Genomic DNA, 66,867 nt, shown 5'->3' with positions numbered 1-66,867 from the left:
TCTTTAACGAGATATGCTCAATGTTTGATTAGTTTTACAGCAGTAAAATGTCTGCATGAACACTTTGCATATGCAGGACTTTTGCCAGATCACTTGTGTAGTGGAAAGAAAACACCAAAAGGTGCTGATATCAATAATGAAAATGTATTTATCAGAAAATGCTTACCAAATGTTTATTAAAATGCCTTAAATGTTTTGTTTACAATTTGTTTTACCAGTTGTTTTGTTTTATCGTAGTTAATAATTAATGCTTGAGTTTCTTTAAACATATGCATTTTAAATAATGATTCATATTTTAATATAGAAATGATTCATAAATTCTCTTTGCCTTTCCAGTCATATTTATTTTCATAGATATTATAATAAAGGAGTTGTCCAACAGTTGTACCACAAAAGGTACAGAACAGTATCATAAGAGGTCTTTTCTGTAACATATAAGATACTTTTACAAAGGTACAAAACTGTTCCTTAATGAACATTTTTTTTACCACCCTGTACCTTTTTTTCGGAGAGTTTTTTTCTGTAGTTGGTAGCAATTATGGTTTTATAGACTCAAACGGACTGAAAATATTTGTATTATTTCTTATCTTATTTTTATCCTTATAGTTATTTTATTGTTCAGCATCGTTAAATACTATTTTTGAGTGACTGATACCCTTAGTATTACGTAAAAGGAATAAGTGAAAATGAAAATTTACTCACTATTTACTTACTTTTTTTTACACTATTTAAATATTTATAAAGTTGTCTCTTTGTTCTGTTTTTAAAGAATTTATATTTTAAAGAATGCTAAAAACATGTAGTCATTGACTTCCATAGTAGGAAAAACAAATGCTACGGAAATCAGTGGTGACAGTTCTCTACTAAATAATGACAGAAGTTTCATTTTTAGGTGAACTATGTGTTTAGATCAGAGATACCCAAAGTAGAGCCCGAGGGCCAAAGTTGGCCCATGATAACCTTTGATTTGGCCACCACCATCATATACTCTTTTGTTTAATTGTTGAGCTACAAATAAAAAAATGAAATTAATGTTGTGAATTAATCAGATTTTTAAAACGTAAATACTGTTACTTGACAGATAGATGACAATGCCCAAGAGACCGATGAGCAAATCAAGGCAAAGGCAAGTGCAGCTTGACTAGAATATTCAGCATTAAACTTCATTATGTTATAAATTGGATTGTTTATGGTTTTATTGTAAGAAAAACAGTATAAAATGTAATTATTAATATAAGTCTTATAAGTTTTTTTCTATTTATTTTTAAATAATATTAAATTAGGAAATTACAATGGCAATTTTAATGTAATACAGTTCAGTGTATTTACCTTCGGCCCACCACCCTCAATCAAGTTTGGTTTTTGGCCCTTCATGAGAAAAAGTTTGGGCGCCCCATGCTTTTAGGACATGACTAGTGAGCTTGTCAGTGTCAATAATCAGTTCACCAGCAGATGGAACTGTTGTGCCAGACTCAAGCACTTTCCCTAGTGCACCTTAATTCATTCATTTTCTTTTCGGTTTAGTCTCTTTAATAATCCGGGGTTGCCACAGCGGAATGAACCGCCAACTTATCCAGCACATGTTTTACGCAGCGGATGCCCTTCCAGCTGCAACCCATCTCTGGGAAACATCCATACACATTCATCCACACTCATACACTACGGACAATTTAGCCTACCCAATTCACCTGTACAACATGTTTTTGGACTGTGGGGGAAACCGGAGCACCCGGAGGAAACCCACGCAAACGCAGGGAGAACATGCAGAAACGCCAACTGATCCAGCCGAAGCTCAAACCAGCGACAGCACTACCTACTGCGCCACTGCGCCGCCCCATAGTGCACCTGTCAATGCAAATAAATTCACGTATGGATGAAGAAATAAATGAAATGCTTTAAATATTTTAGCTGAGAGTGTCATGATGACTATTTCCCAAAAGTCCTTTCCCACCCACTGCTACACTCGCACCCATGCTGACCTTAGCCACCTCTTGGTGTTCTTCCCCCAGAAGTCACAAATCCTATTAGTCAAGGCTTCTCAGAGCCATTAAATGTAATTTTACCCAGTCTCTATGGATTGTTTCATCATTTAAGTGAGCTGGGAAAATATCTGTCCATCAGTTAAACATCCCCACAACTAAAAAGAAAACAAAAGTCAAAATGATTAGCCCTCCTGTGAAATTTTAATTCTTAAAAACATAATTCCCAAGTGTTGTTTAATGGAGAGAAGATGTTTTTAACACATTTAAAAAAATTATAACTAATTTATTTTGTCTTTGTCAATGAATATTTTACTTGTTATTTTGTAGTATTCAGCTTAAAGTGCAACTTAAAGACTTTAAATTACGCTCAAAAATGCCTTTTGCTGTTTGTTCAAACTACTTCTTTGTATCAATTGAAACAACACAACTCTTAAGATTTTTTTCTATACACTTAAATTTGTAAAAACAATTAACTTAATCAGTTTGTGTTGGGACAACATAAAGGAATTGCATAGAATCCAGAATATCTTACAGTGTATTATGTTAGGCAAGTTAGGACAATGGGCTACAGTATATGCACAGCTAGTGTTTTTCAGCCAATGATAAACTTCCAGCGAAAGCTTATTGTGACTATTTTTAATTTCATCAAGTTCCTTGTGGAATCTTAGGTTGTGGCAGTTGAGGTTGTGGCAGTGTAGATCACTGATTTTTTAAGAAATCAGACCTTAAGCATGGCAATTTTATATGGAAAGACAGTTCACCAAAAACAATGAGGCTGGCTGGCTGAAATAAGCAGTCCGCGTGCATACACTCCATTAAGCAAGTTATTCGACAACAGTGGTTTGTTCTGTAGACAATCTGGGGAAAATCCTTTGGCTAATAATATTGATGTTAAAATTGTTTAAAAAAAATAAATAAAACTGCTTTTACAGACAAACTAAAAGAAATAAAACTTTCTCCAGGAGAAAAAAAAATTATATAGAAAATAATGCGAGAATCTCCATTGGTCTTTTAAACATCACTTGGGAAATATTAAAACAAATAAATAAAAGGAGGGCAAATCATTTTGACTTCAACTGTAAGTAACTCACTGTTTTTTCACAAAAGACTGTATTCCAATATGACAAGAAATGCTATATATTTGTAATCACCCTAGTTTACTTCACTCACTTGCCGTCAGTGTGTTCCAAACCTTTGTTTTTCTTTTTCTGCTGAACCTGAAAGATATTTTGAACAAAACTGAAAACCAGTAACCATTGACTTACATGCTAGAAAAAAAAGTACGGTAGTCAGTGGTTGCCAGTTTCGAAGCTTTCTTCAGAATAACCTATTTTGTGTTCAATTTACAAACAAGAAAATCAAATCAGTTTGTGACAAGTGAATTGAAATGATAACAGAATTATCAGCTTTAGATAAACTAGCCACATTTTAACCAAACACTGAAAATTTGCTCACCATTAACTCTCAAATCTTTTGAGAAGTTTTTTTTTTTTTTACCACAAAGAAATATATATTGGAGAACATTGGCAGTCGGAAACCAATGACTTCCATAGTAGAACAAAAATACATAATGTCAATGGCTGCAGGTTTTCAACATTCTTCAAAATATCTTCTTTTGTGCTGAACAGAAGAATCTCAAACAAGATGTATAAATTACAATAGAACTTATATACAATATAACTTATATATAAAGAACTGTCCCTTTAAGGCATGCAGTGAATCCCCTTCAAACATCAAGCTGACATGGGACATGCAAAACATGACAAAGTCTAATCTTGTTCTCTTCCAGTATGTCGCCTCACTCTCAGCCACCTTAAACTCATGCCCCACTGCAAATCATCCATGGCAAGGATAACCTTCCAGTCATGACCCTGCTTTCATGTGAACACACCAAAAAATCGGAAGTTTAGCAGTCTGGTTTTAGGTTGAGTCAACTGCTGTTTGATTTTTTTCAACTATGCCTTCAAGGCTGATTTATAGGGATAGTTTACCCTAATATGTTCTGATTATTTTGTCACCCCCAGGTCATCCAAGATGTGACTTTATTTGAACCCTTTTCAATTCCTAAAAGTGTTGTTAAAAAATAAAAAAAAAAAAATGTATTATATCTTTGACAGTAAGCCACCTTCATTGGCTAACTTACGAAAGTATGTCAAGTTTTCAAGGAAAAGCCTTATACAGATTTCAAATGGCATGATGAAAATGATTTATATTAATGTAATCTACTAGATTACTTTTCTAGGTAATGATTACTTTAACATTACATTTGATTAAGCTTGTTTAGATTTATCAACATCATCAGCGTGCTTTAAAAGGGCCATATCTAGATGTTTTGCTTTGTTTGGCTGCTTTGCTTTCATTCCCAATAGTGATGATAAATCGATAAAATCTCTTTGACAGTAAGCCACCCTTTATTGGCCAACTTCAGAAAGTAGATGTTGTAAACTGTGGTAGTTCACCTCCTAATAATGAGCAAGGTGTCAAGGGGAGTTTTTATTTTGATCTTGATTTGGTAAATAAGATGTCAACGAGGTGCTTGATTGCGGCCGCAGCGAAGAGGAGCGCATCAGAACAAGCTATGGGCAATAAATAGAGTTTTAATTAGTTTTCTTAGTCAACTTTTAAAGGGCTGCAGTTTTGTCACTGTGTTTTTCGGCGGGGCTGGCACTTTTCACAGATGGGACGGTAGCTGGCAAGTATTTGTTTATAAACCCTACTTGTTTGGGTACAATACTTGAACTAACTTCTATTCAGCAAACAGTGTGAATCCATGCAAAGCCTTTTCCCAAAGTCCTTTTGAAGGCGACAGCCCATTGAAGGAGGAGGAGAGGGGGATTAGCGTCTTCAGCAGCAGTGCATTTCCGAGGGAGCTGATTAGCTCGCCATTCATTGTTAAATCGAGCAAAGGAAGGCCCTAGAGAACTGAAAAGAGCCAAATAGGTGGGCCTGGAATAAAACATCCACAGGAAGCCCAACACAGGCTACATCAAGTTTTCCCAACATTTTTTTTCTCCCGAGATGGCGGCATGAAAAAGGAGATTAGCATACAAAATTAGATGCTAGATGATTTGTGGGGCGACTTGGTTCATGTTTTCCCTGTGTCTCAACAAAGTTAATTAAACTAGTCTTAAACAGTAAAGAAACATCCAAGCGCAAAGGCATTGGGAGCGCTTTGAGGATTACTAAGACAGAAAAGGAGGCATCTGAGAAGAAGAAATGGAGAGAGGCGTGAAGGAAGGAAGACTATAATTAAATGCTCTTGCTCATTGTCTCTCTGCCCCAGGGTTATGCCACATCAAGCTGGAGAATACAGAGAGAAAAGGCTTATATGTGCCGGAGACAAAGAAATCATTAGGTCTGATCAAGAGTCTACAGCAAATAATTTGATTTTACACTCTTTATAATAAAGGTGCTTCAGTGGCTTCAATGTTTCCACAAAGAACCTTTAACATACATGGAATCTTTTCAATACAAAAAAGCTACTTTTTGTGGAAAAAAGTTCTTTAGATTGCAAAAATGCTATGAAAAAGAACTTTTTTTTTATTCAAAGTTTCTTTGGGGAACCAAAAGGTTCTTCTATGACACATACTTTGCTGGAATGTTGTTTAAAGGATCTTTAACATCTATAAAAACTTACCAGCAAACAATTTTGTGTTTAATAGACATCTAGACAGCTCGGCTATGACAAGGTTAAACTTGAGCTGTCAGTAAAAATCAAATAGACATCTAAGACTAGTTGACAAATAGACAGACTTTATATGTGTAGTTATTCATTTCTGTTTATTTGATAGTTTTGGCCTGTTCTTAGACGTCTATTAGATTTTCACTGACAGCTCAAATTTAGCCTTGTTTTAGCTAAGACGACTATGTTAAGACATGTACTAGACATCTATAAGACATCTTTAAAAAACAAAAAATGATTGGTGGGTTTGAATTCCTTAAAAGAGTCTTTATGGTGGAAAATCTTTTTAAAAAATGTATCCTGGAAAAACAAATGGTTCTTTTTATATATTCTTTTGTTTTATAAAAAATAGATTCTTCTATAACACACATTTTACAATGTCACACTTTGACAATGATGTTCCATGAGGAATCTTTAACATCCATGGAAGATTTCCATTGCTCAAACAGATCTTTATGATGGAAATTTAAAATATATATGTTTTTTTGTGAACTTTCACAAACTAATTTTGAGAGGAGCACGTGATATGATTGATCACTGCTGATCTCCCATCTGTAATCATTAGTAAGCCAATCAGGTTAATCCAAACTCACTATAAATAATCTGTCTAGCATTACTCCCTTATCTTTGTTTTTTGAAGAATCCCTCCATCCACCCCATCTCCCCCTTTTCCTCCTTTACCAGGGCTAGCTCTCAAGAACTACCTGATCACGTACCCCCTTTCATGCTAACCGACCAGGTGGGAGCCATGGCCTTAATTATCTCTTAGCTCAGGGCTCTCACCCAGGACAGCATGCCAAGCCTGCTAAAATTATCAAGCAATATCCACTGGTAAAAAATTAAGTCAGCACAACAACAAAAGGAATAATCCCTATTTCCTTTCGCTTTTTCTTGTTCACTCAACTTTTGAAAACTTCAGCTGCACTGACCTAAAAATGTTTGTACGTAATACAAAAACCATTTAGTTGGGTTAACATAAGATTATCAGTGAACTGGAGAGGTGAACTACTCTGTAACAAAACCATTCAAGTTGTGCCAACTGAACATTTTTTGTCTGCAGAACAGGAATGCCTGAAGTTAAGTGTAAAAAAAAAACAATCCTTATTTACTCATGATATTTATTTTTAACTTTAATTGATAGGACAGTAGTTAGTATAGGCAGGAAAGTGTGGGGAGAGGAGAGAGGGGGAAGATCAGCATAGGACCTCAAGGTGGGAACTGCACTCGGGTCACTCTGAACACTGGAGTGCCATGTGTCGACGCACTAACCACTACACCATTGGGAGTGATGTATACTTAACTTTTGAAAACATCAGCTGCACTGACCTAAAATGCCTGAAGTTGAGTGAACAAAAAACTAAGAAATAATACATAATCAGAACAAACAAACAGTTCAATTGAAAAACAGGAAGGCCTGCTTCACATGTGATGCATTACAAAGCATTTTCCCCTGCTTGTTCTGCCATGTTTTGACTCTTGTCTTGTTTACTGTTATTGTTGTTTTGCCTCTTGTCCTGTTTTAATTGTGTGTCTAATAAATGTTTTGTTAACATTTGTCTCTCTTTTAGTTTTTTTTATTCAACTATGTTTGTTTGTTATGATAATGTATTATTTCTTAGTACCAGTTTTTCGTTCACTTAAATTCAGACATTTTAGGTCAGTGCAACTGATGTTTTCAAAAGTAAGTGCATTGACACATAGCACGCAGGTGTTCACGGCGGCCTGAGTTCGATTCTCACCTCAAGGCCCTATGCCAATCCTTCCCCTCTCTCCTCTCCCCACTCTTTCCTGTCTATACTCTCTATCCTATCAATTAAGGTGAAAAAAGTATGTTGAATACCCGAGAAAAAGCTGAATGAAATAAGGATTTTTTGTTCACTCAAATTCAAGCATTCCAGTTCTGCAGACAAAAAAATGTTCAGTTGGAACAACTTAAAATGTTTTGTTACACAGAAGTTCACTTCTCCAGAAAACTAATAATCTTATGTTAATCCAACTAAATGGTTTTTGTAATACTGAATTCAGTGCATAATTTGTCAGTGCAGCTGATGTTTTCAAAAGTTGAATGAACAAGAAAAATTTAAAGGAAATAAGGATAATGTTTTTTTTTGTTGTTGTTGTTGTACTTAACATTTTTTACTGTGTAAGTGTGAACTGTGCACACATATATAGCAGGGAAAATGGTTATTTTAAGGGTATTTTGGAACTTTTTAGTTTTAAGAGTGCATCATTATGAATAACCCTTTTTGGTTCTTTCTGACAACTTTAAAAGTTCTCTTTTTATTGTCTTTCCTTTTTTTATGCTTGTTGTGAAGCATGTTTATTTCTTGACTCGGATGCAATCAGCTAACCAAAATGAACAAAAACATTCAAAGAGGTTACCTATCACAGATCTTTAATTATGAAAGTAAATAAAAAACACAGAGAGAAACTTTCATAAAAAACAGCACTATAGTATCTGTGCAATAAATTAACAATATACAAAGTGCTTCCTCTTATTTACAGTTCATATACAGAGTCAGGGTAAACACTTTACAATGGGTTCATTGGTTAACATAAGTTATTGCATTAACAAACATTAACTAACAATGAAGAATACCTTTGTTAAATTAATCCTCACTAACGTTTGTCATTTTAGGTGCATTAATTCATTGTAACTTTTGTGTTAGTAACGTGTTAGTAAATTGAAGTTAACATTAAGCATTTACTGTATTTTTCAATGTCGTTTTATATTTACTAATGTAGTTGACTAATGTTAACAAACGAACACTCATTGTAAAGTCTTACCGAAAAAAAACTATTACCAAAACGCTAGAAACAATCGAGAAAACAGGCAAGAAATGATTCTTCTGGCAGCTGGAGAAGTGGCCCGATGATTCTTCCAATAAATTATCCATCAAAGTACGTCCCTGATGGTGAATGAAAAGGTTATTTATAGTCTATTGTGCTATTTATTGGTTAGATGAGGTGTTGAGTGCTATTTTACAGGAGTAATGTTGAAATGCTTGAGTAAAACAATACAGATCAAATATGCATTTAAAGTACAGGCTCTGGAGATCTTAGTGGCCATTAAAGCATTCAGATGGACCTTTGAGCTTGCTTCATTCTCAAGCTCAGTGTCTGAGACTTACAACATCTGTTTAAAGGGTTAGTTCACCAGACAATTCTGTCATCATTTACTCGCCTTCATACTGTTAAAAAAAGTCTAAAGTCTGTCCAATCCAAACTCTAATGTTTCAAAATGGTTGCAGTTAAATAAATTTAGTCACTAAAAGGAAAATTTATCCCAAATATATTTTTTATATATATATATATATATTATAATTTACTCACTTTCCACTTAATTCAAACCTGTTTGAGTTTCTCTCTTCTGTTGGACAAAAAAGAAGATATTCTGAAGAATGTTAGAAAATTCTAATCATTGACTTCCATAGTGTTTGTTTTTCTTACTATGGCAGTCAGGCTACTGGTTTCCAACACTCTTTAAAATATCTTCTTTTGTGTCCAACACAATAAAAAACTCATACTGGTTTGGAACCACTGGAGCACGAGTTAATAGTGAGTAAATTCTCATTTTTAGGTGAACTGTTACTTTAATTCAAGGTGAGTTACAGTAGATGACTAATTGTAGGTATTTCAGGTTTAGAATTACATGCTAGGTTTAAATTAGGTTAAAGGGCAAAAATCTACTTTGGTGTTGATCAGCTGATTCTTAATCCATTTTATGACCATATACTAATAAATAAAACAAAAATTAACCTCACCATACATTTTGTTGACTGATTAAGTACAATAAGAGTAAAATCTTATGTCTGTAAATGCAGATTTTTCTCTGATCAATGTATATATCTAAACTAAAGCCTAAATTAAATCTGTTCATCATAAAAAAAAACTCCCAGCAGGCACAGGACATCAACTTGGCGTCAATAAACTACGATGGAAACAATGGAAAAAATTCCAAGATGCTCATTTAAAAAAGGTCATGTGATTTTGTTATAAGAGATCATGTGATAATAAAAATGTGTGTAAATGGACAAACCAGCAGGCTGAGCACACTGTAAAACATCTGAAATGTTGTTTTGGTCATTCTAAAATGGCGTAACCATTTCAGTATTAGTGTTATTATATTATTAACGACCTCCAGAATCAAGAGCGTCTGTGCTCCGCATCTTCAAACACCACCGCACGTTCACTATGTGTCGGGATTGCCTTCTGAGGCGCAAGTCATTTATTAAATGAAGAAAAGATTCACGCAGCTACTCTTATCACAGCAAATTCCGTTTTTACCATTGATATTTGGCACCAGATAATCAGGAAGTGGCGATTTTGTTCGGTTTGACTCGTTGGATGGAAACGCTGCTTTATTCGCACATTTTTTATCCGATAATCCAGTTTTGCACATAAAGTTCATTCGCATTATTGGGTGAAAACATAGCTAATGAGTTTTGGTTACTTTCCAATGCAACCTAAAGACAACAAAATATCAACGTCAAACGATGTTACAGTTTGACGTGGTGTAGACAATCCCAATACAACGCCTATCAGATGTTGGATTTTGGTTGCCATATTTGGTGAATTAATGTCAGAATTTGACATCAATATGATGTTGGTTTAAGATGTTAGCTCGATGTTGGATTTTGTTCACTTTCCAACAAAACCTAAAATCAACAAAATATCAATGTCAGTTCTCATCGCTATTGGATGTTAAAATAACAGTGCTTAAACACTGGACCTAATTCTAACCTAATATTACCGTTTTATGATGTTGTGTGCCTGCTGGGCTTTTAATAAACCACTTATTTTACATGGATTAATTTTTACAAATGTTTTGAAGCATCAGAGGACTAGAATCTGTCAAATTTAAGTTAAAACATGTTGCGTTTCTCAAGGCTTTGGAAGAAACAAGAAAGTAAGTAAATGATGAGAAAACTTGAATTCTAAAAAATGCTGGGTTGTCATAACTCAATGTTGGGTCAAATATGGACAAACATTGGGTTAAATAAATCAGTTAAATTTAAATGGCATTTTTTAACCCAACTGTTGGTTTTGTCCATATTTGACCCAAACATTGTGTTACAACAACCCAGAATTCTTTAAAGCGTATAAGTTGAACTAAACCACCATAGTGAACAGTTCAGAACATCTCTAGTGCTTCTTCTTCAACCGATAGCTTTTCCTCCGGCTTGCATTGTCATTCTTGACTCGTTTGCTTCTCTTTACACAGTAGTACTTTGTAACAGTTTTGCGGCACTGCTCGCACTTTACAGCACAACACCAGTGGAACTTGCAGTTACAGCTAGACACGGTTTCGGCCCTGCGCTCCTCCACAGCCAAACCGCAATCTCCACACAGCCGCTTACAGCTGCGCTTCTCCCATTTACTCAGATTCTTGCCCTTCCTCAAACATTCACGCCCTTCAGTACCTGGCAAGCCTAGAGTGCGGTTCTCCAAGCAGTAGTCTGGAGAATCCTCCAAATGCACCAGCTCTTTCCGTGAGATGGAGTTGAAGGTTTCAGCAATGGCTCCACGGCTGGCAGCACTGTTCCCCGCACCGCGCAGCAGATCCACCTTCACCGCCCGGTGGTACTTCTCTTTTAGGTAGTTGCCCACCTCTCGAAACTCGGGCAACTGTAGCCAGCAGGTCTGAGTGGTGCAGCTGCCAGACACTCCATGGCACTTGCAAGTCCTCTGCATGGTTCCTTTCACTGCCTGGTTGAAGAGAGGATCTCATGTTAAAGAACTCTTCATGCTCAGTTCTGGAGGCAGACGTTCACATTTCAAAACATTCTAATTCGAACTTGGGTTGCAATGCGCTCAATAGCAGGCAACATATGCATCAATTTGGTGTGTGATGAGGGTGCGCTTCAAGGTTCAAGTCTATGAGTAAAGTAATTCCTGACTTTGGATGAAATAAACAGCCGTCCTCTCATTAATTCTGTGTAAGATTGTATTTCGAATTTGATGTTCATGAGAAATGTTGGTCAAGCACCAATTTAGCATATTAGAACGATTCATGTGACACAGATGACAGGAGTAATGGATTTATGAAGGAAATATCAACACGGTATGATTTAGTCCATCTGTAAAGGATAAAACTTGATACACTGTAAAAAATGTTGGGTTCAACACAATCGATTTGTGTTGGGTAGACATGGGACGATAACCAGTTTTAAGGTTTACTATGGCTTTGAAAAGTTAAGGTTTTAAATCAGTTCAAATTTTCTGTTATACTGTTCCTAAGGTATTTTTAGATTAGATTAGATTAAACTTTATTATCATTACACATGTACAAGTACAAGGCAACGAAATGCAGTTTAGGTCTAACCAGTAGTGCAATAGCAGCAAGTGCAGGATATAGGTATAATTTATTAAGTGCAGTTATAGAAAAACTATGGTGATATTTACAGATGGATGTACTATGAACATTATATACAGGTTGTATTAGCTATAAACAGATTTACAATAAATTAATATATGTACAGGTTGCTATTAGTAATCTATGGAAGCCCGTTCCCGCCACTCAATAAATAAAAAAAAAAAAATTTATTGAAAAAAAAATTATTAAAAAAAAAAACTTTATAACTCGCAATTCTGACTTTATAACTCAGAATTCTGACTTTATAACTCGGAATTCTGACTTAATAACTCAGAATTCTGACTTTATAACTCAGAATTCTGACTTTATAACTCGCAATTCTGACTTAATAACTCAGAATTCTGACTTTATAACTCGCAATTCTGACTTAATAACTCAGAATTCTGACTTAATAACTCAGAATTCTGACTTTATAACTCAGAATTCTGACTTTATAACTCGCAATTCTGACTTAATAACTCAGAATTCTGACTTTATAACTCAGAATTCTGACTTTATAACTCGCAATTCTGACTTAATAACTCAGAATTCTGACTTTATAACTCAGAATTCTGACTTTATAACTCGCAATTCTGACTTAATAACTCAGAATTCTGACTTTATAACTCGCAATTCTGACTTTATAACTCAGAATTCTGACTTTATAACTCGGAATTCTGACTTTATAACTCAGAATTCTGACTTTATAACTCGCAATTCTGACTTTATAACTCAGAATTCTGACTTTATAACTCGCAATTCTGACTTAATAACTCAGAATTCTGACTTTATAACTCGCAATTCTGACTTTATAACTCAGAATTCTGACTTTATAACTCGGAATTCTGACTTAATAACTCAGAATTCTGACTTTATAACTCAGAATTCTGACTTTATAACTCGCAATTCTGACTTAATAACTCAGAATTCTGACTTTATAACTCGCAATTCTGACTTAATAACTCAGAATTCTGACTTAATAACTCAGAATTCTGACTTTATAACTCAGAATTCTGACTTTATAACTCGCAATTCTGACTTAATAACTCAGAATTCTGACTTTATAACTCAGAATTCTGACTTTATAACTCGCAATTCTGACTTAATAACTCAGAATTCTGACTTTATAACTCAGAATTCTGACTTTATAACTCGCAATTCTGACTTAATAACTCAGAATTCTGACTTTATAACTCGCAATTCTGACTTTATAACTCAGAATTCTGACTTTATAACTCGGAATTCTGACTTTATAACTCAGAATTCTGACTTTATAACTCGCAATTCTGACTTTATAACTCAGAATTCTGACTTTATAACTCGCAATTCTGACTTAATAACTCAGAATTCTGACTTTATAACTCAGAATTCTGACTTTATAACTCGCAATTCTGACTTAATAACTCAGAATTCTGACTTAATAACTCAGAATTCTGACTTTATAACTCAGAATTCTGACTTTATAACTCGCAATTCTGACTTAATAACTCAGAATTCTGACTTTATAACTCGCAATTCTGACTTTATAACTCAGAATTCTGACTTAAATTTTTTTTTACGTTTGTTTTTTAAATTTTTTTTTTTTTTTTTTTCAATTATTTTTTTGATTCAGTGGCGGGAACGGGCTTCCATAGTAATCAGAAGTGTGCAGATAGATAAACATAATTACAAATGTTCATGTGCAGTGGATGTGTACAGTTCAAATGAATGAATCAGTGCAATTTTTAAATGTGCAAATGTTAAACAGTGCAGTGATTGTGAGGAGTATAAGTTAGAGGAGTGTGGGGGTGTATTGGGGGGTGAGGGGTGGGGGGCAAAAGAGTCAGTGAGGGGCAGAGTTCAAAAAGGAGACAGCTTTGGGGAAGAAGTTGTTCCTCAATCTGCTGGTTTTTGTCCGGAGGAGCTTGAAGCGCCTGCCGGATGGCAGGAGAGAAAACAATCTGTGAGCAGGGTGAGAGGTGTCCCCCTATTTGTAAGTTTTGTTTGTTTTTACATGTTTTTTATGAATATTTTATTGAGTTTTTTAGGGCAACAGTAGAAAAGGACCCTCCACATCACAAGCTACTGGTCAGTCCATGATTCAGGAAACATCTGAATCATGAAATCATGATATTTTTATCCCAAGGTTATTATACCGTCAGAATCTTATACCGGCCCATGCCTAGTGTTGGGACAACATGAAGGAATAAAGTTACCTTATTAGTTTTTACAAATTTAAATGGTTTGAACTGTTGGGAAAAAAGGAATATTTTTATTATTTTTGTCTCTTTTTCGTTTCATTAAACAATTGTATTTGTATTGCTTAAGGTGATATATATTAACCAAACTTCTTCTTGAGTGTGATATGCCTTGCATACTTATAAAGCATTTTTGCAGAACTAGATGAAGCTGATAGAAATGCAAAGGCCTGATTGTCTAAAATTAACTTGAGCTCTGCAGCAAAACTTCCAGTGAGCAGAGATGGGTTGAAAATGAACACAGAATATTTGCAGTTGAGAAGCCTTGTGCTTTTGACGTTGTGCAGAGAATTAGTAAAAGAGGACGTATGTACGGGTGTGGCCAATGGAGGACTGGGGAATGATTGACAAGTGATGAATTCCACTAAACTCCACCGGTTAATATCAGTGACGTATAAAAGCTTGAATCAGGGAATGAAAAGTGTTGCGCACCTCCTGAATGTAACTCCAGGATTGCATTGAGGATAACAGAATTCTGTGAATCGAATTATTCATTTGTATCCAATAATTTACTAATAATTTTGACATAATAGAAAAACCCTCTTCTGGCCTTTTTATTGAACACGCATGGAATTGATTAAATATTCCAACAGAACATAAAACAATTGAGTTGTCCCCAAAAAAAAACTCAGGAATTGTGTTGTTGCAGCTTATTTTAAATAAGTAGTTTGAGCAAACTGCAAATGCAATTTTTTGAGTGCAGTTTGTGAGTCAGTTGGGCTTTATTTTTAGACTTTTGACTTTTTTTGTGAATTTATTTAATGAAATATTTCCATTTTGCTCACATTTAAACATTTATTTCAATTTATGATCAAAGATTGGCTTTGGGCAACAGACATACAATGTAAAACCGGCATGGTGGCTCAGTGGTTAGCACTGTCGCCTTACAGCAAGAGGGTCACTGGTTTGAGTCCCAGCTGGATCAGTTGGCATTTCTGTGTGGAGTTTGCATGTTCTCCCCTTGTTCACGTGGGTTCCCAACTGGTGCTCCGGTTTCCCCCACAGTCCAAAGACATGCGCTATAGGTGAATTGAATAAACTAAATTGGCCGTAGTGTATGTGTGTGAATTGAAGACTGTATGGGTGTTACCCAGTGCTGGGTTGCAGCTGGAAGGGCATCCGCTTGTAAAATATATGCTGGATAAGTTGGCAGTTCATTCCGCTGTGGCAACCCCTAATGAATAAAGGGACTAAGCCAAAGTAAAATGAATGAATGAATGAATGAATGAGCAAAAATATCGAACTTGAACTACTGTTATTAATTACTTGGGCTAAGTTAAGAAGACATTACATTATTGTAAAGACATGTTGGTACTTTCCAAAACTATACTTTAAACTGTAAGAGTGTCATTTTCAAATCAACATTGAGACAACAATATTTACTGGACTAAAAACATAATATTTTAATATTTTAATGTTTAAAAAGTCGCAGTTCAAGTTATATTTCAAAGAAAGAAAATTAAGTGTAACCAGTTAAATAATTACTTGTTAATTAGATGTGTACCATGTAGAAAATGCAAACCCAAATTTTTAAATGGTAGCGTAGATTTAAAAGCACTTGTGCTGTATTTAAACCGTGACATTACTTTCATTATTCTTAGGCTTGTTTTGAGGTATTACCTATGAGATTATCATGGGAACAGAGTTGTAAACCAGAATGGTTTAGTAGGCAGGCGCCCTATACATCCACTTAAATGCACAGAAGAGAACTGCGAGTTAAGAGGAAGCGGTTCAAGGTTCAAGTCTAGGCTTTTCTCTTTTCTTGGTGGTCGTACAATAATTCCTGACTTCGGCTGAAACAAACAGCTGTCCTTTAAAAAGGAACGCCTCTTTTCTCATTCGCTCGGCGTAAGACGCAGAATCAGGGTCTCACATCGAGCTAGGATTGTTCGGCACAGGAAAGGGGTGTATTTATTTTGCATAGCCATTGTCAACATGTTTTCTGTCATGGGCAGGCCCAGTGGCAAGTCCATTGAGGAGGAAGTGAAAAAGAATTCTTTCACATTTTTTCAGTTACAATGATGCTCCAGGTGCCAATGAATTGACAAAACCTGCAGACGGGGCACAGACAGGATAAACAAAGAGCACTTGAGCCACATGGCTGCGATCCCCGTGGCTCTCTCAAGTACAACAAAGACCAACATAAATGTAAGATCCTTATTGCAAGAATAAAACTAAACACTTATTTGGGAAGCAACAGAATACAGAACCTTTGCAATGTGCGGACCCCTAGGTCGTCTAATTAAGCTTGCACCACTGATCCCAAGAATCTCAAGTTAAGGCCTCGTCATAAAGGACATTCACAGGCTGTAAATAGGCCCTTCTGGTACAGCGCACACTCTATTGGGGGAACGAGTGGCACCTTGCTTATAGGGCCGTGAATGAAACTCTTGGGTGGTAAGCTATCATTAGAAGTGCTGAAAAATGATTCAAAAGCCACTCTGCGAGCTGTTGGTGGCCGACGGGTATGTCTGAATGTTAGGAGCAGGGGACTGCATGTACCTTGCGTCCTACTTCGTTGTTGTGCAGGTTCATGGCGGCTCGTGCATCCTGTCCAGTTTCCAGCGCATCCACAAACTGTTTGGAGATCACCTCTCCAAATCCCACGTTATCACTGCAGCCTCCCCATAGCCACCCTTGACCACCTGAGGACACAACACGATGATCAATTCATAAGGGTAAACTAAAAATGTCTGTTTTATTGGATCATAATAATATTTTGTTGACTTTCTCATTAGTAGACTTACAAGTATATGCAAAGTTACTTCAAAATTCATCAAAATTGCAAATATTAATGGTATAGTTCTCCCAAAAATGAATCTCTGTAATTATTTACTCCCCCCTCACTTGTTCAAAACCTATTTGGGTTATTTTGAAGAGCGTCGCTTGTTGGTACCCATTGATTTCTATAGTATTTTCTATTTTTTGGAAGTTAATTGGTTTCATTAACGAGTATTTTTCAAAGTATCTTCTTTTGTGTTCAACATGAACAAATTAATTCAACTTTTCGGGTGAACTATCCCTTTAAGCAAACAATTTAACAACTTTATATAAGCAAACAACTTTCTATAATGTAGGCACTCTTTACACTTGATTTGAAGATGCATTTCCTCCTCAAATCCGATCACAAAAGGAAGATCCTTAAAATAGAAGTAAATAATATCTAAAATATTTGAGCTTGTCCCCTTTTAAACAGGAATAGTTAAAACATTAGATTGGATTGCTGATTTAATACAGATGCTCATGTGGGTCAAATGCATTCAAATAACCACTAAAGACTACCTACCTTCCACTAAGCTAATTCATAAAAAAATATGGGACCTGTTGTTAAAAAGACTTGCCAGGCAGTACTTTGCCATCTATCTTTATTCATTCATTCATTTTCTTTTCGGCTTAGTCCCTTTATTAATCAGGGATCGTCAAAGCAGATTGAATCACCAACTTATCCAGCACGTTTTACTTAGCGGATGCCCTTCCAGCTGCAACCCATCACTGGGAAACATCCATACACTCTTACACACACACATACACTATGAACATTTTAGCTTACCCAATACACCTATACCCCATGTCTTTGGACTTGTGGGAGAAAACCGGAGCACCCGGAGGAAACCCACGCAAACACAGGGAGAACATGCAAACTCCACACAGAAATGCCAACTGACCCAGCCGAGGCTCGAACCAGCGACCTTCTTGCTGTGATTGTGCTATCCACTGCACCACCGTGCTGCCCCCCATCTATCTTTAGTTTAGTCTAAATATAAAATACTGTAAACACAGTGTTCACTTATCATTCTTTTATTATTAAGTCCTGATTCCGAGACAATCCCAAAATAAAGTATATCCCAATCACTCAGTATCCTTCAGCTTAGTCCCTAAACTATCAGGGGTCACCACAGCGGAATGAACCGCTAATTAGCTGCCAATCAGCACATTCAAATGATTCATGAGGGAACATGCATCACTGAAGTCTGCAGTGATCATGTGGAAAACTCTGCTTTAACATCACAGGAATAAATGACATTTTAACTATATTCACATATTTAATAAAAATGTTTATTCAAAGCAACCAAGCTCTGGCATCATCTGAACCAAACTCTTTTGTAATATGAAATCCTGATGATGTCTCACCTCGCTGGCCGTTTCGGGTATCATCACATCCACAGTTGTCAAAGTCGCCGAGGCTACAGTTCCTGGTGAGGGTATACATGACTCCAGCAGAACTGATGGCATGGAAAAACGCTGTCTCTCTGTTTGCTGAAATAACATAAATTAATTTAGCATGTATACTGCGAACTTGTAAAATTCTAGTCTCCTGAGCAAATCTTAACCACCATCAGATGATTCCTCAAATCTGTCCACCTCATTTTCAACTATAATGGGAAGGACCTTTGTGAATTTAATGTATCCAATATTTAGCTGAGCATAATAGTTCCTCATACTGTTTGATACTGCAAAGTTCTATTTCTTCCCATTATACCAGGGGTGCCCAACCATGCTCCTGGTGATCTACTGTCCAGCATACTTTAGCTGCAAATTGGATCAAATGTACCTGCGCTGTAAACATTTTTAAGTCAGTACAACAAAAAAAAAAAACATTATCTTTATTTCCTTTTCGCTTTTTCTTGTTCACTCAACTTTTGAAAACTTCAGCTGCACTGACCTAAAATTATTATTCAGTAATATAAAAACCAGTTAGTTGGGTTAACATAAGATTATTAGTTTTTTGAGAGGTGAACTACTCTGTAACAAAACTTTTTAGGTTGTGCCGGCTGAACATTTATTGTCTGCAGAACTGGAATGCCTGAAGTTGTGTGAACATATTAAAACATAATCCTTATCATAATCATTTTTTGTGTACTCGTCATTTTTTTAAATAATTTTTTCACCTTTAATTGATTGGACAGTACAGAGTATAGACAAGAAAGTGTGGAGAGAGGAGAGAGGGAAAGGATTGGCATAGGACATCAAGGCAGGAATCAAACTGAGGTCGCCGTGAACACCACACACAACGCCGACGTGTACTCAACTTTTGAAAACATCAGCTGCACTGACCTAAAATGTCTAAAGTTGAGTGAAGAAAGAGTTTTTGTTTACTCAACTTCAGACATTTTAGGTCACTACAACTGATCCTTTCAAAAGTTAAGTATGCATCGGTGCCAATGGTTTAGTGGTTAGTGCGTCAGCAAATGCCACACTGGGGGTCACGGTGACCTGAGTTTGATTCCTACCTCAAGGTCTTATGCCAATCATTCCCCTCTCCCCTTGCTTTGTTGTCTATACTCTCTACTGTCCTATCAATTTAAGGTGAAAAAAGTGTTGACTGCACAAGGAAATAAGGATTTCCAGTTCAGCAGACAAAAATGTTCAGTTGACACAACTTAAAAAGTTTTGTCACCGAGTAGTTCACCTTTTTCCAGACAACCAATCTTATGTTAACCCAACTAAGTGGTTTTTGTATTACTGACAAATAGTTTTAGGTCAGTGCAGCTGAAGTTTTTCAAAAGTTGAGTGAACAAGAAAAAACGAAAGGAATTAAGGATTATGTTTTTTTTTTGCTGTTGTACTGGTTTAAAAATGTTTACAGTGTGTCTTAAATTGCTGAGTGCTCCTTTAGATCCTTAGTTGTGTTTGATAAGGGTTGGACCTGAACTCTGCAGGAAGGTAGATCTCCAGGTTGATCACCCCCGCATTATACCATATTATACCATTTTTGAATGTCCTATATAATTGTAACCACACTGGTACAAACTGTTTTAAACTTTGGGGCAGTGAATGCTTGATTCTGATTGGCTGACCAACATTCTAAGGCATGCAATTATTTTCAGATAAAGACACAGCTAAAGTAGTTTTAAGCAGGTCCTGACCACATTACAGTTCCATATTATTATGTTGAAAAATTATAATATACTTATTTGAAAATATACAGAAAATATTAGACAAAATTCAAATCAAAACAAAACAAAATGCTTAGGATGAGATGCATAAGAAACAAGTCCCTCACATGGGAGTAGTTTGAGGACAATTACCTTGAATTAACATCTGAACAATGTCTTTAAGTGTAGTAACCACAGTATTAGTGGAATAACTCGTTCATTGAAATATTAGAAAATATTGCAAACCAAACTCTGCTCCTCTTTGGTGTGCAGTATTTTCCAATAACTCAATGACACATCAGCAGTTGTTTCTTACTTACCATATATGAAATTTTGAATCCTTCTCTTTATTAATTGTAACTTATTTCGGCTAATAAATTAAGGTCTTGCACATGATGCATAATGAGGTGGATAGCGTCTCAAATTAGCAACAGATCCATCTCACAGCAGTATGTGACTTTTTGATTTAGTAGACAATACATATCTCATTTGTACATTTTAGATTCGTATATTTTCCTCCAAATACTTTTGAGTTTAAGGGTGAGATTTGGGGTCATGTCTCCTTTTAAAAATTGAAAAACGAATGAAACTATGAATTTATATGAACTTTTCTGACAAAACATAAGAGAGTTTTGCTTCCTCATGAGATCGGGCAGGCAGATCTCAGAGTAGGGTTGGCTTTTGACTCTCTGTCTGCTTACATGCATTGTCAGTCTGGAGTCGGCACTGGACAGCAACAGCTCCCCACTTTGGCACTTAAGGAATGCCTAATGAAAGGAGTCTGAGGCAAACCTTTGACCCGCACCCTTTGACTTGAGAGGGCGTCCATTTCACTCACTCACTCTGCTGCACAATATCTCCTTGGTGGCTTTTCTATATGCCTATTAACACACCGGGTTTAATTGACTCAAGAATGCAGTGTTTTTCGGGCACATCAACATCGTGAGACTCTTTAATGGACTCATATGGATGGGCTTTGAGTCACTAAACACACAGCATATGTACGTATCGCACGCTCTGTTTTAAAATAGGTGTATTTTTAGAGATCGGAGAGCACAATGTATGCAAAAACTGCATGGGCAGAGGTCACAGTTCTCACCGCTTCTGAGTCCGCTGTGGGTGGAGAGCTGAAGGGCCCTCTCGGGGCAGTTCCAGCGGTCCCACGCAAACTGATACTTGCACTCTTCAATCCCACTCTGAGCTCCTGCGGCTACACTGCTGGAGTAGATCAAGTAGGCCTGAAACAATGCAAACCACACCAAAGGATTGGGGATGAAATGCACACTCACTATGAAGTGCTTACCAAAACACTTGGGCTTTTTTATTATTATTATTTTAACCATGCACAGATTACTTATAAACAGATGTGTGTAGTTATTGTTATGTCATAAAACCAATTGTTACTATATATTATAAATAGAATTTGAAAAAGCAATCACATTGTCCCATATATGTCTATGAAAATCATTTTAAACTAAATATTTTTATATTTTAAGTTTTAAATATATCAAATATCAGTCTAAATGTTTTCCTATGGTTCCACAATTGTGCAAAATATAAATTTAATAAATATGTTCATAACCAAACGTCAGCGAAATTAATCTTTTATTTCAATTCAGAAGTTTTTCCAGTGGTCCCAAACTGATGCAATTTTTTTATTATTTTGGAATTAATATTAAAGTTTGAAATATTATAATAATTAAGTTTAGTGCTTTTTTGAGATCTGAAATGTAGTGTTTGGTCTATATTAAGTTATAAACAAAATGTAAAATAATAATGAATTATTTCCTGTGGTTTGTAAATAGTTTAAAGTTGACTGCATTGTCATTTATTAAATTTTGTTTAAAAAAGAGCACCAAAATGATGCTATTATTTGATTATGTTACGCTATTATAAAACTTTACAATAAGGTCCATTAGTTAATGCAACAATGATCAATACATGTATTACAGTATTTATTAATCATTGTAAATGTTAGTTATTAACTGCTGTTCATTGTTAGTTCATGTTAGCTAAACCCCATTAAATAATATTTAAACAATCATTAACCTTTTATTTTAAAAGTGACAATAAAGTTGAAATTGATGTACTAAACATTTATTAAGCATTATTCATGCTTGTTAAAGTCATAGTTCACCTGCAAATTTTAATTCTGTCATTATTTAATCAACCTTGACTTGTTATAAACTAGTTAGATTTTTTTTATTCTGTTGAATACAAAAGAAGATATTTAGAAAAATGGTGGCAACCTGAAAACATTGATATCCATAGTAGGAAAACGAATACTATGGAAGTTCATTGTTAAAGGTTTCCAACTTTCTTTAAAATATGTTTTGTGTTCAACACTTGTTTGAAATATAACGATAGGATCCTTATTTCAAAGTATTAAAATCATGCTTTATAATGATTTTTTAAATCAATATTATTTTCAATGACATGAATATTTAGATAAAAGTCTTTATTTTGATTCCACTGTACCAAACTGAACAGAAAAAAAACCCATAATAAGTAAACAAAAAGGGGTCTATGTGGCTGTGAAACTGTGGTTTATACAATCTAATATGTCTCAAGTGGTTCAGAAGAGACAGGAGCACAAGTGCTCTCATAGGCGGCTGGGTTGCTAATGATGACCACCCACCACAAGCCCCTTCCCTCGCCACTCACTAAAAGTCCTCACAACTTCACATTGTGAATGAGCTGAAGTGTGTGAAAGCTATATGCTCTGCTCCACCGAGAGCAGCGTGTAATACCTAATCCACATGAGACACATCAAATACTGCACCTGTGACCATATTTTCATTTGCCACTCGCATGCGTTGTGATCACAGAGTCACTGTCAAACATTTACTACCCGAATCCATAAATGATTTTGACTTTTTGAAGTCTGGCTTTCTTGATAAAGATCAGCAAAGCAGATCAAAAGATTTTGGCTTACCTTTGGGCCGGTCATCAGGAAATTATTCACTGACCTGGAAGACAGAGCGGCCTGATAAGTCAGCTGACCCACAACTTGTATACATTCCCCTTGTAAGGATTCACATTGGTTAAAAACATTTCTGAATAAACATTTTAAAGTCATTTTAGCTAATTACAAAGTGGTGATTGATACTGGTCTCAGAAGTAAACTGTATTATACACACACACACACACACACACAACAAAATTAAATTCAGGCAAAACTTAAAAAAAAAAAACATTAATAATTAAAAACCTCTTTATGATCTCGTGAATTGCATGCAAACCTTTTAAACATTTACAGTAATTTTACTGAATTTACATACAGTGCTCAGTATAATTGAGTACACCCCATTTTGAAAATTAATATTTTTCTCCATTTCTCAGTGAATATAGGCAATGTATTTTGGTGCATTTAAACAAAACAGATTAATTAAACAGATATATTTATTAAAATAATATTTTAGTCACCAAACATATTTAGAAATTGTAAGATAATATAATTAAATCCAAGCAAAATATTGCAAAAAAAAAAAAATTACAACCAACAAAATTTTAACTAAATCTTGACATATTTTTTGCTTCTCTTGATTTTCCCCTTTTTTAAATTTGTATTTAATATTTTTCTATAAGATACGTTTGGGTGTACTAGTTTTTGGACCTTTATCGTAAGTTATTTCATTAGATTAGCTCCAGATTTGGCTTCAGTACTGACTAATCTAATGTATATGCACAAATACAATATTGTATAGCATCCTATTAAAAATTTGAATTTAAAAGAAACATTTGTGAGCAGTGTACTTATATATGCTGAGCACTGTAGGTATTTAGATTCATGTTGTAATAGTACATTTCAACCTGCGATATATCCCATTGAAAATGACAAGAAATGCTCCCTCTAATAAAACATTTTTACATATACTTGTTATTATAAGTAAAACCCCACATTGATAAAACATTTTTACATAGTAAAACATTCTGTCAAATTAATAACAGGTACACTGTTCTTAAAAGTGCAGTTCAAATCAAAATGAAATCTCAAAAATTACAATTAAGCGTTACACTGAAACACTTTTTTTAAATTCCCCATTTACAATTAAGCTAATGACCTTAAAAGTATTTTTTAAATGGAAGTTACAGTCTTAAATATCTCAGGTTTATTTTTTAAACATATATACATATGTGAGCCTGAACCACAAATTGGTCTTATGTTGCAGGGGTATTTTGGCAACAGTCAAATATATATTTTATGTGCCAGATTAATAAATGTTTATTTTATTATTTCTACCATGAATTTATCAAAACCCAACTTCTGATTAGAAAAATCCATCGCAAAGAGTTTAATTTGCACAATTTGAAAGGCGATTTTCTCAATATTTAGATTTTATTTGAAACGTCAGATGGCAAATTTTTCAAATAGCTGTCGGTCAAATATTGTCATATCCTATCAATACTTCAATGGAATGCTTTTTATTCATATTTCAGATAATGTAAACATCTATTAATTAAAAAAGTGACACTTACGGCTGGTTTTTGTGGTTCAGGGTAACGTATATATTTACAATACAACCATAGCTTGCCAACCAATGAAACGAAGCTCAAAGCATCACGGTACAAAACGACATACGATCAATTTAAATGTCTCTTTTTTTAATTTATTGACAACACAGAATATAATAAATAGATAAACGCTTGCGTTCGATCTAAAATCAGCTTGAAACCCGCCTGCTTGAACAAAACGCAACGCGTTACTCACCAACTGCAGCAAGTCTTCATGTGAGCCATCAGGATGAAAGCGTAATAATAAACCTCCAAATGCATGAACATCCTGAGAGAGGGAGACTTTTCTTCACCTTGGAAAGCAGAGGCGTCTGCGAGAGCTCTATATAACCTACATCCAGGATTCAGAGGCTGGGGGTCTCATGTGTGAGCCAAGGGGGTTCTGAAATGGAGCTCCTCTCATCCCAACAAGAGATTATCTGCTTAATTAAAGATTTTCCCTTTTCTTACTCGTTCAGCCAATCAGAACTATTGTACCAGAGAGAGATTGAAATGATCAAAAGGGCACCCTGGGCTCCTCCAGGACAAATAGCTGGGAAGAGCTCCCTGCGCGCTAACAGTTGGAGTGAATTAATATGAAATCAGGATGGCATCTCTAAGGTTGTGCCTTAAAACTCAATTTCAAGAGCAGCATGAAAGGCTCTGATACAGTAGCAGATAACGCTTATAGGGATTAGAGACATTATCTGCTGGATCAAACGATAAATGTTATTTGTAGGGTTCTAATTAATGTATAGGCTTCGATTTGTGTGTAAATTTAGTTAAAAACGAGAATACAGAAAATAAAGGTAATATATGCATTTATTTTAGAACACCCGAGCGAGTGGCTTGATGATTTGTTTGTTGCATCTCAAAACTTCACCGAAAGAATCCATAGAGATTCAAATAAACAGCGGGAATTAACATAGATAAGAGGATAATCGATTGGATTGTGTGTTTGCGGTTTTCAGGAGGACTTCATAAACTCTATTTAGAGTGTTATTTTACCGTTTCTCCCAGTTTATCCTCTGCTGACCCTTTGTGACCTTTGGGTTCTGCTTCTTTGACGTCCGCGTATCTTCACGTGTGCAAATTAGGATTAGGCGAGTTATTTGGGAGATTCCTGAGGGATGTTTTTGGATTACGTTCTGAAAGGCTACCATGAGAGTGAAGTAAAATAAAATGCCACTATAAAGAGAAAATTCATTTCTAAATCCTCTGTCTGTTTGGTCTATTTGAATGTGAGTAGATTATATACTGTTTTTAAAAATCAAGTATAGGCAAGAAACGTTCCAGCCATAATCTTGATTTTTAAAATGGCGCGCAATGGACGTTTTAAGTAAAATCTTAGATAATGATACACTTATTTAGCCTAGCATGTGCTCCAAAAGGGTTTGTTTTCACCACAGTTGACGTAACCTATATGTAAATGTATCAAATGAAATCTTTTGTAGTCAACTCTATTACGTTTGGTGAAATTTTGGCAACTTTATAGAAAAATCACAAATAAGAAAGTAAAACATTTTATGCTAAAACTTTTTCAAAAAGCTCATGGATTGCTAAATAGATAAGCACAAACAAATTACATGTTTTTCGTTTCATTAGTCAGTCTTAAAAAACAATTCCCTAACAAAAGAGTTGAGCAATTCAAGCGTTATGGATGTGACATTTGCAGTAAATATATTCACATAAGTATATGTTAAGATTATATTGAAATATCTGTTTATATTTTCCAAAACTAACCACAGAGGTATGGGGTCAGAAAAATATCAATCAATAAACATTTTTATTTTAGATTTTAAATGAGCAAAAACCCAAAAGAAACAATGCTCATCAAAAGAATAATAGTTGGCTTTCTATAGAACAAACATGATTGCATTTACTTTATTTGACATTTTTGCTTTTATGAGGAAAAAGCTTTGTTATGGATGTGACGTCTCACCATTATGGATGTGACAGATGTGAAATTGCCACTTGTGTGACTTTGGTAAATCGAATATAATTGTTTGAAAACACTGACATTTTTGATTGTTTTTGCAGTACTGTGAAATACAAGCCTACAAAAAAAAACCTACAAAAGGTTTCGCTATTTTGGTGAAAACTATTTTTTTATGGCAAAGTTCACATTTGCATGGAATTGCTCTTTTACCATATTACAGTAAAAGTCTAAGCTTTAAAACCTTCGACTCACAAGATGGTTCCATCTATTTATGAATAATAGCCAACAGCCCGTGTTCAACACGACTAGAGAAAAGGTGCAGACTTCATTTTCAGATATACACACATTTTATTCAGTTAAGAAAAGATTAATATTGATTCTTAACAAAACTCACGGAACAACTCGTAAAACTCTCCGGATTATAGAAATTTTGGTTTATGGTACATGAAACAACATTCCTTGTAAATGTGCCCATTAAGGCTCCCAGACATCACAGGTCAACAATGTATAAACAATTTAGCAGTAAAATATAATCAGTTTGTTTGTCCTTCTTAAACATGGGAGTATGTTTAAAATATATAAAGCATTTGGTGAGAATATTAGTGTTTTACATTTGGAGAAATGCATACCACTATCAAGCTATCAAACATTTATGACAAGAAATATGTGTAGCTACATGTGGTCATTCATTCGTCACAGAAGAGCCAAGAAAAGAGCCCACTCCAAACGGTACATCTGATTAAAAACTTCACAAGTTGGAAATAATTGTTTCTGATGCTTAAACATCATCTTTGTAATTTCAATTTTGAGTCAAACCCAAAATCGGACAATAAATAGGCCTATTTTATAAGGCAAAGGGCAAGATATCTGATGAAGACATTTCAATTTCCAATCCTTGGATTACATAATAAGGACAAATAAATGTCCTAATACATTTACCCCAATGGATACTTTCTTTCAAAATATTTTCTGGATAAATATTTTTCATAATACTTGAAATTTGCCAGATCATTTACAGGACAACAAAAGTTCAAGGAAGCCAGATAAAGAGCTATGCAATATGAAAAAGAATAATTACGCAGTAATTCATCAACTTTTTTAACTTAAGGAGTTCCTTAGAATAAGCATTAATGATCTCAGCATCATTGCACTGGCATGTAGAATCAATAAAAAAAATTATACCAAAAAATAAATATAAATAATTTAAAAATAAGAATTAACATTTAATAATGTCAGAATATGTTTTTATATGCTCATCATTAATAAACCTATTTTAAAAAGCACTAACCGCAATTAAGTCCATCTTTAACTCGATGAAAAAATTATACATGGAAATTTGTGTGTATTTGACTACCTATAATGATCTGTCAATAACTCATAATCCATCCAGCTTAAAGACAATTATGCAAGTATTTAAATAGCACGTCATCCTAATTTTACAGCCTGCATAGCCCACTGAATCTACTTCTAAAACCAGAACAAAAACTTATTTGGCCAGAAAAATCATGGGTCAACCTATTCATGAGAGAGGGCTGTAATGAGGCACATGGCTGTTTAAATAGTGAACTACCATCCCTCGCCTCTTGAGGCAGACTGAGACTAAATTATCCACCCAATCTGTAGCCTTCAGCATAAACTAATCAGTCCAATACACATCATGAAAAGGAAAGAACACATATTAGTTCAACACACTCTAAGAGATTCTTATTTTGTATGAGTGTACTGTATATAATTCAAATCTTCATTGCACACTAAGAATTTCTGCAAATGCTTTTGTATGTGTTGGCTTATATCTTTTTTTGTTATTTATTTTTTTGGTAACACTTTACGATAAATTTTCATTACTTAATGTTAGTTATTGTACTTAATAACACGAACAAACAATGAACAATACATTTACAGTCACCGGCCGTTTAATTAGGTACACCTTACTAGTACCCGGTGTGGTCTTCTGCTGCTGTAACCCATCCACCTCAAGGTTGGATGTATTGTGCGTTCAGAGATGCTCTTCAGCATACCTCGGTTGTAACGACTCAATTCAATTCAATTCACCTTTATTTGTATAGCGCTTATACAATGTAACGAGTGGTTATCTGAGTTACTGTTGTCTTTCTATCAGCTAGAATAAGTCTGGCCATTCTCCGCTAGCATCAACAAGGCATTTGCGCACACAGAACTGCTGCTCACTGGATATTTTCTCTTTTTCTGACAAATCTCTGTAAACCCTAGAGATGGTTGTGCGTGAAAATCCCAGTAGATCAGCAGTTTCGGAAATACTCAGACAGACCGTCTGGCAACAACAACCATACCACGTTTAAAGTCACTTAAATCACCTGTCTTCCCCATTCTATGCTCGGTTTGAACTGCAGCAGATTGTCTTGACCAAGTCTACATGCCTAAATTCATTGAGTTGCTGCCATGTGATTGGCTGATTATAAATTTGCTCAAACAAGCAATTGGACAGGTGTACCTAATAAAGTGGCCAGTTAGTGTTTTTCAGATGTTAATGCTAGTTAAATGAAGTTGTTCGTTGTTAGTTCTTGTTAACTCACAGTGCAAACTTAACCACAACTTTGGATTTTAAAATTGCACTAGTTAAACTATGATGCTGTACATGAATTGTTCATTCTTAGTTCATGTTAATGAATACATTGACTAACATTCATTAATGGAACATTATTGTAAAATGTGACTGTTGCTTTGATATGCATTGAACAAGATCAACCACTTTTGTGGCTGCCGTCACCGGTGCGCTGAACACGGGCGAGGATGGTTTCGTGAGTTACCCTCCTGCAGTCATTGGCCAGTCCCAAAAAGCACATGAGATCGATGAACGCTTTGGTCACATTCAGCCGACTGCCAAACTCACTTGTGGCATAATCATGGGGGAATGTGTGATGATAGTTGTGGAATCCTTCACCTGAAAATTAAATATAGTTTTTCATATGAATAAAATGCTTATTTCAAATAGATGCTGTTCTTTTGCATTCTATATTCATCCGTAACCCTGTAAAAAGTACAAAGTTTAAAGGTCCTGTGAAATTAAAATAAAGATTTTTAGATGTTAGAATCAGTATGTTTGCTTTAAGGATGTCTATAAGCTAGCGTGCTCCAAAACAGTGTGAAAATTCACCTTTAGAAGATATAAAACCAATAGAAACATTTAAAGCTTGCAGTTTGACACTTCCACCTAAATGGATACATTTTTCACATCAGCTCATATTTTAGTTTCTCAGTTTTTGACCAATCAAATGCTCTGTAGTGTCTGACATGCCCCGCCCCCTTAAAGACGCTTCTCATTTACTTTTCATTTGATGTGCTGAAGCTAAACCACTCCCACTAGCAGAGTAGTGATAAAATGAAATGCTATTTGCTGTTTTTATAAAGGGGAGGAACTACTCTACGTCCCACCCTCTCTTCATGTTGTCAGTTGAGATTACGTCAAACATTGAATAAAAACTGAACATTTTAAAGGGCTTCACAGGACCTTTAAAAAAACAGGCAAAATGTAAAGTAGCTATGGCTGCTTCAGAAACAATGCTTTATGAAGCTTTATGAATTTTTTGCTTCGAATCATTAGCTTGGAGAATGAATCAAGTTTGCAAGGTCACGTGATTTCAGAAAAAGGGGGGTGTTGTTACGTCATCACTGTTTCATAATATTTGGACAATTCTATAATCTAGTGGGCTATTTGTGTAATACAATAAATTCCACATATATCACGTGGCTTCATTCAGTTTCCCCCCCAATGGGCAAATTGCTAAACAGGTTTCACCTGATCGAGTTTGTAGACGTTTCTATGAGATATTTGCAAAATGAAAAGGAATAATAGTTAAAGAGGACCTATTATGCAAAAATCACTTTAATAAGGGGTTTAAACACAGTTTGTGGCAACAGTGTGTGAATATAAGCAGGCTCTAATGCTAAAAATTATTAATTTTACTTGATAAAAAAAAGCTGTCTGCAGAAACACTTTGATATTTTCCCATTGTACATGTCATTAGAGGGGGAAAGCCTACATTAGTGACATCTCTACATCATTAGCATTGAAAGTTAGTCTTGTTTTTGAATCTGCCACTATGCTAACACATTCGTAGCTCCATCCTCCTTTGAAAAGAGCACCATCTCAATTGAATTTAAAGCAACATTCACCAAAATAGCACAATTAGGATTATAACCTAAAAGGGGCAGCTTCAAAATGTTATAAAACATTATTTGGGGTGTATTAGGAGCTGAAACTTCACATACACACCCTAGGAATATCAGAGACTTGTTTTCCATCTTGTAAAAAGGGGTAAAATAGGTCCCCTTTAATTGTCTATTGTTGGCCTGTTTAGCAGAGCCCAACATGGAATAAAACACTATACAAACCTTGAAAATGTAAAAAAGACTGCATATTATGTAAACACATAATAATTAATGATATTAGATCATGAAGTAAGCGCATGTCTAGATTATAATTATATTTTAATGTTCACAATGTGTTTTAAAAGTCAATTCTAATGCATATTTGGCCTGTTTTTGTTGCATTTACATCAATTTGACCACTAGGTGTCCCTAGCATGTGCTGTACCAATGTATTGGTTCAATTATAGCAGAACAGCCATTTCCAAATTAATATTACTTGAATAAATTAAAAGTAACTTCAAACTAGCATATAGTTATTCTGGGGATCATGTGACATTGTGATAATGTAAAGACTGTGGTAATGGCTGTTGAACTTTGACTTCGCTATAAACAAACACATGATAACATTTTAAAATATACTATTAAAGATAGAACAGAATTATTTTACACTGTAAAATTCTTCACAGTATTACATTTGAACTGAGACTTTAATTTTAGTTTTAGCGTGTAAGTGCAATATCTTGTACTTATTTGTGTGATTATTCTTAAACCCTTGTTAATAGTGATACTGATTGCCATTAGCAGATAACTTGACAGCAGATAACTTAGGAAATCAAGGAAGGTCTCATTTCAAGTTGTTACAAGCATTAACAGTAAATACAATTACTGCATTCTAAAAAATGCTTGGATGTTCAAAGCCAAATTTCGAATGAAACAAAGCAGCATTTTTAAAAGTATAGGTGAAAGCTCATTTAAACATGATTTTACAGATTTAATCATTTTTCCTTTACATTATATTACTAATATATATAAAAAATAAATAAATAAGAACAATACAAGTAAGCAAAAAGCACTTACATGCAAAAAATATATATATTTGCTGCTTGTTCAAAATACAACACTATTCTAGAGATTTTTTGGGGGGACAAACTAAGTGTATTCTATGGAACCATGCATTGCTTACAGTGTACTCTATACAGTCCAATAAATGTTAATGTGTGTGTGTGTATATATATATATATATATATATATATATATATATATATATATATATATATATATATATATATATATATATATATATATATATATATATATATATATATATATATATATATATACATACAGTATGACAAGCCTAAAAAATATGAAAATGTGTACCACTGTATCATATAATCCATATAGAAAAGAATGCGATACAATTAATTTAACCTAATTAATTTAACTTAAGTTAACTTATACTTCAACTTCTTCAATCTCACACACACTGAAAAAATTTAAGGTAAGCTGTGATATTTCTCTGAATAATGCAGACTCACATATGTTCATTGTTAGGGAATATCTTGCTACATTTTTCAGTAGCTTGACAGTAGCTCAGCAACTAATGACACAATGTTACTTTTCCAGTAGCTACCTTTTTTTAAGCAAGTAGCGAAGCAGCTTCACAACAGTTACATTCTATTTAGTGAATCATCTCACAAGATCATATACTACTATAGTGCAATACAGCCATCTATTGGTGTATCACACATCTCATGGTTTTACCTTTATTTATTACTGTTATTTTGTAAATAATATTTTTCGAGTAGCATCCGTTGAAATTCAATCCATAAAGTATTCTAACAGTCAGCAATTATCCTGGAGAAAGAACATTATACAAGATCTTCAATACAATTTCTTACAAAAAGGTGCAACTTTTTTGTCACTTTTTTTTTTAGAAAATGCTATCATGTGCTTAATTATTTCGTTATTGCAATGCTGAATTTGTTGCAGTTTTTTCATTTGACTTGACAATAAAAATTTTAAAATATTGTGTAATAAAACATTATGCTTCACCATTACAATTGTATTTGTTTTAAGTGGCAAATATTTTACTTAAAATGAATGCTTATTAAGCTACAGCATCAGAGTAGCTTACCAACTGGCTAATGATCCGGCTTTAAAAAAAAGTGTTTATTATAGTTAGTCCTGGTGAGAATGGCACACTTGGCATTGCTCAAGGATTATCCGAGGACACATCTGCAAACAGCAGCACTTTTGATAAGAATCAAGAAAGACTAAAAGAAAACTTCTATGGAAAAGCCCTTATATGGAGTTTTGGGTCATGTTTTATGCAAAAGACAAGCCTTTTGCACTAGGCATGGGCCGGTATAAGTTTCTGACGGTAACGTTGGATAAAAAAATTTCACGATTTCATGGTTTTTGCATAAAAACAAAACAATCAACACAGGCTCATTGAATATATGTGCTGGACTACATTTTTGAAAACCAGAATATACAGTTAAAGACAGAATTACTAGCCTTCCTGTGGATTTTTCTTCCTTTTTTAAATATTTCCCAAATGTACAGCTTTTTTAAATATACCACCAAACACAGCAAGACATTTTCACAGTATTTTCAATAATTGGTCAATAATTTCTAAAATTTCAATAATTTCAATAGTATTCTCCTCTGGAGAAAGTCTGATTTGTTTTATTTTGGCTAGAATAAAAGCAGTTTTTAAGGTTAACATTACTAGCTGCCTTAAGCAACATTTTAAGCTAATAATTCTGATTTCAACTGTATGTACCCTGGGCTAAGTTTTTTTACCACGATTTCATACTGCTTTTATGGGATTTGTTTCTGAAACCATCCTTTATCGTGAAGGGAAAGCCTGTACACTAGCCGGTGACCTCTCCCACCTGCAGCTTCTCCACGATGGACATCCAGCGTTCTCCGGCGCCTAGATTGCAGCTCTGCACTAGAAGTTTGGCCAGAGGAGAAATGGTCGTGCCCAACTGAGCCTGGTTTCTCTCAAGGTTTTTTTCCTTCACTTTCGTCAATTGGTGAAGTTTGTTTCTCGCTGCTGTCACCACTGGCTTAAATGGTTTGGGACTTGCGGAGCTGCGCATCGATGGATTTGCTCTTCAGTGTTTGGACTTTCAGCAGTGAAAATTAAACCACACTGAACTAAACTAAACTGAACTTCAACTCTGAAAACTGGACTGGCACAGTTTCACTTTACTAGAACTTCTTTGCTAAGCTACTTTGACAAAATCTACATTGTAAAAGTGCCAGAGAAATAAAGATGAACTTAATTAAATTGAATTTATTGACTTTAGCCCCAGTCCACTCTGCTCTTCATTCTAAGACTGATGCCCTTAAACTACCAAGCAAACCGGTCACAACACAAAAGCAGCAATAAGCAGTCAGCGGTAGTGTGGTTTTACACACAAAATGCAAACATATGTACCTGTAAACACATATTTCTTGGTTCTCTAAATGTAGCCCTGGGCACATACTTCCAATGAGCCTGTGTTAAAAAAATCTATGCAATTATTAGTGGATGAGAGTGATTATTCTTACCGATGGCACTGAAGGCAACAAACTTGTTCTCTCTGGGATTGATGTTGTGGTCATAGGGCCTCATTCCCCACATGTGAGCGGCGCTGTTGACCAGCCAGGTTGCATTAAGAACCACAGCGTATCTCAGCAGACAAGGGACCAAGTATGCAGTCCAAAGACTCTCCTCCCAAAAGAACCAAGGTACCAAGGTTGGGATAAGAAAGCACATCACCACCACAGATAACTTGTAATGCCTGGAGACATGAGAAATGTAAAGAATTCAAAACAAACATTTCAATAGGAATTTAATCTTGATTATCATGTGTTGTTTAATGGCACAGTATGTCACAGATATGAATTAACATGAACTGGAGCACAACAAGCAGTTGAAATGCTGATTAACCAGCTAGTTTTGCTTTATCTGTGCTGGACAATCAAGTAAACATGTTTTTAAACTATTACCAAAACACTATTTGTTACAGTCATATGTATATGCTTGTATGTTTTGCTTGTGTGTGCGCACTTTCTCTCTTTCTCTCTTGCTCGCTCGTTCCCTCCCTCTCTCTCTCTCTCTTTGTCAATTCTCAGGATTGCCCACTCCAGTATCCCATTTGTCCGTGAAGACTTCAATCTCCACTCCACCCTGTGACGTCATCACCTTTGCTAACCATCAGGATAGGAGCTCAAAGTTTAAAGGGACGCGAGTGGGGAAGCTTGTTATGCTCTGCTTTCTCTTTGCTTGCTGTTCGTGTGTGTTTTTGGGCTTGTTGTTATGTGCTATGATGCTGATGTGAATTTAGTTATGATTTTGGTCTTGTTCTTGTTTTTGGTCGCTGTTATGGTCTTGTATGTGTATGTGACAATCCCCTGATCTCTGGCGTCAGCCTTCCCCTGGGATTCGAGGAGTTTAGATGTCACGTGACATACACCTCGCATCACGCAGATAACTCCACTGTCTAAACACACTAGTTTAGAAGTGAGCGCCCCCCGCTGTAAGTTTTCTCCGTGTTTTTGGTTACTAGTTTAGTTTTAGTTATAGTGTGAAAACGCTGAAGATGTTTAGTTTGTTTATTATCTATTAGATAGTTTAGATGTTAAATATTAACTAGACTTGGTTTTTTATATTGCTTTCATTTATTTGGTGCCACTTAATTCTTGGTTCCCCCATCCATAATATACACTGATTGATTTATTTTCTTTTGTGAGATCTTGTAAATAATACTTGTTTTGCTGTTTGACTTCTTTCACTATTGTAAATAAATTAACTTATTTTTGCAGTATTTTGGTTGTCGTATAGATATTTTGCCACCAACTCATCACAAAATTTAATCACATTAAATGTTACCTCTTTTAAACCCCAGAGCCAAACTTGAAAGTCGTAACACTATTATTCAAAGTCAAGAGAAGAGTGTTCTTGATTTTAATCATTCCACTAGTGCCAAACGTGTCCTCATGATAGAGTCAGAGATATGTAATGAATATTTTAACCAAAAAAACCTTGATAAAAGTTTATCCTGTCTTGTACACTGGCAGATTTGTTTTTTCAGCACATACTATTTAAATTATTCAAACATGCTGCATTCAGTTGGAATAATCAACATGGCGATCATAATTTATTAATTTCTCTCAGTTGGTCTGTATTTTTCCACGAGTTAACTTATGTATTTTGTTGTTGTGTTGTTGATGGATTCGGATTTCTGCCTTCCAATCCGTCTCAGCATGGATCAATGCTTATCCTTTTTCTCATTACTATGAATAATGAATAAAGTTAACACAATGCTTAATATAAGAATATTCAGTGCATTTGCCTGTCTCTTTGTAACTCTATTTTCAGGAGCCACCAAATTAGGTCAGAGGTCATAGAGATCTCGAGTGGAACTGAAGGGCTGGATGATTAAAAACAACCGTACAACTGTTTTCCTATTTGTATTGCTATGTGTTAATACTGTCTAAAGTGATTTTGATATTATTAATATGTGTTAATTCTGTTTATAGTGATTTTACTTTTTATTCAAGATAGACTTGGGTAGTAAGGATATTATAACTGCCTGAATGTAGATTATACCAGTTTTTAAAAATTTTTGATAAAGACAGCTGAAAGTACACTCAGCCTTGGTTAAGAAACAGATTGTACTTTAAGTGTGTGTGTGTTCTATTTGATTGTAGATCCTTTTTACTGGTCTGGGGTCAGCTCTAAACAGTCTAGTTGATGTATGATGTTTATATGCTTGAGTTATTGTTCAGAGTTGTACGCACACACCCACGTGGAAATTTTCCTAGTCTATCTGTGTTTAACCAATCAGGTTAAAACACCTATATGTATGACACAGTTAATGACGTTATGTGAGAGTATAATTGATGTTGATTTGTGATTGTAAGCAGAGCGGCCTTGGAAGTTATTGCGAGTGTTGAAGCTGGCTTCTGCTGATGAAACTGCAAACTATCTTCAGTAAACTTTATTTATTTGAATCTCTGACTCCGGCTCTTCTTCATCTGACAGACTGACAGTCATTCTTTGGGTTAAAACTGTAAATAATCCCTACATTGTAATTTCTTGTAGTAAGAAAAATGTGCCAATGGCATCAATTTTAAGATTATCCAAATTAAATATTAAACATAAAATTTAATATAAAGCAACACCGACATATATGCTGCTATAAATAGACAAATAATTATGAAAACATTTGTACTTTTTTCAGTGCAAGTTCTGTTCCATGTCAAATGTGTTAGGTCTGCAAAATGAACACTCTGAGCAAAGCTGCATTTTTTTGGTCAAAAACAACAAGGTTGTCAAATATTTTAAAACAACTTTAAATAGCTGTTTTTCACTGTAATATATAGTGCATTTAATTGATTGCAATTCCGTCAAAAGCTTAATTTTCAACACAATTACTCCAGTTTCAGTGTTAGATGTTCCTACAGAAATTCTGCTGATATGTTGATTTGTAGCTTAATAAATATTTCTGATTATGGTTCATTTGAAAACCTTCGCCTGTTTTATATATTTTTTGCCTGTAATATTTTTCTGGAAAATGCTTTTTTCAGAATACTTAATAAAAGTTTAAAAAAACAGAATCAATTAAAAAGTCATCTTCACCTCACTTTTGATCAATTTAATGCATCCTTTCTGAATAAAAGTACTAATACCCTTCTCAAAGAAAGAAACTAACCCCAAACAATTGGATGGTAGCACAGACTATTCATTCATTCATTTTCCTTCAGATTAGTCCTTTATTTATCAGGGATCACCACAGCAGAATGACCAGCATATGTTTTATGCAGCAGATGCCCCTCCAGCAGCAACTCAGTACTGGGAAACACCCACACTCTAACATTCACACATACACTACGGCTAATTTAGTACATCCAATTCACTTACAGCTCATGTGAGGGAAACCAGAGCACCCGGAGGAAACCCACGCGAACACGAGGAGAACATGCAAATTCCACACAGAAATACCAAATGACCCAGCCAGGACTTAAACTAGCAACCTTCTTACTGTGAGGCGACAGTGCTAACCACTGAGCCACCCTAGAACAGTTTAAATTATTATTTTTTTAATTCAATCTAAAAAGAACATACAAAACAAAAATTCTTACTGACCTCCTCTGAAACATTACAACACTGTCTGCTGTTAGATCTCCAAACGTCAACTTGCGTCCTTTATCAATGACTTCTGGGTGTTTACGGACCAGCAGCCAGCCGATGTGAGCGAAGAAGAATCCTCTGCGAGCGTTGTGGGGGTCTGCATCCGTCTCAGAAAACTTGTGATGGACGCGGTGGTCTCTGGCCCACTCATAGATGTCATTCTAAATAGAGATAAACATTAATGTAGCAATTACAAGTGTGATTAATCTCACTATGATCAGTTAAAGGTTGAATCATTAGAATTTTGAAATCATTAGAATTTTAAGCTATAATTAACACACACCGCACACCACAAAACTGCAGCCCCGCCCCTTAAAGGACTTCCACATTTTACAACACCACGTAAATTCCATTTCTGTTTAGTTCAGTTATGACTTTAGTCGAGCTTATGTAGGCCTACAGTTCAAAATTCATGTTTAACTGAATAAATAGTTAGTAAACACAAGTACATCTTATTGAACATCATTTATTTTCATCACCAATTATCATAGTAGAACAGTTTCTCAAGCAGTTTGTGATGCATTTTGGAAACAGGAGATGAGCCCCTAGTCTAATGCGCCACCTGGCTTGAGAAACCTGTTCTCAAAGACTTATTATTTGGGTAGCACACATATTCTGAATCACTTCAGCAGAATTCAAATGAGCCATTTTAATCTAGATTAATTCCAAGATTAATCTAGATTTTAAAAATGTATCTATGCCCACCTATAAAATAAAATCATTTGGCGCGTAAAATTTGCATGGACACTGAAATGGTTGCAATATGGCATCATGCTGCATCTTTCCCAAGGGATTCTGCATATAATACATTCAAATATGAACAAAAAAGGTGATTTACATTTATTTACTGCAATTTACCACCATGCAAAACTAAAAGTTGCATTTCTTTATTTCAGGAATGGTTGCAAGAGGTTGCACCATGACACATTAACCTTTATGATCCTGACAGTAATTTGCAGGTCAGACTGGGGTGGTACCTTTTCAACAGCACAAAAATTCACCATACAGATGAACCATTCTGCAGGTAAATTAGGTACAAACATGTACATTTTGAAAAAGTAGCACCACAGTGAAAACCTTTGTGCCGTTCTTTCTCACAGTAGTTCACAAGTTGAAATTTAAGCAGAGCAAAACACAAAACAACTTCATGTGAGCTTGTGTTTCCAGTTGGCCACAAATGAATGAAACTTTTACAGCCTTTTACAGTACACCTATTACAGGAACAATCCCAGGTGGACATACTGTACCAGGGTTAATTGCTTTTCTAAAGGGCACAATGGTGATCGCTTGGTTCTTGTGGGTTGTGAACCTATTAGCCCAGTTCTTGGACCACAACACCACACCACATCCACCTGAGCTGAATTTACATTCACTGCATTATTTAAAGAGACAATTCAGTCATAAATTAAATTGTATTCACCCTCATATTTGTCAAACCTGTATGAGATTCTAAAACAATAAGAAGATATTTGAAGAATGTTAAGCAGTAGCGGGGCACACATACAGAGCACCGTGTTTTTGAGAATGTGTGCACTATATTGACACTGAGGAGAAGAAACTGTTGAATAAAGTCATTATTTTTGTTCATATTTAATCTAATCGGTCATATTTAATCTTCTTCTTCCATTCACCTCACAGTTCCCTTTTTCCCCCTTGTCACCATGGGGAGCAGAGCCTTCAGCCACTCAGCTCCTCAGCTTTGGAATTCACTACCCCCCTTCATTATCCTGATCTCCATAATCTAAACTCTCTCTTTACAATTTTTATCTAAACTCAAAACACATCTGTTTAGAACAGGCTACTCTCTTTAACTCAACTGCACTTTTTCAAATTGTATTGTATTCTATTGACTTTTATATTGTGTTTTTATTTGTACTGACTGTTACCGCTTTCTTGTACGATGACCTTGAGTGTCAAGAAAGGCACCTTTAAATAAAAGACATTATTAATATTATTTATACATCTTTAGAAAATTTGTATTCCTAAAATGAACAAAGGTCTCTGGTGTTTTGGAATGACATAAGTGTGAATAATTAACAACATAACTATGATTATTGGTTAAACTAACCCTTTAAAGGTGCAGTATGCAAGTTTGACACCCAGTGGTTGAACCAGGTATTGCACGCCTGGTTGAAAACACACGCCAGCGCCGGTTGCCAGATTGATAAAATCAACAGAAGTGTGCCTGACTAACAAACCTAAAGGCTGATTTAAATCGTGGTCTAAATTAAATCAACGGCAGCCAATTGAAGGAATATTTTCCGTTTTAAAAGGAGTTTTTGTTCTAACCAACACCTGGAATTTATATTTTAGAATCGGCTTCTATTTCTTGCAGATGATCAACAGAAAACTGACAATGATCACCTCAAGTACACCTTGTGTGCTTTATTCAGCGTTATATGCTAATAATGTGAGTTTGAATCATAGACTGTAAAATATATGGACGGAGCATCCGTGACGTCACCCATAGGTTTCTGAACACTGCAAAAGAAGCTACAAGTAGGCGCGGCCAACCGTCGCCATTTTGTTCGCGCGTCATCGCACCCACGGCGGGATACCAAACAAGGGCAAAGAGGCGGAGAGTGGGCGGAGCTACAGACGCCCGCTGGCACTTTGCTAAGACCTAGCAGACAAACTTTACTTTGGGAGAAACGCTTGATACTTCATTACCTGCGACTCGTTTGTGTTCTGACCACATGTGCTTGGCTGTACACTATATCAAGAAAGTGTTTAGACTTTCAAAAACACTGTAGTAATACAGTGAGCCACTAAACATTGTTCTTATGACGTTTTTCTACAGGAGGAAAAGGCGAAATACATCCAATCACTTCAGATATAGTGTGTGTTAGTAAATGCAAGACTATTGATGAACTCCAGCATAACACTGTATGATAACTCTTCAGATGACTGTTCTAGAGCCTACAGCTAATCAGTCTGTCACATTCTAGAGTGCTTTACGGGTCTAAAGAAAAATATTAATGATAAATGATCTTAAATAAAACAAATACATTTATAGAGATGGTATACAAGTATATAACTTTACTCACATGGGAAACGAGGCCACGTGAATGGTTTGTGAGCACAATTAAGTGCACACAGCATCCCATATCATCTGATAATTGTAAGAAATAAGTCCAAAAGGCAGCTGACTGTGTAAAGCCACATAAAACAGAACAAAAATACGATGAATATGCCGAGCTCAGTGGCTAATCTGCCGGATTCAGCTGAGGTAAAGTGACGGCGACCAGCGAGACCTAGCTGTCACTCAAGTGGCCACGCCCTTAATTATGCAAACTTAATATAACCTAAAATAAAGGAAACGGATGAGTTATAAAAAAATTCACCCCCCTCACAGTTGTCATGGAGGGTAATAATAGCTATATGAACCAAAATCGTTCTTTGTACCAGGCTGTAAGCACCTTTTTTTCTGTTGTAAATTTGGCCATTCTAACAGTGGGCTCAATTGCAACTTGCTCTATTATGGAGCCAGGACTAGCGGAATTTTGATGAATTGCAGTTTCAGTTACTTCCGTATTGGCTTCCCGAGGGAGAGCGGGAGGTTGCGGCTTGGTTTGAATGCCATTTTACAGGACATCTATTGCCATACTACTGAAAGCACCAGCAGATATTTAACCTCAGATCTTGAAAACCAACACCTAGTGATTCAGCACTTACATTTAATCATGTTAAAGAGGTTTAATACGTTTTAATTAGATTGTAAACCTTACCATTTCGTTGGAGTGCAGTAAGTGCACTACTCTGTGCTTCTGAATGGCTGTATTTAAATTTCTGTCGTATTTCATCTGATGCAAACTGCCGAATTGCTCATCACTGCAAATCTCGTCATGTAGCGTGTTGTCAGGACACGGGGTTACAACGTAACCTGCTCACCTAATGTTTACGTTTGTGATATTTATATTATTTGCTAATTAATAACCACCTCATGTGGAACTCTGAATCTGCGTCTCATTGCGGAGTCTGTTACTGTCCACCGGAGGTCGCAGGAACGCACACTTTTAGAGCCTTCCTGACTAAATGAATGAAATATGCTCTTTTTCATGAAGGCAATCGGGGCTGCAGAAATATAATTGATTAAACTAGCATTGGGTGTGTTAAAAGAACCAAAACAAAGACAGCATTCCGGCATGTAACACATTTTCAAAGCAGAATATCTGCCCTTAGCATTGTATTTCAGATAAACAAGACTGTTCACTTAGCATGTTTCTTAAATACCTGCAAGCATATTATTGTATTTTTATGCTTTAGAAGAGTCAAAAACTTACAGCACCTTAATAACCAGACAGCTGACTAGGTATGGGCGGGAATAAGATTCGATGATATGATAACCTTGAATAAAAATATCATGGTTTCACAGTATTGTGATTACTACTCTAAAATAAGTTCTTTTAAATGTCTACTTAAAAAAGCTGATTTGTTTTTTAAATGTTTCCTAAATCGTAGGCTGACCAGTAGCTTTTGATGTGGATGATCCTTAAATAAATGAAATAGTCTCTGACATCATGTAAAATGAAAAGTTTTAGTGGTTAATTTTAGTGGTAAATCCGTAAATTTTCCAAACTGCGGCACACCTTGAGACTGGTTTTTGTCCCATGGCTACAGCTGACACAGTAGCCATTGACCCAAAATAAGATGTTTTTTTTATGTTCAACCAATAAAAGGTCAGTAATGATGACACCATCAATCCCTGAATTGTTGTACACCACTTCATCACGTTTTACCTGAAAAGCCATAGAGTTTGCAACCGCTAGGAAGATCCGTAATGGCAGTGAGGCTCTGTAGGACCGGTGGCTCCAGAGGCGATGGGCGCCGGCGGTTATTCCTAGAGCACTCACCATGAAACACACTCCCGCTGTCACATTAAGAGAGAAAACAGAACAATATTTAGAAACAAATGAGTCTGGACTGCAACACAGCTTGTATAGTGTGTAACGGTGTGTGTTGCCCTTGAGAGGACAAAATGTCTCGCTGTGTGTTGTCAGACAAGGCTGCAAGGGATGTGGGATACCAGGCCACAGACTGTGAAAAAGGGCACACTGTTATGACCCTGCTCAATTTACAATGGAGCGCCTATTTCGACAGCAATCGTCCTTTGTTTGAAAGAGTGCAATATTATGCGGAGCCGTGATGCCTAAAATGTACAAAACAGTGGAGCATAGTTGTGGCTTTTGGTCGGATTTCAAGTTTTTCACGGGACTGTCTTGCTAGCTCACTCACGCAGACACAAAGTTGCACAAATTCAGCTGAGACAAACTGGCCTGACATATTTTTACATCAGGACAAACAATGACACAACACAATGTATTTGTGTTGGGGCAACCTGAAGGAATTACGCTCACTTATTAGTTTTTACAAATGTAAGTGGCTTGAACTTAAAACAATTAGGTTGTCACAAAAAGAGCTCAAGAATTGTGTTGTTTCAGCTAATTTTTAACAAGTAGCTTGAACAAACATCAAACATAATTTTTGAGTGTAGCTGTATATATATACTATGAAATGTATAGTAAATAATAAACGTTTGAGTTACTAAAGATTTCATATCTAATTCAAACTGATAACTGAAATGAATTGTGTTCATGTCAACAGATGTTAAATGGCAGAATCATCAGATTTCATTTAATTTGATATGTAAAAAGTCACAGCATTGATTACACATTTACTGGACATTTGATAACTTTCACTAAACATAACTGTGAAAGCAACCATTTAACTATTTTCCCCATACATTTACAATGATTAAATATATAAAGATAGATAAATTTATAATGATTATATATATATATATATAGATATAGATAGATAGATAAATATCTGATCATATCTACATTTATACTATATTTGAATTAGTTTCAAAAATACATCTATATCAGGTTTTCATATTTGAAGTGAAATTAGATCAATATATTTAATATAAGTATATATTTTATAGAAGAAACGTACACATCAGTTACTTTAAGAATATTATTGGTTTATAAACTGATTAATATAATAAAAGACAAAACAGAACATCTAAGTTCGTTGCAACTCACCCTGCCTGGTAAGGATGTAGGTCATAGTAGCAACAGCAGCACAGTTTGGATCAATTTAAACAGTTTTAGGTGTGAACAATAGGTTTTTGACAAGAATAGGAATATTGTTTGTTACAAAAATTACAAAACTGACAATAATTTATCATTAGAACCGAAAAATAAAAACGCAATAATCACTGGAACAGTGCGTGCTATTAGAGCGAGTATAAAATGACATGGATCTATTCACAGAATATGCAATAACCACACTTACTCCATATGAGGGTTAAGGAAGAGACAAAAGGAAGAATCGTCAGTCCATAAAGCGCTCCTAGGTGCAATAGAGACATTAATATAACATTTCTCCATACGATTTGTACCGGAGGTCTCGGGCCCGTTTTCTCCACATAAGAATCATCAAAAACATCCTCTGTCGTCGTCGTCGTAGCATCGGCCATTTCTTCTGTGCTCGTGTACTGCCTCCTGCAAAGAAAATGAGATTATATTTTCACGACCGCCGGCGAAGAAGAGCCATCTGTCATTTCGGTTATTATTAATTTAACAGACAAAGCATTCAAACCGCGGATGCAATCAATTCTGCACAAAATGGGTGTGACAATAAACGCAGGCGCTGGAATAAAGGCGCATCTGTCTACTGCATCCCGCTTACCTTGCTTGCGATGCAACCATAAAGAATGATCACAGTATGATTAAAGCGAGAATGCAGAATCTCCCGTCGTCTGGTTTAATTTTTTTGCGTGCCTAAGCCTCTGATTTCGTTTAAAATGATGCAGTTGGGCGAGGCTGCACGGATGCTATCTAGCCCTACCAGTTTCATTGGTTGCCTGGCTATCTGATGCTCTTATGGACGCCATGCACGTTTTCATAACCAAACACATCAGCTGTTTACTCTCACTGTGCGATACAGATCAGCTTCAAATTTCAACAAGGCTTTGAGAATTTTAATGGCCGTGAGTAAATTGGAAAATACAGGTCTTCTAGCACAAATAGGTATCTTTTCTAGAATGTTTTGTCAAAGCAATGTAGGCATTACAAAATATATAAAATATGTCTTGATTTAGAATTGCTAACATGAATACACATAAAAATAAGAATAACACTTTTTGAAAATTTGTGTGCCATTAAAGATTAAGCTAGCTAATGTATGATTTTGAAATCAGATTTAAATCACAGGAATAAATTACATTTTAAACATGTTCCAATAAAAAGGCATTCATAAAATAAAATCTTATTATTATTAGCGTTTTGTGGAAATTTTTTATCCAATAAATTCAGCTTTGAAAAGCAAACAAATCTTTTTTTCTTTTTTTAAACTTTATATTTATTCATTAAAACATTTTACAGAACTAAACAGTCAGTGGTAGCAGCAGTTATTAAAAAAATATAATAATAATAATAACAACAACAACAACAAGTAACAGAACCAGTAAATAAAATAAAATTACAAAAAGACACATACATCATTTTTAAAATTCAAAGGATACAGCTGGGAATACTATGTCCATGTTCAGATACATAATAACATATGCCCATCTTTGTTTTAAAATAAGTCTTATATTCCATTCTATATATCGATATAAGTTTTTCTATCCACTGTGCTATTGTTGCAGGGTGTTGCCTCATCCAATTTATTGTTATAGTCTTTCTTGCATTTAGTAAAAGTATATGTAGTAAATATCTCTGGTTTTTATTATATACCTCCAGGGGTATCCCTTCAAGCAAGAAAAACAGAGGAGTAAAAGGTAGATCTAACTGCATAATTTTCGTTATCTCAATCTTTACCCCTTGCCAAAATGCCATTAACTTAAGACATTCCCACAATATATATGGGTGTGACTACCTACATTTCCGCAACCCCTCCAGCATTCCTCTGACTGTATACACCATCTGGACCATCACCATCATCACTATTTTGACACCACCAATGATGTTCTAAAAAACCTAATTTTTGTTTTCTAGTCAAACTCTTTCCAGTTATGGCAATCGATCCCCTTATGAGATTCTGAACATGTTTCCAAATCTCATCTTCAATTTTTTCGTTAAGTTCAGACTCCCACTTTACCTTAATATTAAGAGTGGCATGGGCTATATGCACAGCTGGAGTTTTAAAGCCAATGATAAACTACCGGTGAAAGCTTAATGTGACTATTATCAATTTTACAAGGTTGTTTTTACAGCATCAATGTTGTAATGTAATTAAAATACACTCAGTTAAACAGACTTAAGTATTCATTTAGTTGTTCAAGCGTAAAAAGTGATTAAAGACCGTTGCAACCACTAGTGCTGTCAGTAGCAACAGGCTAGCGCAGAAATTCCATTGGAAATACTGGGATAAAATAAACTGTCATATTTTAAAGACATGGCGGGGGGAAATTAAGTTTAATGCAGTGCTTCTTGTCCGGTCTGAGACCCACTTCATATCATATATCTAACAGGCAGTGAAAATTGCTGATTTTTAAAGAAATCAGATCTCAAATGTGACAATTTTGTAATGGAAAGTTCACCGGAAGCCCTTGAGCTGGCTGAAAATTAAAAGTCTGTGTGCATACAGTATACCCCATTATCTGTTGAATCCAGAATTAGTCTATTATATATGTGTGACTCATGTCTTTTATGTACTCCTTTTGTTTTTCTTCATGATTTGTGAGAGCAAACAAATCTTAATGTTTCCAAACATTTGACTGTATCTTCCTTTATAGGCTATAACTTTCTGCATATTGCTTTATCACATGTGTAATGGGATCTGTAGGTGTTACGAAATATTTGAGTAAATTAGATTTTTTTGGTTTAAAAATTTTGTTACTGTCAGAAATAAAGAAACAAGAGCTGTTGAAAAAGCACACATTTGTACCTAAAGAGCCCATATCAGTACATAAAAGTAACATATACTTAAAATGCACCTCATTAAATTTTTATATGTACCTCTGACCTACCAATATGTACCCTTTATGAAATAGTACCACTCCAGTGACAGGTTTTTATTTCTGAGCCTGTAATTCAGTCCCCCTGATAAACACAACCCATTTTCCAACATGCAGTTCATTTACAGAAGTGCTTAAATTGTGTTTTAAACAAAAAACTATGGGTTGTACGCTTAAAATAGCCACTGCATTTCCTTAAACCGATTAATATAGGTGCTTTTGGAAATGGGGCTATAATTTTCCATGGCCAGATCTCATCTTTAATTTCAAAATGTACTGCTGAGAACATTTCAGTAATTAAATAGGATTTTATTTTGCACTCATGTTAACTAACAACAGCACTAGACAATTAGTCATGTGACTGTGGTCAAAGAGTCAACCATTTCCTCACGTCTGCCAAATTTGTGCATTTACTACACCTTTTGTTGTCTAGTCCTGCAGGTGATTCATTATAATCATGCTTCTGTCATCCCATCAGCACTTCTGTCGCATGTAGCTGTGCTGAAGCCCAGTCTGATGCCCACACTTAAAGAGAAAGAGCATTAAAATGGCTTTACTAGTAACATGTGCTTCACTGTCACACATTTTCATAACTTTCTGTCTTACTTCACAACATGATCATACACACCTTCTGACCTCACAAATCCTGTTAGCATATTTCAAAAGCCAAGGTTTCTTTCAGATTTAGATGGATTTAGCACTGCACAAAATGGAGGGTTGACATAACAGCACCTCCTAGTGAACATGTAGGGGATCTATTAAAGTTAATATAAGGTGTAGCCTTTACAGTCTATGGGTGTAGCCTATAGAATGCAGTTATATGCCTCTGTTGGGCCTGAATGAGCTTTTTAACCCTTGAGTAGTACATGATATAGTTTAAATATATATGAATATAATATGAAATAAAATGTGTCAAAATATATCACAGACATCAAGTGCAATATCACACTACTGATGATTTTGAGGAAATAGATAATTTAACAGTTCAATTAATTTATATTGATTACTAACAGTTCAATAAATGAATTAATATTGTTGTACATTTCAAATAGTATAGGACGATTTTAATTATTATTATTACAAATAATAATGTGCTTTCTTTCTGAATAAATGCACATTTCACATAAATTAAGTACACAAACGATCCGCTTGTTAAGTTGTGACGTATGGAATACAGTTTCTGGGTCCAAGTCGATACTTATTTGAATTGGAAAAATATTCGTTTATGACTCCTTTTTAGTCCTATCACACATTAAAGAGAATTTGACAAAATCATGCTGTACACAACAATCGGATATTGGGCATGGATATATATATATATATATATATATATATATAGCGATCGTGATTTTCGAAAGTATTAAAGCGCTTTGCAAACAATTATTATTACCATTTATTGAGTCTCCCCATAAAGTTTGATAGAGAGGTTTTTTATACTCTCATTTTTTTACTGTATGTAACACAGCTAAGTAACTACTATGCACCAAGTTTCAGAAGCTGCTGCGATCGGTTACTATACCAAAGTCGGTGAATCGGCAGTGTTACAGACTGCACCAAAAAAGCTGAGGGAGGGAGGGGTGAAATTACGGGAGTTTTCCAGGAGAAATAACAAAACGGGAGGGTGGCAGGAGATGGGTCTGAATTACAGGAGTACTGGCAGGTAGGGTAATGAATGACTTTCTGATTTACTCATTAGGACATTACCACAATTTTTTTCATTAACCAAGTCATTTATTAATGATAATTTGTAACTAATTACAATTCTTTCATTTACTCATCCCCATTTTGTTTCAAACCTACTTTCTTTCACAAGTAGAAATTTGTCTGTCTTTTTTAAAACATAAAATTTATTTTAAAGAACAATAGTAACCAAACTGTTGGTTATAATTTATTTTCTTTGTAAGAAGAAATGACACGAAGATGTTTTTCAAATTATCTAGTTTTAATGATTGGTTTATTTTATGATATTATAAGTCGATATGTAACATTTTTACATTTAACTAAATTAAATATATTTATTTTTTATTACTTACTTTGAATTTCCTTTTATACATTTATATTTTTTGTCAAGTTCAAGATAGTTTTGTTTTATATTTATATAGTTTGTATTGATCCTAAAATAATTAATAACTGTTTATATGCTGCACAGTTTAACTTTCATTTTGGTTTTATAAGTTTTGTTGTGTTTACATCTTTAAGATCCTTTTGAACTACTTGATATTTATATCAACTTGAACTAAAGTGAATGCCTTGGAAACTAGCTGAAATTAAGATTAAGTTAGGTTGTATTATTTCTATAGTATATATTTTATTATTTCGATTGCAGTTTTTCTTTGAATGCAGTTTCAGCTGTAACTGCAAATAAACATGTGAGACGACATAATTAAGTGCAGTGACAATTTAGCATTGACATTTAAATGACAAACATGTACACAACCACTTTTATAAAAATCAATAGGGATTTATCGCTCAAACACAAGCACCAGTTCACAGTGAGGAGTGTGGGGAAACAGGTCTACAGGCACAGCCACGGTTGGTTTGAAGGCTTCTCCAGTGATTTTTCTCACCAAACCTACATTACAGCAGAGCTCTCTAAAGTTCCTCATCGCCTCCCCGTCAGGTTTACATGAAATATAAACAAGTCTTCTTATGGCTGGGTGGTTCCTCAAGGCTCGGACCACCCGATAATGCAGACCAGCTCTTGACGGATTGACAACGGCTGTCAGGCCTCCATCAGAACTCAAACTGCCCATCAGATTTGGCAGAACAACTTCCGCTTTGCCTGCAAGAAATTCACAATTAAGAACTCTGTTTAGTGCTGCATTATACTTGGCATCCTCCACTGCTTGCTCGATGAGCTCTATCCCAATGACTCTCTCCATCTGTGGTGATAACGAAATTCCGATGGCTCCAGTGCCACAACAGACATCCAGCAGGGTGCCACCAACACAAGGCTGATTGAGCTCCGCAACAGTCTTATACAAAGCCTCCGCTGCTCCCCGATTCACCTGGAAGAAAGAATCAGGAGAAATACGAAACTTAAATCCGAGCACCTCCTCAAATATATGAGTCTGTCCATATAGAAGCTGATACTGGGATAGTTCATGACTGCAACGGGTCATTGTGGTCTCCTGGAAGTAAAGGGAGTCCAGTTGACAAACTGCTCCGGGACCTTGTGTAAAATACTCCACCAGAGCAGCTTTATGGACATCCGTCTCCTCAGGCCTCAGAGATTGAGGATGGAAGTACACTATAGCCATGGTATGACCGGTGGAGTTGGTTCTTATTGTGATTTCCCTCCAGTGACCGCCGTCGTGAAATATGATGCACGGCCTGAGCGGTGAGAGGCGTATAAAATCTTCATAGCACCTTGCAACCGTGTTGTGTTTTGAAGGCATGCTCAGGAGATGATCAGCATGGACGCACACAATGTTACCCGCTTTTCCAGTGCCAACGTAGAATCCGACAGTTTTCGGATTCCCATCGATTCCTTTGTTGACAGAGAAGGTAGATTTGTTGCGGTATCCATCTCTCACTGGTGAAGCTACTATGGGGTGCAGAGGGAAGTTTAAGTAGTCTGAAAAAGCATGTGCTGGATCCTGGGACAGTTCCTTCATCATCTTAAGTAGGATTTTCTTCTGATGCTCGTGTTTCCATTGAAGCTGTTCCTCATAAGTCATTCTCCACAGAGGAGTCACAGTGTCTGATAGTCTTTCTTCCCAAGAGAGGGTATTGTCAGCCGGAAGTTTTGGTTTTCTTGTCTTTACCGGCTTACATCCGGTATTGACAGCACGTCGACTGGTTATTGAATAACTAAAAAGTGTTTGGGGTATATTAATGACTTGTTTCAGCAATGGGCAGGTTAAATGTAAACGCATTGTGTTATATGCAGACGACATTGGTGGAGACTTCAGTGTACTTGTTCACTGTCAAGTGATAAAAACGCTGCAGTCAAATAATGTTTATCACGTTGGTGATTTGGATATAGTCTGTCTCAAAGCATAAATACGTAAACAGTTCTGTTTAAACAAATGTTGTTCCTTCTACCTTTCTCCATGTGCTCAAAACAACCTGAAATCATCTCCATGAAACGACGCGCAGCATCAAAGACTGCAGTGGCTATACTTTGTACTAGCGCGCCCACTCTGCTTCATGACCTCAACTTCCGTAGATTTACGGAAATACAATATTTTAATTAATTGCATATTCATTTGTTTTTTTTAATTACTGTTAAAGTGGTATTGTAAAAGTTAACAATCATTTTGTTCAATTACAGACGCCCACTGGTCCCTGATTCCATGATTGTAAATAATATTAATAATAATAATAATAATAATAATGAAAATCATCATCATAATAATTATCATCATTAATATTAGTATTATCATTACTGTTGTTGTTGTTATTATAAGCTAGTAAATTGTAATAATAAATTATCTTATTATTGTTCTTCAAAATTAACCACAAATTTTCATAATATATATGCATAAAATTTACATTTAGATTTGTTGTCTGCCTGTACACGGTTTATTTAATAGACACACACGGAAAATTATTTAGAAAATTGGTCAGAAAACAAAAATTAAAAAATGAAATAAATAAAATGCAACAGCAAAACAAATAGTTCGTCTATGAGTCAAACACGAATTGTTATTTTGAAATTATAATTGTAATCAGATAAATGTACTTATTTAAATACAAATACTATTATCTACACGTTTTAGACAAAGAAAGCTTGAGGGTGGACGGACTATCCACTAATGAAAAACTCTTGACGTTGCTGTAAACGTCATCAAGCTGCGCCTTTGCGTCAGGAAAGCGATCAGTCATCAGTTCCGCCGTCAAAATGGACTCAAATAAGGACGAAGCGGATCGCTGCATCGAAATAGCGATCGCAGCGCTGCGGGATAATGAACAGGACAAAGCCAGACGGTTTCTAGAAAAGGCACAGAGGCTGTTTCCCACCGACAAGGCGAGATGTGCGTGTAAAATAAATATGTGTAAAACGGAGATCGTAAGAGGTCTGTTAAAGGGCCACTGGAAGACCTCAAGTAACGTTATGTAGTTAGACGCTAATGAAGGCCCTGAGATCTCGAGCTCTTATTATGACTGCGGAAAACAAGAGTTTGTACTTTTATATGATCAAACTGTTCATTATCGAACTGTTTACTTCCGTTATTTATCACTTCTGGTCGGTATCTGTATGAGTGTTAGTATTTACATATGTGGATAATACACAACGAAATCGAAATTGTAATAGAGTAATTAAAATGTTTAAATTAACCAACTAAAATACGTTTTTTTATATTTAGATACATAGAGTGGGATGACAGTTTGAACGGATAGCTAAACGAATGGCAGACATCGATTGTTATTAAAAATGCAAGTGCTCTTTTCTCAGCTTTATTAGAGTCTATTATCATGAACGGAGGACCTTCCACAAGTGAAGAAAACAATGGAGAACCTCATGGTATACGAAATAGAAACCACAAAACGGAAGATCAGTCCTCTGGTCATAGTGCCACAGAATCAGCCAAACCTTACACATCAGAGCAACTGGATGCTGTCAAAAGGTCTGTTTTTTCCAAAGTATTGTTTATACATGCATATAGTGGTTTATTGAGCTGTTTTGTTCATTAAACTGTGATCTGTGTTTCCAATGATGCAGAATAAAGAGATGTAAGGACTATTATGAGACTCTTGGAGTCAGTAAAGAAGCCTCTGAGGAGGATTTGAAGAAAGCTTACCGAAAATTGGCTCTGAAGTTTCATCCAGATAAAAACCATGCACCTGGTGCCACTGAAGCATTTAAAGGTAACGTACCTGCCATGAGGCCCTCATATACTAAAGGAGAATTCAAAAAACAAACTGGTGTGACTTAATTTTGTGCAAACTTAGGTTAAAATTAAGTTCAAAACTGCTTGCCAAATTGAAGTTTGCTTTGGGTGGTGAACACCATCAAACTACGATTGGTTTGAGGTGACTAAGTTAGAGTTGAGGAAAAGTAGGTTTTATGTTCGCACATTCATTCATTTTTGAATGAACAGTGACAACATCTTTATATTGTTTACCAAGCTACTTTGAGAATACTGTTAGATATCACATGTAAGACTTCAAAACAACTTTAGCACTATTTACTTGACTGTGAGCTATCTTGTACTTTGATAGTCAATAGCTGCTAATATGAGTTCAATATTTAGATTTTGCTATAGTTTTTTTGAAATTATATTATTAATGAGAAAGTCTGAATGTGCGAATATAAAACCAAGTTTCCCTCAATAGTTATAGATTGGCATTGCTTTAGAGAACGGATGGGTGATATGATAATCTTCAGTTCATTAAATGTCAACGGCAAACTCCTGAGAGAGTTGCTTTGTTAAAGTAGTTGAAGTATAAATTTAATCGATAGCAACACTAGCACAGTTTGTTTCATGCTTTATCCTGTAAAATGTCTTGCTTTAATGAAAATTATCATATAACCTGCTTTATAAATATACTCGCAATATATTGTTTCGGCTTCAATGTTGCCATGTGCACATTCACAATAGTCATATTGAGTTTTTTAGTGTTGAATTGGGATTATAGTTGAGTAGGAGCTAGGCCTGTTATGATAAGGAATTTTTGTTGTGCGATATAAATGGCTTTAATGTTATTTGTGAATTTGTACATGTATATTGCAACGGCACAAATTATTGAGGTCATCTCTCACTATTCCACAATAAGTCGATATATTGATTATTGTGACAGGCCTAGTAGCAGCCACAGTTAACACATGATTGTAGAGTAATTGCAAGTTTAAACATAAAGTTAATTAAATATTTAATTATTTAAGAATTTCAAGCTAGTTTAAGCCATTCAGGCACAGGAAATCTTTGTAACGTAAGAAAGATTAGTTGATTTTTATGTACAGTATATTCACAAAGAAGATTATACAGTGTTATTATGCAGTTAATTATTCAATTTGTGTTCCTGAATACTGCTAGATTCCCGGAAAAACCATAAAGTATTTATTTAATTTGTAAGTTTGCCTTACTGTGTTTGTCAATACTTGTGATTGGTTTATGAAATTTTATCAAATGCGCTCCTCTACAAAGTCATCCTAATCGATTTAAAACAGTGGTCTCAAACTGAACTCCTGGAGTCCCACAGCTCTGCACAGTTTAGCTTCAACTACCTCCAACTCACACCTGCTTAAAAGTCTCCAGTAGTCTTGAACACCTTGATTAGTTAGATCGGGCCAGTTGCACCAGTAGTGCGTAAGTTAAAACGTAGCCTAGTTGTGACTTAGTTACACCTTACCCATTACTAAATATTTTTGTGTTGCACCACCAAACTTAGTTTAAACATAACGCAACATATATAAAACCTACTTTCCCTCAGTAGTTATTATAGATTGGCATTGCTTTAGAGAACAGATGGGTGATATGATAATCTTCAGTTCATTAAATGTCAATGGCAAACTCCTGAGAGAGCTGCTTTGTTAAAGTAATTGAAGTGTAAATTTAATCGATAGCAGCACTAGCACAGTTTGTTTTTATGCTTAATCCAAACACTTTATAATATTTATCATTCTTAAGGTTATTTAGATTCTATAATTTGATGTTAAAAAGGTAAATGTCCTTTTATTTATATATATATATATATATATATATATATATATATATATATATATATATATATATATATATACACACACACACACACACACACACACACACACACACACACACACACACACTATTAAAAGCCATATTAGGTAAATGCCCGATTATAAACTTTGACACCGCTGAGGTTGAATGTAAATGTCATTGTAAACTTAGTTTAAACGTAAAGCTGCGTTCCAACTAAACATTTACGGCAGCCACTCCATGTATAACAGTGGAAAAGAGATGACGGCGAGATTAGTTTACGTTGAGGACCTCGTGATCATATTGAAGTATGCTCTCCCTCTACTCACAGCCTTGTTTTCCTCCCAAATCTTGCATTTTTTCGGTTTGTAAAAGTTGAATGTTCTATCAAGTTTTTCTTCCTGCTCTTTTCTCTTTCATATGTAGAATATAAAAAAAGAAATCAAGTATGTTTTGATAACTTTGTGTGTATTCACAGCTCGTGATGCAGTTGTGTGTCGTCTGTTATTAGTGACTGACTGACTGACTGACTAATGTACAATAACAATGCAATTTTATTTCATTTTCATGGGACAGTTATTTGTAGATGCATTAGTTGCAGAATTTTAAAGAAGTTTAATGATTTAAATGCTTTTTATTAGATAATATGTCATTCAATGCAACAACGCGTGACATTACGGAGAGCTTACGACCTACTAACTATAGTTTGCCTTAAGAACATGTGGTAAAACCAAAGGGAGAACAAATTTAGTTACAAACTAGCTAGTAGTTACTAAGCTCCTAGTGAGGACTTCACGTTGAAGTTTAAGAATTACGAACAACTGGTGCAACCCTACCCAGGTGTGTTTAATTAAGGTTAGAACAAAACTGTGCAGAGCTGTGGCCCTTCAGGAATCGAGTTTGACACTTATGATCTAAAATGATGAATTCTTTTCAAATAGAGCTATTCATTTCATCTGTTAAAATTATACTGAATATCACAAGATACTGTAGATCGCAGAAAAATAAAACTGTGTTTTTAGTTGTGCTTTTTTTATTGAAAGGAAGATTGCAGAGCATGTAGTTACTGCTTTCAGTAGTCACATGTCATTTGTTATAATAATGTATAGAAACACTCTCTATGAATAAATCATAAAACTTGAGCAACATCAAGCAAGCAAACCACATGCAACGTGTCCCATTATGATTATCACAGAATAAAAGAGATCTGTCAGTTTATAATAGGCTTAAATGGTTTTTTATTGTGAAAGGCCAGTGTATCTTCTGTTTGTGTTATTCTTACAATAGGGTATATGCCGAAGTATGCTAATAGGACTTTTAATTTGCCAGTAACCTGGGTTAAGCGCTTCCGGTGAACTATATGCCATTGCAAAATCGGCACGTTTAAGCTCTGTTTTTTTTAAAAATCAGCGATCTCCGCTGGCTTAGTGATATCCGATATAAAGTGGGTCTCAGATTTTGTAAGAAGCACTGAATTAAATTACATTCCCCCCCCCCATGTCTTTATAATATGAGCATTTATTTTACCCCAGTATATTCAATGAAGCTTTTGCGATAGTCTGTCGATTTTGACAGGCGCGCACGAGTAAACGGCTTTTTGTCTCATTTTACGCTTGAGCAACTGAATGAATACCAAAGTCTATTTAACTATTTGTATTTTAATTACATTACAACATCAATGCTGTAAATAGAACCATATAAAATGGAGAAAAAAACTCACAATAACCGGTCACCGGAAGTTTATCAGTATGGGAACAACACTAGCTCGGCATATACCCTATTTAGTTTAGAGCCAAGTAATGCACTTGTGTTCAGTTCATATCCACAATCAAGATCATACAGCAGATGTATGTGCTTTCCTGCTTTATTTTTCTCTGTTACCATAAAGTAATGCTGTAATATGGGCACTATTTTATCTTTTTTGTTTTCGTTGTCGACATCTCTAACTGAACTACAGACTTTCCATTGATGTCTGTGGTGTGAGGATGCATTCTCAATCCACTCAACAGGCTTCACTTTTCTGCCTACTCACAGCTATACAGGCATGAATATTGAATTCTTGTGTAACATTATAGTAATTGTATACATTTATAGACATCCATTTGTTCTGTTTTATGTGTTTTACTGTGAACATGCTGTGTGGTATCAGTTTTTGGTATTCGGTATTTCAGTATCAGGTATTTCAGTATCAGGGTCAGTACCAATCTTAGCATCAGTGATTTTGGACTTCTTTTATGCCTAAATGATAAACCAAAAAGAACTTTACTCTAAGCATATTGTAAAAGGCACAGTTCACCCAAAAATGAAGATATACTCATCATTTACTTGCGCTAAAGTGGTTTCAAACCTTTATGAGTTTGTTTGTTTTTGGGGTTTTGTACACAAAAGAGGATTTTTTGAATGATATCAGAAGTAGGGCTTGGCGATTGATCAATTTTGATGTGCTTCTTGTCAGTAAATCTGGTTCTAGTAAGTCTCCACATATGTTTTCAGATGTAGCAACTAGGGTTGTGATGGTGGCAACATTTTCTCACCAGTTAACTGACATGGGATAACACTTGAAATTTGTATCACTGGAGGTGAGACTCTTTTAAATAGCTCATAAGTTCTGTCCACTAATTAATTACTTTCACTTTTGAATTTGTGCCAATTGGATGTCAATTGGTTGTATTGATGATAACAAAAAAAGTGTAACCGCAAACTCTCTTCTACTATGACTTTTTGAGGTGAGCAAGTGACAGAATCAGTGTTAATATTGGACTATCGCATCTACCTAGGAGCAACATTTACTACACAGAGTCGTAGTTCACTGACAAGATACACAAAATCACTTTCATAATTGCAGCCAATTTTAACAGAAGCAATAAAATTGAGATTGTTTTTCTGTGACTGACAGCTGGCAACTACGGTTCTTTGTGGCTTTTTAGATGTAGCTGAATTTACATGTGAATATATCACATTTAAAAACACGTTTTTAATTCCAACTCCCTTCGTAACTTCAGTCGAGTGTTTGAACTTAATCCCTTTCTGAGATGGTTTCGTAGATGTGTGTTTATTAGTCATGTTGAATCAATAAAAGTAGTTAAATCTTGTTTGTTCAGCAATCCCTATGGTGATTTTCTAAGTTTCTTCTCTGTGATTATTTGGCGTTTCTGCACGAGAGCGCCCTCTGCCCTTCAGATGGTGATTTATCACTGATCACACAACCATGCTTTCCTGACTAGATGTGCATGACAATCGCAGCTTTCACATTAGGGCTGAGCAATTAATCGAAATGAATTTGTATTAATTAATCGCAAATGTGAAAGTTGCGATTGTCATGCACATCTTGTCAGGAAGGTGCAGTTGTGTGATCAGTAGTAAATCTTGTTTATTCAGCTAGCACAGTGTGGATTTGTTGTTCACATTTGTGATTTAATTTCAACTATTCGCCCACCTCTAATTGCTAAACAAGTAGCCATTGACATTGTAGAATGAAAAAAAAACATGCAATTTAAAATCAATGGCTCTGGTATACTTTCATGTCTCTTCAGAATGTCTTCTTTTCAACTTTAGAATGAATCTCATTATGGTTTAGAACACGTAAATGGTGCATAATGATGACAGAATTTTAATCTTTGGGTGAACTGTCTCTTTAAACGCATTCATTCAGCTTTTCAGCAGTCATTAAAAGTAAGTTTGCATGTCATCTACTTATTTGTTTTGTTTTCTTGGACTTCCAACAGCTATAGGTAATGCGTACGCTGTTCTTAGTAATCCTGAAAAAAGAAGGCAGTATGATGTCTACGGTGAAGAAAAAGCTCACCCTACTCACAGGCACAGGACCTATCATAGAAATTTCGAGGCAGATATTTCCCCTGAGGATCTGTTCAACATGTTCTTTGGAGGTGGATTTCCAACCAGTGAGTCTTGTTACCTTTTCAAAATGTGGCTTTTAAAGTGCAGTGTGTCAGTGGTTGTGGTCTAATACATTCAGAACCATTAAATGTGTCATTGTCCCATTTTTGCTTGCGTTTCTAGGTAATGTGCATGTGTACAGCAATGGCAGGATGAGGTTTGGCCACCAACAGAGACACGAACGACAAGAACAACAGAGGGAGGTAGGAGCTCGATTGTCCTGCATGTTTTGGGAGGGGTTTGGACGAACAGGCTGATAACAACGTGCATTTACTTGAAGATTTTAACTAATTTAAATCCATTCGGAAAGTATAGAATGAAAATGCATCAGTCGTTATTAAAGAGGTAGATATTCTGTACGCACACTTTACTAGTCCAAACCTTTTTGAGTTTCTTTCTTCTGTTGAAAACAAGATATTTTGAATCATGCTGGATGCTGGTACACATTGACTTGTTGACCATGTTATTTTTTCCCATACTAAGGAAGTAAATGGATTCCAGGAGCCAGCATTCTACAAAATATCTTTTGTATTTGACAAAAGAAAGAAACAAAAAGTTTTAAAACCAAGAGAAAATGATGAGGTAGTTTTCGTTTTTAGTTGAACTATTCTTTAAAGCCGAATAAAATGATTTGATAATTGCATTGCACACAATTTGCCTGTCGACTTATTTTTGGAATGAATAGCAAAGATTTCTGAAATCTACATCTAACTGTCAGAATTAGTGTAAACTGAACAGCTTTCAAGAGCTTATTCGTGTCAAATAAATTGTTAAATGGAGTAATGTTTTTAGGATTTCACTGGTAATGCAGAAATTAATAAAATTTTCGGTCTTGAAATATTATCTTATCAATTATGAGATGTTGTCCCACGGTCTTTTCTGAACAAACACTGCTGACATCAGTTACAATGCATTAATTGAGCTGTTAAGACTCTCTTTCCATCTTCTTTCCTTTTGTTTTCCCTTTCTTTTCAGGGTGGCCTTGCATTGTTTGTCCAGCTGATGCCCATACTCATTCTGATAATAGTCTCTGCTCTCAGCCAGATGATGGTTTCCAGTCCTCCATACAGCCTCAGCCATAGACCGTAAGATCCAACATTGACCAAAATGTGCATTTTCTTATGAAATGATCAGTTTTAATTGCTTTAAATATATTACAAAGAGATATATATATATAAATAGATAGAAAGACAGTAGTTAGTTAGTTGGTTGGTTAGTTGGTTGGTTGGTTGGTTGGTTGGTTAGACATGTTGGTCTAAGGGCGCTTTGAAACAAGTGGTGAACATTTACAAATTCCACCTTTAGAGATGAGAACTTTTATCAACGTTTACATTTTAAATAAGTGGCAGGAGGAATGGGATGCATTGGAAAATAATAAATTGTAAGTGATTTTACCAAATGCCATATTGGACATACAAGATTAACCCATGCCTTTTTGCTCAAAGGTGAAGACTCCTCAATGTTTGTACTGCACAATTCCCCCTACTGTAAAACACATTCTACTGGACTGTCCTGCTTTTACTGATTCCAGAAGGCTTTTTTATTAAATTCACTCTCTTAAGGACATTTTTAACAAAGTGACAGCAGGAAAAAAAATTGAATTTTTATCATGCATTAGCACTAAAAATTTTTATTTTTAATTTAAGTTTTCATTTGTTTGTTGTTTTTAATAGTATATTTATTATTGAAATGTGCTTGCCATGAAAATAGCATTGGTTGCTGACATGGCATTAAATGAAAAATGCATTACATTACAGATAGTTAGTTAGTTATCAGAAGCTCTTTCTCTATCTTATTAGCTATAATTCCATCCAAAGATGCAAATTGGAAAACTGAAATATATTGCATAACAATTTGTGAATAATTTTCATCGCTTCCTGATAAACTGGCCTCAAAAAAAAAAAAAAATTTATATATATATATATATATATATATATATATATATATATATATATATATATATATATATATATATATATATATATATATATATATATATATATATATAAAGAATTTGCTGTGGTTAGAGAAACCAATGTGGGCCAAAGTGTTTCCATTGTAGTTTATGTAGATTTTTTTCTTACTCTGTTGTTTGCAGTTTGTTTTAGTGTGTATGTACGTCATGGAGTTTCCGTTAAGCAGTTTTTATGTGATATTCCCAAACGTGCATAAACGTAGTTCAGTGTAAACTTGGCTATTGTATGCTTTGAGTTAATAATCAAACTACCTAAATCACATATTGTTGGTTTTTTTAATCTACAGAAAAATGCTCTAAGTGAAAGTAAAAACACGTACATCTTGTTAAAGAATGGTGGTTGTTATGAAAGGGATCAAAATCTTTGGTTTTATCAAACATTCCACTCGTTTTAGATCCTTGGGCCACACAAACAGGCGACAAACTGCAACTCTGAAGGTGCCTTACTATGTGGGCGACCACTTCTCAGAAGAATATAAGGGGATGAATCTCAAGAATGTTGAACAAAGTGTGGAGGAGGACTATATATCCAACCTGAGAAACAACTGCTGGAAGGAGAAACAGCAAAGTATGTGACACTAACTCTACTTACTAGTATGTTCTGGAATGAATAATCTGAAATCTGCTGTTACTTTTTTATATAATTAGCACAATTTTAGTTTTTGTATAGTCATTTCCCCCCCTAAAAATGTTAAAATCCAGTTATAAAAAAATAAGTTTAGTTTAAAATACAAAATGTCACTGAAATGTATGGATTTTATATATATAATTAGTCAGTAAGACTTTATTTTGATCGTCCCTATTGCACATTTTGTTGACAAAGTTGCATTGCAACTACATGAAAATTAATTCCCATTTGAGTATTAGTAGACTGTCTGCTTAATATCTGTTGATACTGCTCCTTTAACAGACATTTAACTGACTATAAGAAACTTTGCAAGTACATGTCAACTTACCCTAACCCCAATTTAACAGTCTACTTATAATCTGAGATTTAAATGTAATGTAATTTAAATTCAACAAAATGCATTAAAGGGACCATCAAAACAAAGCGATACGAAGTATCATCTGTACATCTAATCAAATTGTGGTGTGTTCTAATTGTTGTTAAAAGTAAATGGCAAAAAGACTGTGTGTCAGTTGAAATGAATGTGTGGTTTTGTTTACTACAAACAATCAGAAATGCGTGACCCTTGGAGGATTATCTAATATACAAACAGAAACTGCATCGTCTTCATGACAACTCATCAGCATGAAAGAACATAGTGTAACCGGAAATACTTTACCGTCATATTGTAGAGTTTACTTCTTAAACTTAATATTTATGGAGTAACTTCAAATATTTTGGAATTAACGAAGCTTTTAAAAAAAGAAATTAAAAAAATTATATATTTTACAGGCTTTTTAAAAATGTAACCTTTATGTAAATGTAGTGTAAACTTTATCCATACAAACTTATGCTAATAAGACTTTCGCTGTACATGTCTATAGGCTTTTAAAAAGAGCAAAAGCAATAGTTTACACACAATGTCCAGCATAAGTAAGTAGAGCCCATTTCCCAATTAATATGACAATAAATATATTGCTTTGTTAAATACAGTTCTGTAAACCATTTCTGTTAATTTACATAGGACGACAACAAATATAAATAAGATAAGATAGAATTAGACATACAAATGTACATACACTGTAAAAAAAACAAGTTAAATTTATGGTAGTAAAAAAACAGCTGCCCTGGTTGTCTGAATTTAACCTTTAAAAATATGGTAGTAACACAAAAGAAACTTCCAAAATGTACAGTAAATTACAGTATTTTGTAAAAAAAAATTGTCATACGCCAATGTTTTCAATTCCTAACATCTATGATACTTATATATATATATATACATATACATATACATACATGTGTGTATATATATATATATATATATATATATATATATATATATATATATATATATATATATATATATATATATATATATATATATATATATATATATATATATATATATATATATACACATACATGCATACATACATACATACATACATACATACATACATATACATATATATCTCCTGCTCTGTGTCATTCACAACAGCTTATCACCATCATGGTAACACATGTTAAATTAAAGCAATGCAATAAAGATCATTTATTAACATTGATATAACATAAAACTCTGTGCATAACTCAAAAGCAAAAACTAAATAAAAAGAACCATAGCAATGTCAGCAAAAAAAGCAAAATTAAATGAATTCTGGGAAAATAAATTTCTGTATTTTTAACGAAGCATTTTTATTTTTTAACCATTGAAATAAATTTTTTACAGTGTAACACAAATGTAATTGTGCATCACATTCAGAAAACCTAAACATCTGTGCTTTATTTGCAGAGGAAGGCTTGTTGTATCGGGCACGTTACTTTGGGGATTCTGACTTGTACCAAAGGGCGCAGAAAATGGCGACACCCAGTTGCTCGAAACTTTCCGATATACAGGTTGTGCTACACGGACACTGAGTAGCAGAAAGTGAGTCGATGCTTTACTTTTCTTTTCTAAATCTACAGTTGTTTATCTTCTGCTTTCTTTTCTCTGAGCAAACACTTTGGTTTATCATTTCAGGTAGTGTCCTGTCATGACGTCATTCTCACGATGATCGTGTACAGAAAAGTTCTGTTCTTCATGCTAAAATGGGACATTTGCATTGCACCAGTTCAAGAAAAGCAAAGATAGCTGATCCTGGTGCAACAAGAGTTCACTCATCTCTCCTTCCAAATCTGCAGAAAATCCTTGAGATCCTTGAAAACGGCTTTAAATACGGATTTATTAATGAAATCGTTTAGGAATTAATAATCTGATGACTTGCTGGTAGAGAGGGAAGTACACCGCTGTTAAATGGTAGTTGATGCTGCTAGCTTACTGCTTTGTCTTTTTTTTTTATCATTTACACCTCTTTTCTTTTTGAAGCATTTTTTCAACACCCATGTTTGGGTTTTCTGAGCCAACTCTGACGTTTCTAGTAGTGTTTAAATCTATTATCTGACCACAGAAATATAAAAGATATGTAGATGTCATTCAGGATTGACAGAATTGTTCACTGGATTTTTAAAAAGAATGTTTGAGATTTATGAACATGGAAATTAATATTTGTATTTATTAAATTGTGTCATACTATTTTCTTCCATTTTTAATTTATTTTGTTAGAATCTTTATAAGCGTACATTTTAACTGTTTATTTGCAAACTTTTTCAAGTGCCTTGCCAGCTCCAGTCTTACTATATACTGTAAGTCTCTGCATATATGTAATATAGGAAGGAAAAACATCATTGCTTGAAACCACTAAAATACTAATTTTTATTTGCTTTTTTTTCTTTCAGTTCTTTGATTTTATGATTTTGCATGTATGTATGTAATGTAACATAGTTACCCAACGCAGAAATGAACAATACAAATAAATTTTCTTTAAAAAAACAAAAACAAATTTACATAATTAAGTTTAATTTATCCCTACAAGCATTTTTTTTAAAGCTGTAAGTGTTTTTTTGTTTTGTTTAAAGTGATAAAAAGCAGTCATACTTTTATTTATATACTTTGGTTTGTATATTCATTCACACTTCACACACATCTAAATCAAAGAATATTTGTAATGAACTAAACTGAGCCAAAATGAATATGCCAAAACTGAAAATTGTGTTACAGGCCTGTAGCCAGGGGGGTCCGGGTGGTTCGAAAGACCCACCACTCATTGACAAAGAATTTGTCCCATGCATGAGCTCATTTGTTCTATTTTGACTGCTATGCCATCATAAATTGTGTATATAACTTATCGGAAGTTATTATTTGCCTAATAAATGACAATAGGCTACTTGACCTAATAGGCATTTTTAATTAAAAATGTAACAGATTTTTGATTTCTAATGGTATACAATGTGATGAATTTGTATTTTAAAACTAATACATATAAATAAGTTTATATATATATATATATATATATATATATATATATATATATATATATATATATATATATATATATATATATATATATAATTTTCTTTATTTTAAATATTAGTTCATCAAAAAGTGTGGTTATGATGAGCACCCGACAAGCTAATGCAAAAAAAGTGCTTAAAATGTCACTAAAATGCAGTAAATGCTTAACTTCATAGTTAAATACAAAATGAGGTGAATAACTGCAAAAAGGTCCACTGTTTGAGAAAAAAAGAACCACCCCTTTCATAAGCCTGGCTACTCTGGCCTGTGTAAATCTTCAAGATGGTTGACAACTTGAGGAAGACTCTTTTTGGTAAGTTTGTTGTCATTACAACCATGAGGCAAGAATGCTAGTAAGTCCTTCTGATTTCATTTGTAATCCAAATATACCAAAGAACACTATTTTATCTTTTAAATCTGTTTGAGAACATTGCCACGATTGTTCAGAAAAGGTCATACTCACTACTACGTTTATTTTAGTTAAAATACAGTAAAACATTGCTCTGAAGTAGTTACGTTCACTGTTAACACTTTACAATATGGTTCCATTAGTTAACATTCACAACCGTGAACAAGATGTGTTCGTGTTTATTCATCTCCATTTATGTTAATGAAAGTAAAGTCGTTAATTGTTACTAACTTACTTCGTAAACTTGCAGTACATTTATTAATGTTAACAAACGCTATATGTTTGGCTTTTTAATAAACTAGTGAATGTTGAACTATCAAATTGAACTATTACCTAATAAATTATGTTCAAGTATCATTCTTAAGTCATGATAGTAAATGCATTAATGGAAACGTATAGCTTCCCAATTTTCAAATGAAACGTGTTGACTGAGGGAAACAAAAAAGCTTGTTTGTGATGTTTAAAGTTTTTTTTTTTAAATATGTATTGCATATATCTTACCGAATGAAACTGCAGAATAAATTTGTTTTTTGTTAGCAGTCTTGGAATTGTACACCAGGAGGCAGTCTTGAGCTTTGCCACTAGAAATCACTGAAGAAATGGACGTTATGTTTCATCAGCGTGTCTATCACATTGGAATAATATTATTCAAACATAGAAAACACAAATGTACATTATAATCAGTGATCTTGTTGCTAGCATTTCATTGTCTTTCCTTTCAGGCTACAATAACAAACCCAGTCAACAGCAGATCAACAATGGGCATTTGTATAGCAATGCTCGGGTAAGATTTGATCTTTCAACACTTAAGAAAACATTTTTATTAGGTTGAAATTCAGGAAGATTGAGGAATACTGACTGATGCAGACAGATTAAGTGTTGTTGGTCAGAGCTGGTTTTCACTTGTTTTAATGGCCAACAGAGAAAGAGTAGAGGAGGAGCAACACGGCAGTCCCTGGACTGCTTCGAGGAGTCAGTAGCCATAGAAACACCATGTTTTTGGGGAATAAAGACAGTCTTTTGTTTTGTCTGTGGTCACTGATGATTGAAGTCCCGAAATCATTATTATCTCCAGACATATCTGACTGTGACTGGATCTAGCATTCCTATAATGCTATTTGAACTACATAACACTAAGTAAAAATCCTGATTTTCACTCTAGATATTGACGTTGCTGTTTGTTTTACTGGTAAAACAGGTTAAATAAGCTAAAACAAATGTTAAATGTTTGGATTGCTTTCCTATAGAGATTTGAAAGTGGTAGTTCACCCAAAAACTGAAATTCTGTCACCATTTACTTGTCACAAACCTCTTTTTTTCTGTTTATACACAAAACCTGTAACTATCGATTTCCATACAGGACAAACACATCCTATGGAAGTCAATTGTTACAGGTCTCTTACATTTTTCTTCTTCTTTTGTGTTCAACAGAAAATGGAATCTCATAAAGGTATGGAACCACCTGAGGGAGAGTAAATGGTGAGTAAATGTAAATTATTTAACAGCGCTTATAAATGATTTACTCTTAAATGTCATTGAATTCATACTGTAATACTTTCTTACTTTAGACACAAGCAGATTTTTGTTTCACTGGTTTAAAATGTGTTCACAGAATACCCTTTCAAACAATAACCATGATTTTACTACAAACATTAACACTTGATTATTGCAGTTAAACCATCAACAAATCAATTCATCAGTCAGTCTGTCTATAATCTATCATTCTTAAGACCATAAAAAATTGATCCTGTCTACCTATTTACATACTTAGCATGGTGCTAAGTTGTTAACATTCATTATTATTGCAATATTGTTCTTTGCAGAGTGTGCTCTGGCTATGTGCATGCATATGTTACGAAGAAAGCATGATTTTGGAGAGCATTTCAACATCTCATCCTTTCAAATCTAGCTTGCTATTACCAGTCTGAAACTGCATACACTAGCTTTTTTCCCCCTATACATAAAAATACCGCTGCAACATAAAAAAAAGTCTCCTTTCAATGTTCAAGAGATGTTGTGCGGCCTTGCTGGATATTTCTTTTTTTTTCGAGGGAGAGAGAAATGTGTTTGATTATGAATATCAAGAACATAAGCCAGCATAGCACAC

The 66,867-nt window shown here is 34.8% G+C and overlaps 4 protein-coding genes across 4 annotated transcripts; 1 reads left to right on the top strand and 3 right to left on the bottom strand.

The window, feature by feature from the left end:
• Window positions 1-10,730: 10,730 nt before the first annotated feature.
• Window positions 10,731-24,926, bottom strand: wnt8b (wingless-type MMTV integration site family, member 8b). The gene is made up of 6 exons (XM_056471014.1): window positions 24,844-24,926; window positions 23,068-23,101; window positions 21,232-21,370; window positions 18,388-18,513; window positions 16,759-16,901; window positions 10,731-11,373 (listed from the first exon to the last, which is right to left on the bottom strand). The coding sequence occupies exons 1-6, from the start codon at window positions 24,912-24,914 to the stop codon at window positions 10,810-10,812; spliced, it is 1,077 nt and encodes a 358-aa protein (XP_056326989.1). The 5' UTR covers window positions 24,915-24,926; the 3' UTR covers window positions 10,731-10,809.
• Window positions 24,927-26,893: 1,967 nt separating this feature from the next.
• scdb (stearoyl-CoA desaturase b) lies at window positions 26,894-44,775 on the bottom strand. Its single transcript, XM_056470584.1, has 6 exons — window positions 44,582-44,775; window positions 44,186-44,394; window positions 42,625-42,755; window positions 37,841-38,046; window positions 34,258-34,490; window positions 26,894-29,485 (listed from the first exon to the last, which is right to left on the bottom strand). Exons 1-6 carry the CDS (start codon window positions 44,599-44,601, stop codon window positions 29,286-29,288), a joined length of 999 nt encoding a protein of 332 aa, XP_056326559.1. The 5' UTR covers window positions 44,602-44,775; the 3' UTR covers window positions 26,894-29,285.
• A 4,214-nt stretch (window positions 44,776-48,989) lies between these two features.
• On the bottom strand, window positions 48,990-50,963 carry trmt2b (tRNA methyltransferase 2 homolog B). The gene has a single exon (XM_056470583.1). The coding sequence runs from the start codon at window positions 50,750-50,752 to the stop codon at window positions 49,316-49,318; it is 1,437 nt and encodes a 478-aa protein (XP_056326558.1). The 5' UTR covers window positions 50,753-50,963; the 3' UTR covers window positions 48,990-49,315.
• A 707-nt stretch (window positions 50,964-51,670) lies between these two features.
• Window positions 51,671-63,532, top strand: dnajb12a (DnaJ heat shock protein family (Hsp40) member B12a). The gene is made up of 9 exons (XM_056471093.1): window positions 51,671-51,832; window positions 52,255-52,426; window positions 52,522-52,667; window positions 58,207-58,383; window positions 58,502-58,581; window positions 59,354-59,463; window positions 60,749-60,921; window positions 62,753-62,887; window positions 62,981-63,532. The coding sequence occupies exons 1-8, from the start codon at window positions 51,700-51,702 to the stop codon at window positions 62,875-62,877; spliced, it is 1,116 nt and encodes a 371-aa protein (XP_056327068.1). The 5' UTR covers window positions 51,671-51,699; the 3' UTR covers window positions 62,878-62,887; window positions 62,981-63,532.
• The last annotated feature ends 3,335 nt before the right edge of the window (window positions 63,533-66,867 follow it).

Source organism: Danio aesculapii, chromosome 13, assembly GCF_903798145.1.
Source record: "Danio aesculapii chromosome 13, fDanAes4.1, whole genome shotgun sequence".
In the NCBI taxonomy this organism is placed as follows: domain Eukaryota; kingdom Metazoa; phylum Chordata; class Actinopteri; order Cypriniformes; family Danionidae; genus Danio; species Danio aesculapii.
This window is presented reverse-complemented; position numbering and strand designations above follow the sequence as displayed.

Coding starts and splice junctions, on each gene's coding strand:
- wnt8b (XM_056471014.1), bottom strand. CDS start 24,914: ATGTTCATGCATTTGGAGGTTTATTATTACGCTTTCATCCTGATGGCT. Junction 23,102..24,843: donor ATGAAGACTTGCTGCAGTTG/GTGAGTAACGCG, acceptor TCTGTCTTCCAG/GTCAGTGAATAATTTCCTGA. Junction 16,902..18,387: donor TACCCGAAACGGCCAGCGAG/GTGAGACATCAT, acceptor TTGTGTCCTCAG/GTGGTCAAGGGTGGCTATGG.
- scdb (XM_056470584.1), bottom strand. CDS start 44,601: ATGGTTGCATCGCAAGCAAG. Junction 44,395..44,581: donor ATGGTTGCATCGCAAGCAAG/GTAAGCGGGATG, acceptor TTTTCTTTGCAG/GAGGCAGTACACGAGCACAG. Junction 34,491..37,840: donor GTTGTAATGTTTCAGAGGAG/GTCAGTAAGAAT, acceptor TCATGTCTCCAG/GCATTACAAGTTATCTGTGG.
- trmt2b (XM_056470583.1), bottom strand. CDS start 50,752: ATGTCGTCTGCATATAACACAATGCGTTTACATTTAACCTGCCCATTG.
- dnajb12a (XM_056471093.1), top strand. CDS start 51,700: ATGGACTCAAATAAGGACGAAGCGGATCGCTGCATCGAAATAGCGATC. Junction 51,833..52,254: donor TCCCACCGACAAGGCGAGAT/GTGCGTGTAAAA, acceptor CTCTTTTCTCAG/CTTTATTAGAGTCTATTATC. Junction 58,582..59,353: donor GACAAGAACAACAGAGGGAG/GTAGGAGCTCGA, acceptor CTTTCTTTTCAG/GGTGGCCTTGCATTGTTTGT.